The sequence below is a fragment of the Rhinopithecus roxellana genome, chromosome 3 (genome assembly GCF_007565055.1).
Source record: "Rhinopithecus roxellana isolate Shanxi Qingling chromosome 3, ASM756505v1, whole genome shotgun sequence".
Lineage (NCBI taxonomy): Eukaryota > Metazoa > Chordata > Mammalia > Primates > Cercopithecidae > Rhinopithecus > Rhinopithecus roxellana.
This window is the reverse complement of record NC_044551.1, coordinates 10176322-10248410: the sequence shown is the minus strand read 5'-3', so window position 1 is coordinate 10248410 and position 72089 is coordinate 10176322.

The following is a 72089-nucleotide window of genomic DNA, read 5'->3' as shown; positions in this document are numbered from 1 at the left end:
GGTACCATGTTCCAGAGAAAAGCTGATTGTAAGAGACAATCAGAGCCACAGAAAATCGTTGCCTGGTGGTTTTCTCATTCCTGTGAAGTCCAGATATACTTCCTGAATTTTATGTCCATGAGATTCTTCTGGGTTCTTTCAATAAATCCATACTTTGCTAGAGCTAGTCTATAACTCTAGCTTCGCAGATTCTGGTGTGCACAAATTATGACTTTCAATCTTTTTCCAAAACTCAACTTGATTTCTGTTTTGACCTTCAAAATCTGTTGCAGATGCAAAACTACAACTCATCCAGTTGAAGGATTCTTTCCTGCATCCCCTGCCCCAAGTTGTTTTGCAGTTCCGTGGAATTTATGTAGTGCCAAGACATCAAGATGACTGAAGAAGGGGTGTGGCAGTTGTCTGTTGCAAGACACTCTCACCCTGAGACATTCCTCACCCCATGTGGTCTTCAGGTGTCAGTCCATGCAGGCTCCATGGAGACCGCCTCCTTCCCATCTGAATGGTCCCTTCAGGTCAGCAACGTTTTCCATTTCTCCCTAACTACTCTGAATGCTCTCAGGCCACCCCTAGTGCAGGAGCTGTTTGTGAGGCTGGGTAAGGCCCTAACTACCAATGCTCACCACACAGACATATTCTCTCTTGGAATCTTACTGTCTTTTGGGACCCCATTCATCTAGCTGTGGGATTGGGCTGCTTCCATGGGTCTCTGACTTTCTGTAAGGCCCACCAATGTCATCGCACTGACCATTTTGCCTTGACTGTTCTGTCCCCCAACCCAGGAAATCCTTTTCCTCTTGACCTGCTGGATAGTGAGAAGGAGGAAACACTGCATAAACCAAGATGGAGTTTTAGCCGCTCAGCAGAAAAAAGTGTAAAATCATGAGTTTGATTATTATAATATAAATGTATCATTTGTGCAGATTTGAATTGCAGACAAGAGGACTTGTATTTGCCACATTAAGGGGCCTACACAGGAATACTAAGAATTTTTATGGAACCTACCCTACTCCCAGACTGGTTAACAAATGGTTGAATTTGAGCCAATGTCTTTGAGGCAATGGCTGCGACCTCAGTGAGCACTGATGTGTGAAAATGAGGTAGACTCTTATAAGTCACTGCTGGTTTCAGAAAAAACAGTCTTTGAAAGAGTACCTCAGGATACTTTCTGTCTCCCGGGAAGTCAACAGAAGGAAGAATGGCCAAATGAAAACTTCTGAGTTTTCTGCAGAGATTAAATTCTCTAATTTCTGGGAAGCTGCCTCAGGAAAGACACGGATCTCTTCAGGACCTCTGTCAAGGATTCCAATTTCTCAAAAACCAGAACCTTTTCCCAAGGAGAGTGGAGCAATTCTAGCTGAACTGGCTGCCTCCAGCAACCAAGAGGTCCTTTGTTACTCTGCAGAACCCACACGGCCCCTTAATGTGACATTAACTTAGTGACCTGGAGCAGATGCAGAAAAGATCTATATCCCAGCTAGAAGGAAAACTCTGCCTAGCCCCAAGGGGAATATTTCTAGGTAGCTTCTCTGAGTAGAAAATGGGAAATATTCTCCAAGTAGAAAAGAGGAAATGTTCTCCAAGTAGAAAAGTGCTAATGGATTCTGTTCTTCCTTGATTTATGGGAAGATAAACACTTTATGGGAGATTCTACCCACAAAGAGACCCAGAACTAATAACGTGGAAACTGAGGTATATTTGGTACCAGGAAAGGCAGCTTGGGAAACCAGAAGAGAACTAGATTGGGGCCAGGCTGACTCTGCAGGAGCCTAACTCATTCAGCTCCCTTGTCCCCTCTGAGCCCAGAGAGCCCCCCAAGGCCCAAGTTAAAATAATAACTACCAGAAGGAGGAGAATTATGTATCTAAAAAGCAGTTGAGGTAACAGCCCCATTATTTAGGGAGGCAGCTTTTCACAGAGGCTTTATCACCCCTCACTCTGTGAGTGGTTAGAGGTTCAAATCCCAGCTTCACAACTCAGCAAGCCAAGTTACTTAGCCTTTGTGCTTCAGTTTTGCCAGCGGAGATATGGACATAGTGTAGTACCTACCTCCACTGGGATGTTGTAAGGTTAAATAAGATCATTCACAAAATATGCTTGAGACATAATGGTAGGCAGCATTTTGACTGTTAACCACTCCTGTTGCCTTTAAGCAAAACGAGATATCTCTTCCTTGAAGAATACTGTTCAAAGACATGCAAACACCAATGAGAAAAAGAAATGGCTGGGTGTGGGGAGTTGCAGGGATTTGTTCCTTTATGAAATAGTACTCCACCGTAGTAGTTTGCTTGCAAGGAACTGAACCCCACTGAAAGAGCCTTAACTAGAAAGGAGAGTCACATATGATAAACAGGAGGAGAGCAAGAGCCTTTTTGGGTATGTGAGTTGGATTTTAAAGACTGGGTCAATGGAGATGTTGTACAAGGCCCTAGAAGGCAGGAGGACATGAGGGCCTGGTGCTTCCAGCCCGTTCTTTCCTCCTCAGGAGACAGCTTCTGTCCGAGGGCTAACAGAAGAAGGAAGAGTAGCATCTCAGGATGTCAGGAGTTTGTGCAATTTCTCAAACTTGTTCAGTTTCTCCCTATCATGTACACACATGGGTTCTTCTTCACTGGCAACACCCTCATCATATGGCTAGTGCTTCACCCCTTCTTGATCTTTCAAGGGTGGTAGGGATTGTAAGAGGCAATTTCCATACAATGATTGAAACTGGGGACTAAGTAAGGACTTTGATTCAACGTCTCGTTGAGGACTGCCAGCAAATGCAGTCCTCACTTGACAGTAATAGAAGGAATAGCACACTTGGCCCTATAGCACAGGCACAGGGTGGGTTCTTTCTGATGGAGACTGGACAATCTGTGGACTGAGGCTCACAAAGAGGCAAGTTCTCCATGCTTGGCCAGATCCAGCCATCTGGCATCTTTGGCAAATTCCTCAGGGTCAACTGTCAGGGAAAGCTCATAACCCCCATTCTTTTATTCTCTTCTTTCCCCCCCCCCACCCCCCACAAACACCTAGTCATTTTTTCTCCCTAGCACGGGATAATAATCTCTTTTGACGTGGGAAAGAATCTGCTCTCTTCCTCTGCTTTTGGCTGTGTTTTTGCTCATTGTCTCATAGAGGGTTGTAGCCCAGAAGAGAGTAGAAAGAGCCCCTGAGCTATTGTAGCTTTTGTGTTACAAAAACCTTAATGCTTATGGGTATGGGATTCAGAGGCACAAAGATTGCTTGTTTGAATGATAGCTGAAAGGGTGCTTACAAAAGGAAAAATTAAATTAATATCTCAAACTATGACTCCAGTCACTTCTGGTTACAGTATAATATTGTGGGTAAGGCTAGTAGGCCTATCTTTCTGCCAATTCTAGAATTCAGAGCCCAGATCAAAGACTTGGCATTCAGAAACATCCTGAACATTTGCTTTCAGCTTATCCAGGTTCTGGGTCATGAAGCCTGAAGTCACCAGAAGGGTGGTATATAGTCAGAGAGAATGAGAGAGGAAGTACTAGGACAGTGCGGGGTCTCTGAAGTTAACAGATTAGAGAGCTTCAAGGACTGACTGTGGTCCCAGGGACTGACTTCCCACCCTGGGAAGAGCCCACTGGCTGGTCTCTGATAACATCTTGAAAACTATTTCTGATAATGGGTATCCCAATAGAAAAAGAGGAAGTCAAACTACCCCTGTTTACAGATGACATGATTCTATATCTAGAACACCCCATAGCCATGGCCCAAAAGCTCCTTCAGCTGATAAACGACTTCAGCCTAGTTTCAGGATACAAAATTAACATACAAAAATCATTCTAGCATTCCTATACACCAACAACAGCCACGCCAAGAGCCAAACCAGGAACTCAATCCCATTCGCAATCACCACAAAAAGAATAAAATACCTAGGGATACAGCTAACCAGGGAGGTGAAAGATCTCTGCAATGAGAAGTACAAAATACTACCCAAATAAATCAGAGATGACACAAACAAATGGAAAAACATTCCATGGTCATGGATAGGAAAAATCAAAATCGTTAAAATCGTCATACTGCCCAAAGCAGTTTATAGATTCAATGTTATTCCTGTCAAACTACCAACAAGATTCTTCACAAAACTAGAAAACACTATTTTAAATTTCACATGGAACCAAAAAAGAGCCTGAATAGCCAAGGCAATCCTAAGCAAAAAGAACAAAGCTGGAGCCATCACGCTACCTGACTTCAAACTATGCTTCAGGGCTACAGTAACCAAAACAGCATGATACTGGTACAAAAACAGACACATAGACCAATGGAACAGAATAGAAAGCCCAGAAATAAGGCTGCACACCTACAACCATCTGATCTTCAACAAAGCTGACGAAAACAAGCAATGGAGAACAGACTCCCTATTCAATAAACCGTGCTGGGATAACTGGCTAGCCATATGCAGAAGATTGAAGCTAGGCCCCTTCCTTACACCATATACAAAAATCAACTCAAGATGGATTAAAGACTTACATGTGAAGCCCAAAACTATGAAAACCCTGGAAGACAACCTAGGCAATACCATCTTGGACCTACGAATGGCCAAAGATTTTATGACAAAGACACCAAAATGAATCACAACAAAAGCAAAAATTGACAAATAGGATCTAATTAAACTGAAGAGCTTCTGCACAGCTAAAGAAACTATCAACAGAGTAAACAGACAACCTAGAGAATGAGAGAGAAATGTGTGCAAACTATGCATCTGACAAAGGTCTAATATCCAGCATCTATAAGGAACTTAAACAAATTTACAGGGGGAAAAAAAAACCATTAAAAAGTGGGCAAGACATGAACAGACACTGTTCAAAAGAAGATATATATATGTGGTCAATGAGCATATGAAAAAAAGCTCAATATCCCTAATGATTAAAGAAATGCAAATCAAAACCACAATGAGGGCCAGGCGTGGTGACTCAAGCCTGTAATCCCAGCACTTTGGGAGGCTGAAGCGGGCAGATCACGAGGTCAGGATATCGAGACCATCCTGGCTAACATGGTGAAACCCCATCTCTACTAATAATACAAAAAAATTAGCCAGGCATGGTGGCGGGCGCCTGTAGTCCCAGCTACTCGGGAGGCTGAGGCAGGAGAATGGCGTGAACCCAGGAGGCAGAGTTTGCAGTGAGCCAAGATCAAGCCACTGCATTCCAGCCTGGGCGACAAAGCAAGACTTCATCAAAAACAAAACAAAACAAAACAAACAAACAAACAAAAACAACACAATGAGATACCATCTCACACCAGACAGAATGGCTACTATGAAAAAGTCAAATATAATAATAATAATAACAGATGCTGGCAAGGTTAAGGAGAAAAGGCAATGCTTTTACACTGCTGGTGAAAATACAAATTAGTTCAACCATTGTGGAAAGCAGTGTGGTGATTCCTCAAAGAGCTAAAAGCAGAACTACCATTCAACCCAGCAATCCCATTACTAGGTATATAACCAAAGGAATATAAATCATTCTATCATAAAGACACATGCACACATTCATTGAAACACTATTCACAATAACAATGACGTGGAATCAACCTAAATCCCCACCAATGGTAGATTGGACGAAGAAAATATGGTAAATATACACCATGGAATATCATGCAGCCATAAAAAAGAATGAGATCATGTCCTTTGCAGGAACATGGATGGAGCTGGAGGCCATTATCCTTAGCAAACTAATGCAAGAAGAGAAAACCAAATACTGCGTGTTCTCACTTAAAAGTGGGAGCTAAATGATGAGAACACATGGACACATAAAGAGGAACCACAGACACTGGGGCCTACCTAAGGGTGGAGGGTGGGAAGAGGGAGAGGATCAGAGAAAATAACTATTGGGTACCAGGCTTAACACCTGGGAGACAAAATAATCTGCACAGCAAACCCTGTGACACAAGTTTACCTGTGTAACAAACCTGCACACGTACCCCTGAACCTAAAATAAAAATTTTAAAAAGAAAGAAAATGTTCTGTGGAGAGTGACGACAAATGTCAGCTGGCAATGGGTGAACAGAGGAGTGGGGAAGTTCTGGAAGCTGATGATGTGATATAGATTTGAGGAATTTAACTTTGAAAAACCTTTATGTTTTACCTGGTTATCACTTCTTGTTTCACTGCCAGTGACAAATAGCTTGCCATTTTAGGAATGTAAAAAATTTTTATATCATATGACTTGATGCAATTATGGGGGGTGAATCACTACTGCATTTTGAAACATTTCTTTAAAAAAATTAGAAGACTGGGCTAATTGGTCTCTGAGGTCCCTGCCAGCTCTGACATTCCATGATGCCTTGAACCTTGGGGCCATCACAAATGAACTTTTGCAGAGCAGTTTCAGCAACACAGAACATGCAAAGATGCCTCTTGTCTGTAGTCACAATGGGAATTCTTATAAACTCCCTACAACTGGAGAGTCCTCTGCTTCTGACTGCCTTATCTCCTGCTTAGCTTTGCTCAGAATCAAGTCTTCATCAGTCCACAGGCTCTGAGGGGAAGCCACCCATCGAGCAATGAGGGGGCCCACATGGCCAGCTCTGAGTGGTAAACTGCTCCCCACAAACCCACCCACAAGGTCCATATGGAGGTAGGACCCACCCGGAACCCTTGGTGGTTTAGGCCATTTAGTATGTCAACTTCTCAGCCACTGGAAAGCCAGAGAGTGCCTCTACCACCCTTCCCCATGGAGCAGCCCCAGGGGCTCAGACATAACGCCAGCAGGCACCAGGCCTCATTAGGGGAAGACATGTTTCTGCTGAACTTGCATTTCTAACACAAAGCTGCCTCTAGTAACCCTAGGGAAAGAAATACAAGAAGCCACAGGAAACTATTTTCAGCTGTCTTAAAACTAGACAATTGATTTAAAATTGTTGCATTCTGCTTTCCAAAGAATCATTTACAGCTGTCTTGCCTCGCTTTTATACAATTTACACATATGACTCAGTCCTACTTTCGCCCCACAACTGAGTGAGACTTGAAAAGAAATGTACACTAGAGAGACCTCTCTGGCCCCTCCAGACTCAGAGACAAGAGTGTTTTCAAGTCAGAAATAAAGAGAACTGCTTGCTTCTTTCTCTCTCTTTCATTTTCTTTCCTGACAGGGTCTCACTCTGTCAATCAGACTGGAGTGCAGTGGTGTGGTCATAGCTCACTGTAACCTCGAATTCCTGGGCTCAAATGATTCTCCCACCTCAGCCTGCAGGGTAGCTAGGAACTGTGTGCTTTTCCAAAGCCAATTTCCGGTCCACCTGCTTATGATCCTGTGTCTCTGGTGCCATCTGCAGGAAGTAGACACAGCCAGATGTTTTATACAGATTGAGTATCCATTATCTGAAATTCTGGTGTTTCAAATTTCTGATTTTTTTTTATTTTAACGTATGTTCATGTACCTAATGAGATATCTTGGGATGTGACCCAAGTCTAAACAGGAAATTCATTTGTATTTTATATGTGCCTTATATGCATAGCCCAAAGGTAAGTTGACACAATAACTTTAATTTGTGCATGAAACCAAGTTTTGACTGCATTTTCTACTACAGCTTGTCACGTGAAGTAAGGTGTGGAATTTTCCACTTGCAGAATCATGTTGGCCTTCAAAAAGTTTCCAGTTTTGGAGGATTTTGGATTTCAGATTTTCAGATTGAGGATTCTCCACCGGTATTTTTATGTGATATTAACTCAGCAACTGGTAGTGATTGACCACATAGGGGACAACAAGCAAGCAGCCTAAGAGAGGTACCAAGAGAACCATGGACGATGAGGAAGTCATGAATGCCCCTTAGAATCACTCGGCAATGCTAAAGGCATGATGAGAAGTCAAGTAAGATAAGGATGGAAATTTTCTAGTGGTTTTGACCTTTTGGAGGCTAGAGCTATAGAGCTAACCTTGATGTGAGTAGCTTTATTATCTCAGCAGGAAACAGAAATTATACTGCCCTGATTGGATGGGTGCAAAGAGAAAGAAACATCATGTGCTTCACAGAGTTTGGATCAGAAGAGTAGGAGGGAAGTTAGTTATGGTGAGGGAACTATAATATCAGGAAAAGAATTTTTAGGAGTAGAACCTACTTTTAGGTTGGAAAAACAGAGAAGAAGATATTGGAGATTAAGAAAGGGAGAGAGAGTGATACCTTGAAGAGGCAGAAGGGAATGGAATCCAGAGGCAGGTGGAGGTTTGCCCTTAACAAGGGACAAAGGAAGGATGAATTTGGATATATGACAAGTCTATAGGTCAGAGTACAAGAAACTGAGCTTGGAAACCTCAGTTTTCTCTATGGAATGGGATGCAAAGTGTAGATGGGCATAATACAAGCCTGGACGGTTTAGAATTATCCTAGGTCTCAACTTCTTTCCTTTTCCCTCTGTTATGTAAAATTGTTTACAAGTAGGTTGACTATTACTCCTAGTGTGTCCAAGACAGTCCCAGTTTATGCCTATTGCTCTGTTATCATTATTCATTCTCAACAATGTTCCAGTTGGAACAATAAATTATATGGTCACTCTATATACATGTGTGCGTGTGTGTGTGTGTGTGTGAGTGAGGGCAAGGCTGGTGTTTTGTCAGCCTGCACAACTGTGGCATTTTCTCCTGTAATACGGACCCTTGCATCAGACCCAGAAGACACAAATAGTATTGATTCAGGGTTGGGGTTTTTCTAGGCAGGTGAAGTAGCAGGCTAGAGATACTTAAGATTTGAGAGTTCTGGTGATTGAGTAGCATGGGGGACAATGGCATCTATCAATGCTTCCTCCTCCACACAGGTAAGAACATCTTAAACACTGTGGTTTGAGGTATCTCTCAGAGGAAAAGCCAGTGCTCTTTGTAGACAATGGTCTACAAAGCCCTGAGTGACCTGCACCCACCTCTGACCTTCTATCACCTCCCTCTCATTTACTGCTCTGTGGAAAAGAAGACCACAGCCTCAGAATTTACCGTAAGGACAGCACTGTGGGAAGGAGGGAAGGAAGTGTCTAGGTGTCTAGCAAACAGCACGTCCCAGATCCTTAACACATGAAAATTGCAGACTTTCTTTACATACTGATACAACCAAAGACACCCTCTCCTCCACCGCCTGAGTATTGCCTTATGCATCAAGAGGGGTGCAGGAATTTTGTAATTCATAGGCAGAGGTGGGGAGATACTGTGGTAGTCAGGGAAGGGGAAATCTAGGGATTATCAGAGGATGCAAATACTATAATCCTAAATTAGCAAATTTCAAAGGGCCATAGGGGAAGAGTGGCAATTATATACTTTTCCTAGTCAAACTTTAGCAATGTATTATTTCACTAGACATTAATTTTTCTTTCTATATCGTAGTTTGTCAAACTTGAAGCTCTGAGGAACAACAAGATGCCACATATGTCTAGAGTGGAGTATAAAAGAAGAGTCAAGCTCACAGTAGACAAACACTCCAAGGACACAGGCTCTTTACACTTGTCTTTTCCTCTGCCTGCGATGCTTGTAATACAGATAGCTTCCAACTTAGAAAGGTTCAACTTAAAATGTCTCTGCTTTAGTATGGTGCAAAGGCAATGCACATTCAGTGCACTCCTCAGCTCCCGATGGTGTTACATCTGGATAAACCCATTGTAAATTGAAAATACCCTAAGTTGAAAACATACTGTTGACTAACAATATTTTCAACTCATGATGAGCTTATGAGGTTACTGATGGGCTTCTAGGGACATAACCCCATTATAAAATGGGGAGCATCTGCATCCTCATGGCTTGTCCCATGTTGCTTTCTCTGCTTAAACGTACTCTAACTAGTGAGGCCTCCCATAGTCACCATAGAAAACAACTCCTCCATTCTGCATAAACTGCTTTTTCTCCACAGCATTGATCACCATCTGGTATACAGAGATCCTTATTTATAGTTTTCCTTCCCACTCTAATGTAAACTCTATGTAGCAGAGACTTGGTATGGTCACTGCAGTAACCCCAATGCCTGCAGCAGTGCTTGGGCCATAATGGGTTTTCAATGACTATTTGTGGAATGAATGAATGAATAAGTGGATACTAAGAGTATTCATGCAATGTCTGTTTTCATGAAATTTTGATAAGCCCTCATGATCAAATTGTGGAGATATCCTAAGAGAATAATTACATCTTGATTTTTATGAGTAGGTGAATTGCCCCTTTTTTCCCCTCAGAAAAATCTGTTGGGCAGGTAAGTTACACTCAGTAGCTGGAGATGAGTCTCAGTCCTGGGACTCAAGTATTTTAACTCCAAATTCCATCCCATTTCCATAGCCCAACATGTATCACTTCCTTTAGCACAGAGAAAGGAGTCTTCTTTGGGAAAGCGTCGTTTCCTTTCACTGTCTCCACTTTCTCACCTCTTTTGGGGTTTGGTCTCTTTTTGACCAACCTCAACCCCACCTCGTCATCCCTGCTCCCAGCATCTATTCTTGTTACAGGCGCTGGAGTTACTTATTCAGGGCAAACCTCCACTTGCCTCTAGATCCCATTCCCTTCTGCCTCTTCAAGGCGCCCTCTCTCTCTCTCTCTCTCTCTCTCATAATCTTCAATATACTCCTCTCTATTTTTCCAGCTTTTTTAAAAAGGATATTCTAATCCTAAAAACCCCTTTCCTGATATTATAGTCCCCTCACCATACCTAACTTCCCCCCTACTCTTCTGATCCAAACTCTTTGAAGCACATGATGTCCTCTCCTCTTTGCACCCATCCAATCAGAGCAGTATAATTTCTTTTTCCTGCTGAGCTACTGGAAGTAGGATGAGATGAGAGCAGAAAGTGTCAATCACCACACCTGATGGTACTCTCTGTTCTCATCTCGCCCTGCCTTCAGTAGCATTCAAACTGATTGCTCCTTCCTTGAAATCCTTTCCTTTCTTGGCTTCCATAAAGCAACAGGCTCTGTGTTAACCTCCCACTTCAGTGACTGCACCTGCTCACTCTCCTCTGCTGACTCCATGTCCTCTAAGCCATCTCTGCATGTTGCAGGGCCTCAGAGCTCAGCCCTGCCTGCTCTCTTCTTCTCCATCTACAAACTTTTTCCCACCCCATGGCTTGAAGTACTACATGGAAAGGACTCCCAAATTCACACTTCTGGGTTCTGAGGGGCCCCCTGGGTTACAGCCTTACTTGTGTATACAAAGCCCTTGTTGTGGACCAAATGTCTGGCCTTCTTCCTCACCTCCCTGCCTAAATTCATATGCTGAAATCCTAACTCTCAATATGATGATATTAGGAGTGGGGCCCTTGACAGGTAATTAGATCTTGAAAATGGAGCCCTCATTAATGGGATTAGTTTCCTTATCGGGAGAAACCAGAGAGCTAGCTTCCTCTCTCTGTTCTCTACCATGTGAGGATACAATGAGAAGACAGCTGTCTATAAATCAAGGAGAATGCCCTCACCAGATGCTGGATGTGCGGGCACCTTGATCTTGGACTTCCCAGCTTCTAGAACGATGAGAAATAAATGTTTGTTATTTAAGCCACCCAGTCCATGGGGCCTTATGTTATGACAGCCTGAACTGAATAAGATAGGCCTGCTTGCCATTTTCCCCCAGTTATCAAATAGTCATCTCAACACTAATGTGACAAAAATGGAAACCTTGATTTCTGCTCTGCAAGCCTGGTCCTCCTCTCACCTCCTTCATATCTGTAATAGCACCACCATCTATCTCATGGTTCAAGTCCAAACCTTAGGAATCAACACTTATTCATCTTTTTTCCTTATACTCAAAGTCCTGTTAGCCCTACATCTAAACATGACTCAAATCAATCTGCTTCTCTCCATCTCTGTTGCTGCTCTAATCCAAGTGACCATCAATGCTGTGTTATCTCCCCAGCGTCTGGGCCAGTGGCTGACACAGCATGTACTCAATAAGTATTTGATGAATCAATGAAGAAATTAACTTGAAACTTTTTTTCTATTTGTAGTTGTCAGTTTATCATTTTCATAGGAGAGTTATTGAAAGCCAGCCACACTATTTTACAGCAGAACTCAGAGACCTCAAGGAAAATTTGGAAGTCAGTAAAGTGCATATCTTAATACCCCCAAATGCTAGTCCTGCTCTTGTTCCCATGGGAACCCTTCTATTCCTCTGCCATCTTCATAATTTCTCAGAGTAAGAACCTACCCTGAAGAAAGGGGCTGGAATTCCTCACACAGAAATATAAATCAATGATGGCCACTTCAACGACTGTCCTCACAGAGCATATGGGAACAAGACCTTACAATGAAGGAAGAAAGTTAAAGCAGGTCTGTGGATTGACAGGAGCCAGTGGGGATTTCTTCTGTTTCCTCTGACAGTCAGCTCTGGAGACTCAAGGCCATACGAGGTACTTCCTTCAGCCAAGGTTAGATGCAGGATTAGTCCATCAGCCCAGTCTACACAGATGTTAATTGTAGGCCACATAGTAAGAGGAGCAGTTGCAAAAACTGTGGGAGTTGACATTCTGAATGACACCGTTAACATCTACCTAGGTTTCTCTCATTCTTCTAGCCCTGTAACCCCATCATCCCTCCTTCCTATTTAGTAATGGGGTGACAGCTTCTATTTTCACAAAATAGAAAGAATAGGTTCTGACTCAAGAACCCACGGAATGAGGAGTGAATTTCCTTCCTGCTTGTCTTCCTTTTCTATCAGTGAGTCAGGACGAAAAGCCAAGTCTCTCTGAAACCAAAGCCCTTAGCCACCACATGATGCTACTTCCCATACCCTGCGTCAAGGTAAATACAAGGCACTGCAGGTACCTGCACTGTGACCAGTACCTACAAGGCATCCGTCATTCTCAGCTGCTGGGTAAATGGCGTCTGATGCAGCAGTAGCCCAGAAACAGCTGTGGCACGCCCAGGTCCTCTGTCCAGGGAGGTTGCAGCTCGTGGCTCATCATTAAACCTTTCTCAGAAGCCAAGAGACCCTCCTGACTGTGACTCACTGTATCAGACAGCTGCTTCACAGAACACAGTGGGAGTCCAGCCTCCCTCCTCCTCAGAAAGCCTGTATTGCAAAATAAGACTTTTGAACAAAACGTCTTCACCAGCTCCCCGTCCTGCGTTACCGTTGAGCAGCTGCTGCTTACACTGCTGCAAACTGGCCTAAGTCCATTTGGCCATTCAGCAAACATCAGGCTATTTTTCTGGTAAACATCAAAAGCTGATGATCCTCTGGAGGTTCTAAGTGGGTGGAGTTAGACGTTCCCTTCACCACACTCTCCCCATCAGGTGCAGAACAACAAAAGGGGCAAATTCCACCTAAAGTCACAATTTAGTCCCACAGCCTGTATGCGGCGGAACAGGTCCCACTCTTGGCCACACAATCACCCCTTCCATGAAAGGCACATTCCAGGTGAATGCTCATCTTTGTAGTCAAATTGGTGACAAAAATCCTTCATGAAGAAGCCCGCGAAAGCAGAACCCAAGGGATTTTCAACCTGGAAAGCAGTCGTTAAAGTCCTGGGCTTACTCAGATTCTTAACCTTCATTCACATACGCCACTGAATGTTCATGAAAGGACAGTGAGTCCTGTACTAAGCTTCCAGTCAAACTGTCCTTCACACCATGAATGAATTTCAGCACTTAAAATTATTTCTGACATCCCTTCTGCTAACTTACAAACACTCTCAAGCTTTATTTCAGTAAATGCCAAGAAATTAGCTTTTGAGGTTTAAGTTTCTGTTTAGGATTCTGAATAACTAATTAATAACCTCATGATTTCAAAGACTATTAATCACCTCTAAAACAATGGAGTTAACTTGTACACAAAAATTATGTAGTTTAAACAAATTATGTTATTTGTTATTGTTGCTTTATGATATATATTAAAGTGTATAACATGGTGTTTTGATATAGTTATCTTATATCCATATGCATAGTGAAGTGATTACTACATTCAAATGAGGTAACATGCCCATTATCTTTGTTACCTTTTTCTTTTTTGCTTGTGATAAGTGCCTAAAATCTACTATTTAACTTAAACAAATTATTTTAAAGTAAATTAACCCACAGGCCATAGAACATTGAATCTCTGCTGTTAAAATAGGAATAAACACTAATGTTTCTCACTTCTGGGTAGCCCTCATCTTCCTTCCGATATAAAATTGGCACTCTCTCTTTCTCTCTCCGTCTCTGGCACACATACACATGCACACACACAGATTTTCAACACACTTCTCTGCTTGAATTGGAAGAGACCGGGAAAATCAGACAACAGCTGCGCACTTCCAAGAAAGCTCCTATTTCTCTGGCTCAGCACAACTTGTGATTTAGTTCATTTGCTCACTATGCAGCATTTCTCAGAAACCACAAAGAACATGAATGCAGGCAGCATGACTGGAAGGCTCCGAAAGTGCTCTGTGGTCTCTGTATGAGTTTGAGGTTTCAGATTCTACAGATGGCGCATGTGAAACTGACACTTCCACTGCACTGCATCTCTGGCTCTGTAATTGAGGGGCAGCTGCTTCCTGGTAATGTAATAAAACCCAAGGGCCCAAAAGAAAGGCTTAGAATACTCCTTTCGCCTGCCCTCAATTCCCAAGTGCCTTCCCACCAAACTGCTGTATGGGAAAATCACCTCTCCAGCCTTGTCACTCCCACACACCTTATATTCTTCTCAACTTTCATTACACCCTGCGGGGTGACCTGGTGATTTGAGTGCCTATATCTTTATTAGTCATAAAATTATGTCTAATATTCTAGATTGCCCCATGGCACCTTGCATAGTATAGTTGCTTCACAAATATTTGTTTCCATTTTACCTATAGCTCATTCATTCATTCATTCATTTATTCAATGATTTTGGGACTCAGGTTAGAATATTCAAAGGTATATTCAAAGGGGGAGGATTTCAAGGTGGATTCATTTTTTAGCATTAAGTTCTGCTTAATGGTGATTTTGTTTCAAGTATCCAGATGCAGCATTAGAGGTTAGAGACTAAAGACAAGGATAGCTTTATGGGAAGTTGGTTCAAGCTTGAAGGTATCATACCTCTTTCCAAATATGTCTCTTGGATAGATAAGAAAAATAATAATAGTAATAACAACAACAAAAACAGGACAGTTAGCATTTCAAGAGTGTTTACTTTTTTCAGGCATTGCTGTAAGTGCTTTACTCACTTACTCCACACAGTAGCTTTATGAGGGAAACACTATTAATGTCCTCCATTTTACAGATAACATGTGCCTGTAGATTAGTATTAGCAAGTTTAAACTTGCTATCCTGCTGCTAGAAATTAGTATTAGCAAGTTTAAACAATACCCTCTATCAGGCCATTCCCTTGTTTTAAATGTGCACATCCCTCAGCATGATGATCCCCTGCAGTAGTCCAGGTGACAAACACGCCTTAGTGTAAAGCAGTTTACAAAATGCCTCACTTCCTGGTAGTCTGCACTCTTGGAGGATTTGGAGGAGGAGCTCTGAAAGAGGGGATGGAATGGCTGCAGAGAGAGAAGGTGGCATGGACCCCTATATCATATTGGATGGACTTGATCACAGCCACCGAGGCTGGGAATCCTGTAGCTGGGGTTTAACTGGAAAATAACTAGAGACTTGGCCAGAGCAACTTTTGTTTCTTTCTAATGCTGTGTCCATTGACTCCAGGCTAAACAAGAATCTTTTGGGAAAGGGCATTTGACTGACTGATGTCAATCAAGGGCAATTTTGCCTTCCAAGGACATAAGGTACTATCTGGAGATATTTTTCGTGGTCATCACTGGGCGGTCAGGTGTTACTGGCATCTAGTGGTTCGGGGTCAGATAGGCTGCTAAACATCCTACAATGCACAGGACAGCCCCCTTATCATAAAGATTATCTGGGCCAAAATATCAATAGTGCTGAAGTTGAGAAACTCTGCAACACATTAAAAAGCTGCATCTGTACCAGTGGAATTTGAGTCTGGGCTTCTGAACATGATGACTGCAGCGGGGCACCCTCCAGTGGCCAGTATGAATCATGAGCCTAAATCCCAAAGAGTAACTCCAGGTCTCTATCCTTTCCCTGCTATTTGCTCAGTCTTCCACGGAAGAGCTATCAGGAATGTCCTGTCCTTTCTGTCACCTCCACCCAGGCACAACATTTATGAAAGTATGGCACACAAGCTTTCACCCTTCATGCTGAAACCCCTCCAATCTTCCAGTGGATTTTAACTTTATGCAATTAACCTTACGTGAACAAAAAAAAAAAAAAAAAGGAAGAAGGTACACAGTTCCCTTCCCTGAAGGGGGAACATGAGAACCAGGGAACTCTTTTATCTTTCACACCGACAAAACACACCCGAATGTGTGTTTTCTCTTCTTGACTCTTTCGGCTTCTTCTCATCTACGTTCAATGTGGTCACCTGTAAGGCCATAGCCAGCAGAGTGGTATCTTCATTGCTCTTCTGGGAATGTTAATGAGCTTAGCAGCAACAAAATCCTTCTGATCTACTAAACCAATGCACCTCCTGACTTGTGCATAAGCCTCCATGACATTGCATTGAAATTGATGCTCCATTATCAAAGCAATGATAATTTGAAAGGTTTCTTTCTCATCTCTGTAGTTTTTAAGCTCTTAGATAATTGCTTTGACCCTTCTGTGGGATCTGTATAAAATGCCAAAGTTAGTGAGAAGGTGCAAGCGTGAGAGTCACTCCAGGTCCCTCCCATGACTGACATTGTCAGAAGCAATTTGCCCTCCCAGACTTCAGATGGTGTCTGCATGTACCAAGTCAGGTGTGTGCTGACTTTTAATCAGGCCACTCAGCCTGGTTGACTGAGGGAGATGCAGATCCTCCCAACCTCTTAGGGAGCCAATTCTTTGGCCCAAGTGACTAATGAAACACCCAAGCAACAGATGTTGGACTACCCACAGCCCGTGGCTCTCCTACCTCTCACAGAGGCCACCTCACTCCTACTGCACTGGGAAACGTGAGGAGGTCTCGTGAATGGTTTGCCAGCCTGTGGGAAGCTCTGAATCCATCCACTAGAACACTTCAAAGATTTTGTGTTCAAAGTCACCCTGGAGAAAAAGTCACCAAAGTGGTTCATTCATCCCACTGGTAACTTGATCACTGATGCTTCAGAGGAAACCAAAGAATTCAGCACTATTTACTACCTTGTAAAGTATAAATCACTGTGCCTTCTTAAAACTGCACGCATAGGAGACAGAAGGCCAGCACATGCTTAGTTTCAAAGCATTTTTTTACCTAGTTTCTCAAGCCCCCTCCCTTGTTCAAACATCAACTCAGCAGGAAGGACTGATTCTAAAAGTGTACCTACCCTTCCCAAGAGAACGTTCTGAGAAATCATCCCCTGGCCGTGCTGTGTAGCATCAGTGCAAGCCTCTAAGTTTCCTTCTCACGGCAGCAGGTGGCAAGGAACATCTTGAACCTTCAGGGATTGAAGACTAATAAGGAGGAATTTGCATTGTCTTCTTTAAAAATAATAAATCTGATTGCTTTAATATTTCAAAAAAAATTTATCCTGCTTTTAAGAAACGAAACTTCTGAAAAGACTGCCATGAGACTGAAAATCTGAAAATGGAATGTGCCGCTTGAGGGCGCCATTAGGTTTTAAGAAAATAACTGTCTGCTACTTTAATGTGCTGTCTTTGGAGCCAGCCCTATGTCCAACAAGCTCTATGAAATAAAACTGAATTTAGATATCACTTCTAGGAAAATGAAGGGAAACAGGAATCTAGTCTCTTTAAACTCAAGTGAGATTAACCAAAATTCAGTTGACAAGTTCTAAATTCCCTTGTACAAAGCTGTCTTTACCAGCCAAATGAAATAAAAAGTGATACTGTGCTAAAAGATGCTCTGTGTATTTTTGTAGGAGTGACAGTTGCTTAAGATCAACATTCCAATGTGAAATGAGAAAAATAGTGGGAACAAATTGCATAACAGACATCTCCTGACTTCAAACTGGAAACCTAAGCTGTTTGGGTTCCATGGGGAAAACTGCATTACTTGGGTGTTTGACACTCCCAGTGAAAAGAAAAGCTTGATATGATTTTTTTTTTTTTTTTTTTTGTCAGGCTTTGTTTGTGCAACACAGGTCCTACTTTCAACAAAGCATAGTAGAAAATGACAGAGGGTTGAAATTCCCAAGTATTGCAGAAGGAGGTTTGTGGAAGATCAAAAATCAATTTGTAATTCAATAGAGTATTTAACAAAGCTAAACCTTCAATACAGAATTTGCTGAATGAGACAGTCAACGAGAAAATAGATTGTAACAGAGAGTTGAAGATAACAGACTACCAGAAGTGTCCAATCTTTCGGCTTCCCTGGGCCACACTGAAAGAAGAATTGTCTTGGGCCACACATAAAATACACTAACGATAGCTGACAAGCTAAAAAAATAATAATAATAGTAAGAATGTCTCATAATGTTTTTTTAGAACAAAAATGGATCAAAAAATGTTTTTATACAAAGTTATTTTTCTTTTTAACCTTTTTTTATGTGAGAGTTTTTTGTGTTTTTTTTTATTATTATTATTATACTTTAAGTTCTAGGGTACATGTGCACAATGTGCAGGTTTCTTACATATGTATACCTGTGCCAAGTTGGTGTGCTGCACCCATCAACTTGTCATTTACATCAGGTATAACTCCCAATGCAATCCCTACACCCTACACCCTCCCCATAATAGGCCCCGATATGTGATGTTCCCCTTCCCGAGTCCAGGTGATCGCATTGTTCAGTTCCCACCTATGAGTGAGAACATGTGGTGTTTGGTTTTCTGTTCTTGCGATAGTTTGCTGAGAATGATGGTTTCCAGCTGCATCCATGTCCCTACAAAGGACACAAACTCATCCTTTTTTATGGCTGCATAGTATGCCATGCTATATATGTGCCACATTTTCTTAATCCAGTCTGTCATTGATGGACATTTGGGTTGATTCCAAGTCTTTGCTATTGTGAATAGTGCCACAATGAACATACGTGTGCATGTGTCTTTATAACAGCACGATTTATAATCCTTTGGGTATATACCCATTAATGGGATGGCTGGGTCATATGGTGCTTCTAGTTCTAGATCCTTGAGGAATTGCCATACTGTTTTCCATAATGGTTGAACTAGTTTACAATCCCACCAACAGTGTAAAAGTGTTCCTATTTCTCCACATCCTCTCCAACACCTGTTGTGTCCTGACTTTTTAATGATTGCCATTCTAACTGGTGTGAGATGGTATCTCATTGTGGTTTTGATTTGCATTTCTCTGATGGCCAGTGATGACGAGCATTTTTTCGTGTGTCTGTTGGCTGCATGAATGCCTTCTTTTGAGAAATGTCGGTTCATATGCTTTGCCCACTTTTTGATGGGGTTGTTTTTTTCTTGTAAATTTGTTTGAGTTCTTTGTAGATTCTGGATATTAGCCCTTTGTCAGATGAGTAGATTGCAAAAATTTTCTCCCATTCTGTAGGTTGCCTGTTCACTCTGATGGTAGTTTTTTTTGCTGTGCAGAAGCTCTTTAGTTTAATGAGATCCCATTTGTCAATTTTGGCTTTTGTTGCCATTGCTTTTGGTGTTTTAGACATGAAGTCCTTGCCCATGCCTATGTCCTGAATGGCATTACCTAGGTTTTCTTCTAGGGTTTTTATGGTATTAGGTCTAACATTTAAGTCTCTAATCCATCTTGAATTAATTTTCGTACAAGGAGTAAGGAAAGGATCCAGTTTCAGCTTTCTACTTATGGCTAGCCAATTTTCCCAGCACCATTTATTAAATAGGGAATCCTTTCCCCATTTCTTGTTTTTCTCAGGTTTGTCAAAGATCAGATGGCTGTAGGTGTGTGGTATTATTTCTGAGGACTCTGTTCTGTTCCATTGGTCTATATCTCTGTTTTGGTACCAGTACCATGCTGTTTTGGTTACTATAGCCTTGTAGTATAGTTTGAAGTCAGGTAGCGTGATGCCTCTAGCTTTGTTCTTTTGACTTAGGATTGTCTTGGCCCTGAGGGCTCTTTTTTGATTCCCTATGAACTTTAAAGCAGTTTTTTCCAATTCTGTGAAGAAACTCATTGGTAGCTTGATGGGGATGGCATTGAATCTATAAATAACCTTGGGCAGTATGGCCATTTTCACGATATTGATTCTTCCTATCCATGAGCATGGAATGTTCTTCCATTTGTTTGTGTCCTCTTTTATTTCACTGAGCAGTGGTTTGTAGTTCTCCTTGAAGAGGTCCTTTACATCCCTTGTAAGTTAGGTTACTAGGTATTTTATTCTCTTTGAAGCAATTGTGAATGGAAGTTCATGATTTGGCTCTCTGTTTGTCTGTTACTGGTGTATAAGAATGCTTGTTTTCTCTTCTTGTGATAGTTTGCTAAGAATGATGGTTTCCAGCTGCATCCATGTCCCTACAAAGGACGCAAACTCATCCTTTTTTATGGCTGCATAGTATTCCATGGTGTATATGTGCCACATTTTCTTAATCCAGTCTGTCACAGATGGACATTTGGGTTGATTCCAAGTCTTTGCTATTGTGACTAGTGCTGCAATAAACATAAGTGTGCATGTGTCTTTGTAGTAGAATAATTTATAATCCTTTGGGTATATACCCAGTAGTGGGATGGCTGGGTCATATGGTACATCTAGTTCTAGATCCTTGAGGAATTGCCATACTGTTTTCCATAAAGGTTGAACCAAACACCACATGTTCTCACTCATAGGTGGGAACTGAACAATGAGATCACTTGGACTCAGGAAGGGGAACATCACACACTGGGGCCTATCATGGGAGGGGGGAGGGGGGAGGGATTGCATTGGGGAGTTATACATGATATAAATGATGAATTGATGGGTGCTGACGAGTTGATGGGTGCAGTACACCAACATGGCACAAATATACATACGTAACAAACCTGCACGTTATGCACATGTACCCTAGAACTTAAAGTATAATAAAAAAATGAAAAAAAAAATAAAGAAAAGGAAAGAAAAAAAAAAAAAGAATGCTTGTGATTTTTGCACATTAACTTTGTATCCTGAGACTTTGCTGAAGTTGCTTATTGGCTTAAGGAGATTTTGGGCTGAGATGATGGGGTTTTCTAAATATACAATCATGTCATCTGCAAACAGGGACAATTTGACTTCTTCTTTTCCTAACTGAATACCCTTTATTTCTTTCTCTTGCCTGATTGCCCTAGCCAGAACTTCCAACACTATGTTGAATAGGAGTGGTGAGAGAGGGCATCCCTATCTTGTGCCAGTTCTCAAAGGGAATGCTTCCAGTTTTTGCCCATTCAGTATGATATTGGCTGTGGGTTTCTCATAAATAGCTTTTATTATTTTGAGATACATTCCATCAATATCGAATTTATTGAGAGTTTTTAGCATGAAGGGCTGTTGAATTTTGTCAAAGGCCTTTTCTGCATCTATCGAGATAATCATGTGGTTTTTGTCTTTGGTTCTGTTTATATGCTGGATTACGTTTATTGATTTGCGAATGTTGAACCAGCCTTGCATCCCAGGGATGAAGCCCACTTGATCATGGTGGATAAGCTTTTTGATGTGCTGCTGGATTCAGTTTGCCAGTATTTTATTGAGGATTTTTGCATTAATGTTCATCAGGGGTATTGGTCTAAAATTCTCTGTTTTTGTTGTGTCTCTGCCAGGCTTTGGTATCAGGATGATGTTGGCCTCATAAAATGAGTTAGGGAGGATTCCCTCTTTTTCTATTGATTGGAATAGTTTCAGAAGGAATGGTACCAGCTCCTCCTTGTACCTCTGGTACAATTCAGCTGTGAATCCAAATGGTCCTGGACTTTTTTTGGTTGGTAGGCTACTAATTATTGCCTCAATTTCAGAGCCTGCTATATTGGTCAATTCAGGGATTCCACTTCTTCCTGGTTTAGTCTTGGGAGAGTGTAAGTGTCCAGGAAATTATCCATTTCTTCTAGATTTTCTAGTTTATTTGCATAGAGGTGTTTATAGTATTCTCTGATGGTAGTTTGCATTTCTGTGGGGTCGGTGGTGATATCCCCTTTATCATTTTTTATTGCGTCTATTTGATTCTTCTGTCTTTTCTTCTTTATTAGTCTTGCTAGCGGTCTATCAATTTTGTTGATCTTTTCAAAAAACCAACTCCTGGATTCATTGATTTTGTAGAGGGCTTCTTGTGTCTCTATCTTCTTCAGTTCTGCTCTGATCTTAGTTATTTCTTGCCTTCTGCTAGCTTTTGAATGTGTTTGCTCTTGCTTCTGTAGTTCTTTTAATTGTGATGTTAGAGTGTCAATTTTAGATCTTTCCAGCTTTCTCTTGTGGGCATTTAGTGCTATAAATTTCCCTCTACACACTGCTTTAAATGTGTCCCAGAGATTCTGGTATGTTGTATCTTTGTTCTCATTGGTTTCAAAGAACATCTTTATTTCTGCCTTCATGTCGTTATGTACCCAGTAGTCATTCAGGAGCAGGTTGTTCAGTTTCCATGTAGTTGAGCAGTTTTGATTGAGTTTGGGTGCTCCTGTATTGGGTGCATATATATTTAGGATAGTTAGCTCTTCCTGTTGAATTGATCCCTTTACCATTATGTAATGGCCTTCTCTGTCTCTTTTGATCTTTGATGGTTTAAAGTCTGTTTTATCAGAGACTACTATTGCAACCCCTGCTTCTTTTTGTTCTCCATTTGCTTGGTAGATCTTCGTCCATCCCTTTATTTTGAGCCTATCTATGTCTCTGCTTGTGAGATGGGTCTCCAGAATACAGAAAACAGATGGGTCTTGACTCTTTATCCAATTTGCCAGTCTGTGTCTTTTAATTGGAGCATTTAGTCCATTTACATTTAAGGTTAATATTGTTATATGTGAACTTGATCCTGCCATTATGATATTAGCTGGTTATTTTGCTCGTTAGTTGATGCAGTTTCTTTTTTTTTTTTTTTTTTTTTTTTTTTTGAGACGGAGTCTCGCTCTACCGCCCAGGCTGGAGTGCTGTGGCCGGATCTCAGCTCACTGCAAGCTCCGCCTCCCGGGTTCACGCCATTCTCCTGCCTCAGCCTCCCGGGTAGCTGGGACTACAGGCGCCGCCACCTCGCCCGGCTAGTTTTTTGTAGTTTTTTTTTTTTTTTTTTTTTTTTTTTTTTATTATACTTTAAGTTCTAGGGTACATGTGCATAACGTGCAGGTTTGTTACATATGTATACTTATGCCATGTTGGTGTGCTGCACCCATCAACTCGTCAGCACCCATCAATTCATCATTTATATCATGTATAACTCCCCAATGCAATCCCTCCCTCCTCCCCCCTCCCCCCTCCCCATGATAGACCCCAGTGTGTGATGTTCCCCTTCCCGAGTCCAAGTGATCTCATTGTTCAGTTCCCACCTATGAGTGAGAACATGCGGTGTTTGGTTTTCTCTTCTTGTGATAGTTTGCTAAGAATGATGGTTTCCAGCTGCATCCATGTCCCTACAAAGGACGCAAACTCATCCTTTTTTATGGCTGCATAGTATTCCATGGTGTATATGTGCCACATTTTCTTAATCCAGTCTGTCACAGATGGACATTTGGGTTGATTCCAAGTCTTTGCTATTGTGAATAGTGCCGCAATAAACATACGTGTACATGTGTCTTTGTAGTAGACTAATTTATAATCCTTTGGGTATATACCCAGTAGTGGGATGGCTGGGTCATATGGTACATCTAGTTCTAGATCCTTGAGGAATTGCCATACTCTTTTCCATAATGGTTGAACTAGTTTACAATCCCACCAACAGTGTAAAAGTGTTCCTATTTCTCCACATCCTCTCCAACACCTGTTGTTTCCTGACTTCTTAATGATTGCCATTCTAACTGGTGTGAGATGGTATCTCATTGTGGTTTTGATTTGCATTTCTCTGATGGCCAGTGATGATGAGCATTTTTTCATGTGTCTGTTGGCTGTATGAATATCTTCTTTTGAGAAATGTCTGTTCATATCCTTTCCCCACTTTTTGATGGGGTTGTTTGTTTTTTTCTCGTATATTTGTTTGAGTTCTTTGTAGATTCTGGAAATTAGCCCTTTGTCAGATGAGTAGGTTGCAAAAATTTTCTCCCATTCTGTAGGTTGCCTGTTCACTCTGATGGTAGTTTCTTTTGCTGTGCAAAAGCTCTTTAGTTTAATTAGATCCCATTTGTCAATTATGGCTTTTGCTGCCGTTGCTTTTGGTGTTTTAGACATGAAGTCCTTGCCCATGCCTATGTCCTGAATGGTACTACCTAGATTTTCTTCTAGGGTTTTTATGGTATTAGGTCTAACATTTAAGTCTCTAATCCATCTTGAATTAATCTTCGTATAAGGGGTAAGGAAAGGATCCAGTTTCAGCTTTCTACTTATGGCTAGCCAATTTTCCCAGCACCATTTATTAAATAGGGAATCCTTTCCCCATTTCTTGTTTCTCTCAGGTTTGTCAAAGATCAGATGGCTGTAGATGTGCGGTATTATTTCTGAGGACTCTGTTCTGTTCCATTGGTCTATATCTCTGTTTTGGTACCAGTACCATGCTGTTTTGGTTACTGTAGCCTTGTAGTATAGTTTGAAGTCAGGTAGCGTGACGCCTCCAGCTTTGTCCTTTTGACTTAGGATTGTCTTGGCAATGCGGGCTCTTTTTTGGTTCCATATGAACTTTAAAGCAGTTTTTTTCCAATTCTGTGAAGAAAGTCATTGGTAGCTTGATGGGGATGGCATTGAATCTATAAATAACCTTGGGGAGTATGGCCATTTTCACGATATTGATTCTTCCTATCCATGAGCATGGTATGTTCTTCCATTTGTTTGTGTCCTCTTTGATTTCACTGAGCAGTGGTTTGTAGTTCTCCTTGAAGAGGTCCTTTACATCCCTTGTAAGCTGGATTCCTAGGTATTTTATTCTCTTTGAAGCAATTGTGAATGGAAGTTCATTCCTGATTTGGCTCTCTGCTTGTCTGTTGCTGGTGTATAAGAATGCTTGTGATTTTTGCACATTAATTTTGTATCCTGAGACTTTGCTGAAGTTGCTTATCAGCTTAAGGAGATTTTGGGCTGAGACGATGGGGTTTTCTAAATATACAATCATGTCATCTGCAAACAGGGACAATTTGACTTCTTCTTTTCCTAACTGGATACCCTTGATTTCTTTCTCTTGCCTGATTGCCCTAGCCAGAACTTCCAACACTATGTTGAATAGGAGTGGTGAGAGAGGGCATCCCTGTCTTGTGCCAGTTTTCAAAGGGAATTTTTCCAGTTTTTGCCCATTCAGTATGATATTAGCTGTGGGTTTGTCATAAATAGCTCTTATTATTTTGAGGTACGTTCCATCAATACCGAATTTATTGAGCGTTTTTAGCATGAAGGGCTGTTGAATTTTGTCAAAAGCCTTTTCTGCATCTATTGAGACAATCATGTGGTTCTTGTCTTTGGTTCTGTTTATATGCTGGATTACGTTTATTGATTTGCGAATGTTGAACCAGCCTTGCATCCCAGGGATGAAGCCCACTTGATCATGGTGGATAAGCTTTTTGATGTGCTGCTGAATCCGGTTTGCCAGTATTTTATTGAGGATTTTTGCATCAATGTTCATCAGGGATATTGGTCTAAAATTCTCTTTTTTTGTTGTGTCTCTGCCAGGCTTTGGTATCAGGATGATGTTGGCCTCATAAAATGAGTTAGGGAGGATTCCCTCTTTTTCTATTGATTGGAATAGTTTCAGAAGGAATGGTACCAGCTCCTCCTTGTACCTCTGGTAGAATTCAGCTGTGAATCCATCTGGTCCTGGACTTTTTTTGGTGGGTAGGCTATTAATTGTTGCCTCAATTTCAGAGCCTGCTATTGGTCTATTCAGGGATTCAACTTCTTCCTGGTTTAGCCTTGGGAGAGTGTAAGTGTCCAGGAAATTATCCATTTCTTCTAGATTTTCTAGTTGATTTGCGTAGAGGTGTTTATAGTATTCTCTGATGGTAGTTTGTATTTCTGTGGGGTCAGTGGTGATATCCCCTTTATCATTTTTTATTGCATCTATTTGATTCCTCTCTCTTTTTTTCTTTATTAGCCTTGCTAGCGGTCTGTCAATTTTGTTGATCTTTTCAAAAAACCAACTCCTGGATTCATTGATTTTTTGGAGGGTTTTTTGTGTCTCTATCTCCTTCAGTTCTGCTCTGATCTTAGTTATTTCTTGCCTTCTGCTAGCTTTTGAATGTGATTGCTCTTGCCTCTCTAGTTCTTTTAATTGTGATGTTAGAGTGTCAATTTTAGATCTTTCCTGCTTTCTCTTGTGGGCATTTAGTGCTATAAATTTCCCTCTACACACTGCTTTAAATGTGTCCCAGAGATTCTGGTATGTTGTATCTTTGTTCTCATTGGTATCAAAGAACATCTTTATTTCCGCTTTCATTTCGTTATGTACCCAATAGTCATTCAGGAGCAGGTTGTTCAGTTTCCATGTAGTTGAGCGGTTTTGATTGAGTTTCTTAGTCCTGAGTTCTAGTTTGATTGCACTGTGGTCTGAGAGACAGTTTGTTATAATTTCTGTTCTTTTACATTTGCTGAGGAGTGCTTTACTTCCAATTATGTGGTCAATTTTGGAATAAGTGCGATGTGGTGCTGAGAAGAATGTATATTCTGTTGATTTGGGGTGGAGAGTTCTATAGATGTCTATTAGGTCCGCTTGGTGCAGAGATGAGTTCAATTCCTGGATATCCTTGTTAACTTTCTGTCTCGTTGATCTGTCTAATGTTGACAGCGGAGTGTTGAAGTCCCCCATTATTATTGTATGGGAGTCTAAGTCTCTTTGTAAGTCTCTAAGGACTTGCTTTATGAATCTGGGTGCTCCTGTATTGGGTGCATATATATTTAGGAGAGTTAGCTCTTCCTGTTGAATTGATCCCTTTACCATTATGTAATGGCCTTCTTTGTCTCTTTTGATCTTTGATGGTTTAAAGTCTGTTTTATCAGAGACTAGGATTGCAACCCCTGCTTTTTTTTGTTCTCCATTTGCTTGGTAGATCTTCCTCCATCCCTTTATTTTGAGCCTATGTATGTCTCTGCATGTGAGATGGGTCTCCTGAATACAGCAGACTGATGGGTCTTGACTCTTTATCCAATTTGCCAGTCTGTGTCTTTTAATTGGAGCATTTAGTCCATTAACATTTAAGGTTAATATTGTTATGTGTGAACTTGATCCTGCCATTATGATATTAACTGGTTATTTTGCTCGTTAGTTGATGCAGTTTCTTCCTAGCCTCGATGGTCTTTACATTTTGCCAAGTTTTTGCGATGGCTGGTACCGGTTGTTCCTTTCCATGTTTAGGGCTTCCTTCAGGGTCTCTTGTAAGGCAGGCCTGGTGGTGACAAAATCTCTAAGCATTTGCTTATCTGTAAAGGATTTTATTTCTCCTTCACTTATGAAACTTAGTTTGGCTGGATATGAAATTCTGGGTTGAAAATTCTTTTCTTTAAGAACGTTGAATATTGGCCCCCACTCTCTTCTGGCTTGTAGAGTTTCTGCCGAGAGATCTGCTGTTAGTCTGATGGGCTTCCCTTTGTGGGTGACCCGACCTTTCTCTCTGGCTGCCCTTAAGATTTTTTCCTTCATTTCAACTTTGGTGAATCTGGCAATGATGTGTCTTGGAGTTGCTCTTCTGGAGGAGTATCTTTGTGGCGTTCTCTGTATTTCCTGAATTTGAATGTTGGCCTGCCCTACTAGGTTGGGGAAGTTCTCCTGGATGATATCCTGAAGAGTGTTTTCCAACTTGGTTCCATTTTCCCCCTCACTTTCAGGCACCCCAATCAGACGTAGATTTGGTCTTTTTACGTAATCCCATACTTCTTGCAGGCTTTGCTCATTTCTTTTTCTTCTTTTTTCTTTTGGTTTCTCTTCTCGCTTCATTTCATTCATTTGATCTTCAATCGCTGATACTCTTTCTTCCAGTTGATCGAGTCGGTTACTGAAGCTTGTGCATTTGTCACGTATTTCTCGTGTCATGGTTTTCATCTCTGTCATTTCGTTTATGATCTTCTCTGCATTAATGAGTCTAGCTGTCAATTCTTCCACTCTTTTTTCAAGATTTTTAGTTTCTTTGCGCTGGGTACGTAATTCCTCCTTTAGCTCTGATAAGTTTGATGGACTGAAGCCTTCTTCTCTCCTCTCGTCCAAGTCATTCTCTGACCAGCTTTGATCCGTTGCTGGTGATGGGCTGCGCTCCTTTGCAGGGGGAGATGTGCTCTTATTTTTTGAATTTCCAGCTTTTCTGCCCTGCTTCTTCCCCATCTTTGTGGTTTTATCTGTCTCTGGTCTTTGATGGTGGTGACGAACTGATGGGGTTTTGGTATAGGTGTCCTTCCTGTTTGATAGTTTTCCTTCTGACAGTCAGAAGGACTCTCTGTTGGTCTGTTGGAGATTGCTTGAGGTCCACTCCAGACCCTGTTTGCCTGGGTATCAGCAGCAGAGGTTGCCGAAGATAGAATATTGCTGAACAGCGAGTGTACCTGTCTGATTCTTCCTTTGGAAGTGTCCTCTCAGGGGTGTACTCCACCCTGTGAGGTGTGGGGTGTCAGACTGCCCCTAGTGGGGGATTTCTCCCAGCTAGGCTACTCAGGGGTCAGGGACACACCTGAGCAGGCAGTCTGTCCGTTCTCAGATCTCAACCTCCGCGTTGGGAGATCCGCGGCTCTCCCCAAAGCTGTCAGACAGAGTCGTTCGCGTCTGCACCGGCTCCCGCTACTTCCCCTGTTGGTCTTCAGCTGTGCGCTGTCCCCAGAGGTGGAGACTACAGAGACAGGCAGGCTTCCTTGAGCTGCTGTGAGCTCCACCCAGTTGGAGCTTCCCAGCGGCTTTGTTTACCTACTTAAGCCTCAGCAATGGCGGGCGCCCCTCCCCCAGCCTCGCTGCTGCCTTGCGGATAGATCGCGGCAGACTGCTGTGTTAGCAGTGAGGGAGGCTTCGTGGGCGTGGGACCCTCCCGGGCAGGTGTGGGATATATTCTCCTGGAATACCTGTATGCTTACAGCGCAGTATTGGGGTGGGAGTTACCCGATTTTCCAGGTGTTGTGTGTCTCAGTTCCCCTGGCTAGGAAAACGGATCCCCCTTCCCCCTTGCGCTTCCAGGTGAGGCGATGCCTCGCCCTGCTTCAGCTCTCGCTGGTCAGGCTGCAGCAGCTGACCAGCACCGATTGTCCGGCACTCCCTAGTGAGATGACCCCAGTACCTCAGTTGAAAATGCAGAAATCACCGGTCTTCTGTGTCGCTCGCGCTGGGAGTTGGAGACTCAGTTTTTTGTAGTTTTTAGTAGAGACGGGGTTTCACCGTGTTCACCAGGATGGTCTCGATCTCCTCACCTCGTGATCCGCCCGTCTCGGCCTCCCAAAGTGCTGGGATTACAGGCTTGAGCCACCGCGCCCGGCGATGCAGTTTCTTCCTAGCCTCGATGGTCTTTACATTTTGGCATGTTTTTGCAATGGCTGGTACCAGTTGTTCCTTTCCATGTTTAGTGCTTCCTTCAGGGTCTCTTGCAGGGCAGGCCTGGTGGTGACAAAATCTCTAAGCATTTGCTTTTCTGTAAAGGATTTTATTTCTCCTTCACTTATGAAACTTAGTTTGGCTGGATATGAAATTCTGGGTTGAAAATTCTTTTCTTTAAGAATGTTGAATATTGGCCCCCACTCTCTTCTGGCTTGTAGAGTTTCTGCCTAGAGATCTGCTGTTAGTCTGATGGGCTTCCCTTTGTGGGTAACCCGACCTTTCTCTCTGGCTGCCCTTGGCAGTTTTTCCTTCATTTCAACTTTGGTGAATCTGACAATTATGTGTCTTGGACTTGCTCTTCTCGAGGAATATCTTTGTGGCATTCTCTGTATTTCCTGAATTTGAATGTTAGCCTGTCTTACTAGGTTGGGGAAGTTCTCCTGGATGATATCCTGAAGAGTGTTTTCCAACTTGATTCCATTTTCCCCCTCACTTTCAGGCACACCAATCAGATGTAGATTTGGTCTTTTCACATAATCCCATACTTCTTGAAGGCTTTGTTCATTTCTTTTTCCTCTTTTTTCTTTAGACTTCTCTTCTCACTTCACTTCATTCATTTGATCCTCAATCGCTGATACTCTTTCTTCCAGCTGATCGAGTCAGTTACTGAGGTTTGTGCATTTGTCACGTATTTCTCGTGTCATGGTTTTTATCTCTGTCAGTTCGTTTATGGCCTTCTCTGCATTGATTATTCTAGTTATCCGTTCTTCCATTCTTTTTTCAAGATTTTTAGTTTTTTTGCGCTGGGTACGTAATTCCTCCTTTAGCTCTGAGAAGTTTGATGGACTGAAGCCTTCTTCTCTCAACTCGTCAAAGTCATTCTCTGTCCAGCTTTGATCCGTTGCTGGCGATGAGCTGCGTTCCTTTGGAGGGGGAGATGCGCACTTATTTTTTGAATTTCCAGCTTTTCTGCCCTGCTTTTTCCCCATCTTTGTGGTTTTATCTGCCTTTGGTCTTTGATGATGGTGATGTACTGATGGGGTTTTGGTGTGGGTGTCCTTCCTGCTTGTTAGTTTTCCTCCTAACAGTCAGGACCCTCAGCTGTAGGTCTGTTGGAAATTGTTTGAGGTCCACTCCAGACCCTGTTTGCCTGGGTATCAGCAGCAGAGGCTGCAGAAGATAGAATATTGCTGAACAGCAAGTGTACCTGTCTGATTCTTGCTTTGGAAGCTTTGTCTCAGGGGTGTACCCCGCCATGTGAGGTGTGGGGTGTCAGTCTGCACCTAGTGGGGGATGTCTCCCAGTTAGGCTACTCAGGGGTCAGGGACCCACTTGAGCTCAGTCTGTCTGTTCTCAGATCTCAACCTCCGTGTTGGGAGATCCACTGTTCTCTTCAAAGCTATCAGACAGGGTCGTTTGCATCTGCAGAGGCTTCTGCTGCTTTTTGTTTAGCTGTGCTCTGTCCCCAGAGGTGGAGTCTACAGAGACAGGCAGCCCTCCTTGAGCTGCAGTGGGCGCCACCCAGTTCGAGCTTCCTGGTGGCTTTGTTTACCTACTTAAGTCTCAGCAATGGCGGGCGCCCCTTGCTGCTGCCTTGCAGTTAGATCACAGACTGTTGTGCTAGCAATGAGGGAGGCTCCGTGGGCCTGGGACCCTCCCAGCCAGGTCTGGGATATAATCTTCTGGTGTGCCATTTGCTAAGACTGTTGGTACAGCACAGTATTGGGGTGGGAGTTACCTGATTTTCTAGGTGTTGTGTGTCTCAGTTCCCCTGGCTAGGAAAAGGGATTCCCTTCCCCCTTGCACTTCCCAGGTGAGGCAGTGCCTCGCCCTGCTTCAGCTCTCGCTGGTCGGGCTGCAGCAGCTGACCAGCACCAATTGTCTGGCACTCCCTAGTGAGGTGAACCTGGTACCTCAGTTGAAAATGCAGAAATCACCCGTCTTCTGTGTCACTGGCGCTGGGAGCTGGAGACTGGAGCTGTTCCTATTTGGCTCATAATGTTAAGAAAGTTTACAAATTTATACTTGGCCACTTTCAAACCCGTCCTGGGCTGCATGTGGGCAGGTTGGACAAGTTTGGACTACAGCATCATTGATCCAAATTGGAATTCCTCTCTCTGCCTTCCACCTATCTCAATCTATCCAATCTTCAGTACACAGTGTGAGTTTCATGGTTCACATAGAAACTCCTTTTATTCTTTCTAATATATTGTTCTAATTATTTTATATATGACTCTACCCTCTCCCATTCAACTTAAAAGGCCCTTAAAAGCAGGAAACAAATATTATATCTTTCTTATCTTCTATTGCCTAGTCCATGGACCTATCAGGCACATAATAAATACTTTCAGATTTTACTGATCAATCTAAAGAGAAGAGAAAAAAAGTTTTTCCTACCATTTGCTTATCTTTAAGAGAAGATTAGATGATTTCTATTAGTAAAAATGCTTAAGGATGTCAAAAACTCAGAAAGAGATGTGGGTTAAAATTTACTAACATAGGAGGGGGCGGAGCAAGATGGCCAAATAGGAACAGCTCCAGTCTCCAGCTCCCAGCACGAGCGACACAGAAGACCGGTGATTTCTGCATTTTCAACTGAGGTACTGGGGTCATCTCACTAGGGAGTGCCGGACAATCAGTGCTGGTCAGTGGCTGCAGCCCAACCAGCGAGAGCTGAAGCAGGGCGAGGCATTGCCTCACCTGGGAAGTGCAAGGGGGAAGGGAATCCCATTTCCTAGCCAGGGGAACTGAAACACACAACACCTGGAAAATCGGGTAACTCCCACCCCAATACTGCACTTTAAGCAAACGGGCACACCAGGATAATATATCCCACACCTGGCCAGGAGGGTCCCACGCCCACAGAGCCTCCCTCATTGCTAACACAGCAGTCTGCGATCTAACCGCAAGGCAGCAGCGAGGCTGGGGGAGGGGCGCCCGCCATTGCTGAGGCTTAAGTAGGTAAACAAAGCCACTGGGAAGCTCCAATTGGGTGGAGCTCACAGCAGCTCAAGGAAACCTGCCTGTCTCTGTAGACTCCACCTCTGGGGACAGGGCACAGATAAAAAACAACAACAAAAAAAAAAGCAGCAGAAACCTTTGCAGACACAAACAACTCTGTCTGACAGCTCTGAAGAGAGCAGTGGATTTCCCAACATGGAGGTTGAGATCTGAGAAGGGACAGACTGCCTGCTCAAGTGGGTCCCTGACCCCTGAGTAGCCTAACTGGGAGACATTCCCCACTAGGGGCAGTCTGACACCCCACACCTCACAGGGTGGAGTACACCCCTGAGAGGAAGCTTCCAAAGTAAGAATCAGACAGGTACACTCGCTGTTCAGCAATATTCTATCTTCTGCAACCTCTGCTGCTGATACCCAGGCAAACAGGGTCTAGAGTGGACCTCAAGCAATCTCCAACAGACCTACAGCTGAGGGTCCTGACTGTTAGAAGGAAAACTATCAAACAGGAAGGACACCTAAACCAAAACACCATCAGTACGTCACAATCATCAAAGACCAGACGCAGGTAAAACCACAAAGATGGGGAAAAAGCAGGGCAGAAAAGCTGGAAATTCAAAAAATAAGACCGCATCTCCCCCTGCAAAGGAGCACAGCCCATCACCAGCAACAGATCAAAGCTGGTCAGAGAATGACTTTGACGAGATGAGAGAAGAAGGCTTCAGTCCATCAAACTTCTCAGAGCTAAAGGAGGAATTAAGTACCCAGTGCAAAGAAACTAAAAATCTTGAAAAAAGAGTGGAAGAATTGATAGCTAGAATAATTAATGCAGAGAAGGTCATAAACGACATGACAGAGATGAAAACCATGGCATGAGAAATACGTGACAAATGCACAAGCTTCAGTAACCGACTCGATCAACTGGAAGAAAGAGTATCAGCGATTGAGGATCAAATGAATGAAATGAAGCGAGAAGAGAAACCAAAAGAAAAAAGAAGAAAAAGAAATGAACAAAGCCTGCAAGAAGCATGGGATTATGTAAAAAGACCAAATCTACGTCTGATTGGGGTGTCTGAAAGTGAGGGGGAAAATGGAACCAAGTTGGAAAATACTCTTCAGGATATCATCCAGGAGAACTTCCCCAACCTAGTAGGGCAGGCTAACATTCAAATTCAGGAAATACAGAGAACACCACAAAGATACTCCTCGAGAAGAGCAACTCCAAGACACATAATTGCCAGATTCACCAAAGTTGAAATGAAGGAAAAAATCTTAAGGGCAGCCAGAGAGAAAGGTCGGGTTACCCACAAAGGGAAGCCCATCAGGCTAACAGCAACTCTCTCGGCAGAAACTCTACAAGCCAGAAGAGAGTGGGGGCCAATATTCAACGTTCTTAAAGAAAAGAATTTTCAACCCAGAATTTCATATCCAGCCAAACTAAGTTTCATAAGTGAAGGAGAAATAAAATCCTTTACAGAGAAGCAAATGCTTAGAGATTTTGTCACCACCAGGCCTGCCTTACAAGAGACCCTGAAGGAAGCCCTAAACATGGAGAGGAACAACTGGTACCAGCCATTGCAAAAACATGCCAAAATGTAAAGACCATCGAGGCTAGGAAGAAACTACATCAACTAACGAGCAACATAACCAGTTAATATCATAATGGCAGGATCAAGTTCACATATAACAATATTAACCTTAAATGTAAATGGACTAAATGCTCCAATTAAAAGACACAGACTGGCAAATTGGATAAAGAGTCAGGACCCATCAGTCTGCTGTATTCAGGAGACCCATCTCACATGCAGAGACACACATAGGCTCAAAATAAAGGGATGGACGAAGATCTACCAAGCAAATGGAGAACAAAAAGAAGCAGGGGTTGCAATAGTAGTCTCTGATAAAACAGACTTTAAACCATCAAAGATCAAAAGAGACAGAGAAGGCCATTACATAATGGTAAAGAGATCAATTCAACAGGAAGAGCTAACTATCCTAAATATATATGCATCCAATACAGGAGCACCCAGATTCATAAAGCAAGTCCTTAGAGACTTACAAAGAGACTTAGACTCCCATACAATAATAATGGGAGACTTCAACACTCCACTGTCAACATTAGACAGATCAACGAGACAGAAAGTTAACAAGGATATCCAGGAATTGAACTCATCTCTGCAACAAGCGGACCTAATAGACATCTATAGAACTCTCCACCCCAAATCAACAGAATATACATTCTTCTCAGCACCACATCGCACTTATTCCAAAATTGACCACATAATTGGAAGTAAAGCACTCCTCAGCAAATGTAAAAGAACAGAAATTATAACAAACTGTCTCTCAGACCACAGTGCAATCAAACTAGAACTCAGGACTAAGAAACTCAGTCAAAACCACTCAACTACATGGAAACTGAACAACCTGCTCCTGAATGACTACTGGGTACATAACGAAATGAAGGCAGAAATAAAGATGTTCTTTGAAACCAATGAGAACAAAGATACAACATACCAGAATCTCTGGGACACATTTAAAGCAGTGTGTAGAGGGAAATTTATAGCACTAAATGCCCACAAGAGAAAGCTGGAAAGATCTAAAATTGACACTCTAACATCACAATTAAAAGAACTACAGAAGCAAGAGCAAACACATTCAAAAGCTAGCAGAAGGCAAGAAATAACTAAGATCAGAGCAGAACTGAAGAAGATAGAGACACAAAAAACCCTCCAAAAAATCAATGAATCCAGGAGTTGGTTTTATGAAAAGATCAACAAAATTGACAGACCGCTAGCAAGACTAATAAAGAAGAAAAGAGAGAGGAATCAAATAGACGCAATAAAAAATGATAAAGGGGATATCACCACCGACCCCACAGAAATGCAAACTACCATCAGAGAATACTATAAACACCTCTATGCAAATAAACTAGAAAATCTAGAAGAAATGGATAATTTCCTGGACACTTACACTCTCCCAAGACTAAACCAGGAAGAAGTGGAATCCCTGAATTGACCAATATAGCAGGCTCTGAAATTAAGGCAATAATTAGTAGCCTACTAACCAAAAAAAGTCCAGGACCAGATGGATTCACAGCTGAATTGTACCAGAGGTACAAGGAGGAGCTGGTACCATTCCTTCTGAAACTATTCCAATCAATAGAAAAAGAGGGAATCCTCCCTAACTCATTTTATGAGGCCAACATCATCCTGATACCAAAGCCTGGCAGAGACACAACAAAAACAGAGAATTTTAGACCAATATCCCTGATGAACATTGATGCAAAAATCCTCAATAAAATACTGGCAAACTGAATCCAGCAGCACATCAAAAAGCTTATCCACCATGATCAAGTGGGCTTCATCCCTGGGATGCAAGGCTGGTTCAACATTCGCAAATCAATAAACGTAATCCAGCATATAAACAGAACCAAAGACAAGAACCGCATGATTATCTCAATAGATGCAGAAAAGGCTTTTGACAAAATTCAACAGCCCTTCATGCTAAAAACTCTCAATAAATTCGGTATTGATGGAACGTACCTCAAAATAATAAGAGCTATTTATGACAAACCCACAGCTAATATCATACTGAATGGGCAAAAACTGGGAAAATTCCCTTTGAAAACTGGCACAAGACAGGGATGCCCTCTCTCACCACTCCTATTCAACATAGTGTTGGAAGTTCTGGCTAGGGCAATCAGGCAAGAGAAAGAAATAAAGGGTATTCAGTTAGGAAAAGAAGAAGTCAAATTGTCCCTGTTTGCAGATGACATGATTGTATATTTAGAAAACCCCATTGTCTCAGCCCAAAATCTCCTTAAGCTGATAAGCAACTTCAGCAAAGTCTCAGGATACAAAATTAATGTGCAAAAATCACAAGCATTCTTATACACCAGTAACAGACAAGCAGAGAGCCAAATCAGGAATGAACTTCCATTCACAATTGCTTCAAAGAGAATAAAATACCTAGGAATCCAACTTACAAGGGATGTAAAGGACCTCTTCAAGGAGAACTACAAACCACTGCTCAGTGAAATAAAAGAAGACACAAACAAATGGAAGAACATACCATGCTCATGGATAGGAAGAATCAATATCATGAAAATGGCCATACTGCCCAAGGTTATTTATAGATTCAATGCCATCCCCATCAAGCTACCAATGAGTTTCTTCACAGAATTGGAAAAAACTGCTTTAAAGTTCATATGGAACCAAAAAAGAGCCCTCATTGCCAAGACAATCCTAAGTCAAAAGGATAAAGCTGGAGGCGTCACGCTACCTGAATTCAAACTATACTACAAGGCTACAGTAACCAAAACAGCATGGTACTGGTACCAAAACAGAGATATAGACAATGGAACAGAACAGAGTCCTCAGAAATAATACCATACATCTACAGCCATCTGATCTTTGACAAACCTGAGAGAAACAAGAAATGGGGAAAGGATTCCCTATTTAATAAATGGTGCTGGGAAAATTGGCTAGCCATAAGTAGAAAGCTGAAACTGGATCCTTTCCTTACTCCTTATACGAAGATTAATTCAAGATGGATTAGAGACTTAAATGTTAGACCTAATACCATAAAACCCTAGAAGATAACCTAGGTAGTACCATTCAGATCATAGGCATGGGCAAGGACTTCATGTCTAAAACACCAAAAGCAACGGCAGCAAAAGCCAAAATTGACAAATGGGATCTCATTAAACTAAAGAGCTTCTGCACAGCAAAAGAAACTACCATCAGAGTGAACAGGCAACCTACAGAATGGGAGAAAATTTTTGCAATCTACTCATCTGACAAAGGGCTAATATCCAGAATCTACAAAGAACTCAAACAAATATACAAGAAAAAAACAAACAACCCCATCAAAAAGTGGGCAAAGCATATGAACAGACATTTCTCAAAAGAAGACATTCATACAGCCAACAGACACATGAAAAAATGCTCATCATCACTCGCCATCAGAGAAATGCAAATCAAAACCACAATGAGATATCATCTCACACCAGTTAGAATGGCAATCATTAAAAAGTCAGGAAACAACAGGTGTTGGAGAGGATGTGGAGAAATAGGATCACTTTTACACTGTTGGTGGGATTGTAAACTAGTTCAACCATTATGGAAAACAGTATGGCAATTCCTCAAGGATCTAGAACTAGATGTACCGTATGACCCAGCCATCCCACTACTGGGTATATACCCAAAGGATTATAAATCATGCTGCTATAAAGACACATGCACACGTATGTTTATTGCGGCACTATTCGCAATAGCAAAGACTTGGAATCAACCCAAATGTCCATCTGTGACAGACTGGATTAAGAAAATGTGGCACATATACACCATGGAATACTATGCAGCCATAAAAAAGCATGAGTTTGCGTCCTTTGTAGGGACATGGATGCAGCTGGAAACCATCATTCTTAGCAAACTATCACAAGAACAGAAAACCAAACACCGCATGTTCTCACTCATAGGTGGGAACTAAACAATGAGATCACTTGGACTCGGGGGGGAACATCACACACCGGGGCCTATCATGGGGAGGCGGGAGGGGAGAGGGATTGCATTGGGAGTTATACCTGATATAAATGATGAATTGATGGGTGCTGACGAGTTGATGGGTGCAGCACACCAACATGGCACAAGTATACATATGTAACAAACCTGCACATTATGCACATGTACCCTAGAACTTAAAGTATAATAAAATTTTTTAAAAACCTGGAAAAAAAAATTTACTAACATATATGCATCACATTCCTTATATCAAGGCATGTTTTATGGTAAATTATCATGCAGACAATACAATAATGTAAGACCTGCGTTTTAGGCAAATGAACCTGGTGGCACTGTAAAAGGCAGATCAAAAGGGGAAGACAGTGACATTTAATATTAGTTACTGTTTGTCAAATGCCAACTCTGTGCAAGCCACTTTATATTTACTGTCCTTAGGCATCAGAAAACTTGCTTGGAGAAAAGTAAGCAACCCACTCAAAGGCCTGAAGGGAATGAATGACAGAGCTGACAGTCAAGTCCTGATGTAGGTGAATCCAGAGGTGTGGTCCTTGCACTATAGTTCTGTCTTCCAGGATAATGGCTGTGGGTCTGTTAAGCTGCAGACCAAGGAAGCACTCAGCCAGAGCTTGGATGCAATAGCAACCTGATAGGGCTAGGGTCCTCTTCCAGGTCAGCATTCACAGGTGGTATGAGCACCAGCCCCTTCTGTGGTGTGATTGGGGGAATGAGAGCTATGCCTTGAGGTGGCTGCTTGGTGACCAGCTTGGTGCTTGCCTCTCTCACTATGGTCTCATCTCATTATTAGCTAACCACCTTGAGGACTGGGGTTGTATTTGACTCCTTGCACTTCCAGCAGTGCCTTGCACATAACAGCTACTAAGGATTTGTGGAATTGAGTCTTGAGGAGCAAGATAAGAGAAGTCTAACTACAGTTATGGCAGTAGCATTAGAAAGAAATTAGAAAAGATTAGATTCAAATGGCAATGAGGAAATAATCTTTAGAATGCATCAACTACTCTACATGGAGAGTAAGAAAGACTCATAAGATTCTAAAGAGCAATGTCCAGAAAAAAATAAGAAGAGAGTTGGTTAGGGTGGGAGCAGTGTTAGAGGGTGCTAGTTTGGGGCATGATAAAGTTGAAGCTCTGCAAAGCCCTTCAGGTGGAGTGGTCCAGTAGTGGTTTAACACCATTAGACTGGCCCTTGGGAGAGTGGTCAACCAGAAATATTGATTTGGGAAGTTGTCCTACCCATCCTGTTTGCTGTGCCTTAAAAATAATCCAGAATCTGACTATTAACCCTGCTACCCTGGTCGAAGCCACTATTGCGTATTGTCCTGATTATGGCAGATGCCTCCTAACTGGTTTGGCTGTTTCTGTTTTTGCAACACCACCCTCTCCTCCAAGTCTACTCTCAACACAGCAGGTAACATGATCTTTTAAAACATAATTTAGACCTCTCTTCAGCTAAAACCCTGCCATCCACCATCCCCACACAAACCCCCCACCAAACACACACTCAGAGAAAAAGTCCTGACAAAGGCTTGAACAGCCCATCCGGTGGGCACTGGGCCAACTTCTGTACCACACTCCTACTTGTCAGAACTCCTCTTCCACCACTGCGTCTTCCCAGGCTGTCTGGGCTTCAGCAGTATCAGCCTCCTGGCTGCACTGCAAACCCCCCGCCTCACCCCACCCAGTATGAGGTGTAACCTACAAGCCCTCACTGTAACCTCTGCCTGGAAAGCTTCCTTCCCCTAATCCTCATGGTTCATGCTCTTCCTTACTCTAGGGCTTTGCTCAAATGTCATTTTCTCCTTGAAGGCTTCTCTAATCCTCTCTTTAAAATGACAGTGACCCCACCCCTCACTGGCTCTCCTTCCCCTGCTTTGCTTTCCTCCCCACTGACATTCTATGTATTTTGTTTACTTGTGTACAGTCCACCTCCTGCAACTAGAAGTTCCATAAGGACAGGAGTGTATATGTTTTTTCAGCAAGCACTAAAAGCAGCGACTGGCACACAGTGGGCAGTTAGTAAATATTTGTTGAATGAGTGTTGAATTATCGAGCCCATGCAGACTAACAGCTATAACTATGGCACTGCCAAGGGCAAGAACATGATGAGAGAAAGGGACAGGGCACTAACCTTGGACACAGAAAGACTAGGTGGGTGGTTCACCCAGGGTCACACAGCCAAGCTGGGGGATAAATCCATCTTCTGACTTCTGGGCCAGTCTTTGGCCAAGACACCAAGCAGCCTCATCTCCTAGAGACTGGCAGACCCAGTGAGGGTGGCAGAGGTAGAAGGAGAAAGCAGCATGAACCATTAGTGAGCAAATGTCAGATCCTAGATGCCTTTGGAAAAAGGAGAGGATTATTTTTCAGTCTGTGGCAATGGGCACTGCTAAGGACCTCGTGATTTTGCTTGTGGATGCTGAATCACAGATTAGTATTTTATTATCATTGTAGCCCTGCTGTACCTCTTAGGGAAACAAAGGTTGCTTTAAAATAAGACAAGAATTAAACTAATCCCTACATGTGAATTGTCAATAGAACACTAGGTAATTTCTTGGAATATGTTAACAACTTACTAAATTGCACCCTGGCAACATCAAAAGCTCAATATATTTTCTCCAGGAACTTTAGCTGCAACCAGAGATGTCAAACAGGCCTTGGGTTGGTATTGCTTGATGATGAAGTGACTATCCTGTTTCACCTGACTTTCCCCTAAGACACTTCTGGTTATTTGCCTGGAAATATGACTGTACATTCAAGAGGGTCATGTGTCTTGAATAATGAGATGTGGCCCATTACCTTCTGTCCAAATCCACAAGATTATTTCACAAGGTATCAGCCCACCATTGAATCCCTGGAAAACTGGTTCATTGAAAGAGAGATGTGTGGTTAATTGCCTGTGGCACTCCAAATACAGCTTCAGACTCAGTGTTCAGCCAACTCGCGAGATTCCACTGCAAATATCTGCTGATTGGCTCTGTAGTCAGGCAGTAAATTGGAAAGCCAAAGAGTAGAGCCAGATGGGTGGAAAATAATTGTCCACTCCTCAGTGAATCTAGACATGAGAAGACCTCCCAAGAGCTTCATCAGGAAAATGGCTGAATCCTTGCATTCCTCAACAGCCCTTTCGTGCACTGACCTTCAAATGTGAGATGACCTTTGATGATGATCATCCTCTTCACTGCCATCATCTGCATCCACAGAAGCAGAAAGTCTTCATTAAGTTTCCACTGTCTGTAGTGCTGTTCTGACCACCAACCAAGTACCTTGTCCAGTGGCCCCAGCCTCTGTGTGTTTACTTTCTAAGTTAAAATAATTGGCTACGGCTGAAGTTGCTTTTCACAGACATCAGCCTCCATCTGGCTGGTGTATCTTGTTGCAGTTGTTGTTTTAACCTTTTCAACATCATGATTCATGCTTATATGAGACACAGGCTACTTTGGATTCTCTGACCAGAAAGAAAAATAAGATAAGTATTTGAATAGTATTTTCATGAATATAAATCAACTTATTCTTTACAACAACTCTTTAAAGGGACAGGCATACTTTTTTCAGTTTATTCATGATGAAATTGAATCTCAGATAAGGCATATGACTTACGGATTTATAATCTTAGCTGAGTGGTAGGGTTCATGTTTGATAAATGTTCAGAGAGCCCGAACATTTCTAGAGGAGGTCTCTAGCGGCTGAAAAAGAAAAAGAAAGTGCAGGGCATGGTGTTCTTTGTTCCTCCATGAGCTTTCGACTTAGAAGATATTGTTGACACGTGTGTGTGTGTGTGTGTGTAAGAGAATGAGAGAGAGATGGAGAATAAGAATGAGTCCTCCGGTTGCGCTGATTCAAAAAGGAGACTGAACTCAGGAGAACTGTAAAAACCACATACCCAGGACCAAAGGAAAGGCTGGTCACAGGACCCCTGCTTGCAAAGCCCACGGGACCCTGACTGAATGGGAACATCAAGTACCCTGAGGAGCCCCGAGAATCAGAGCAGAATCTAGACTTGGAAGGGAAAGAGAATTGGACTAGAAAGAAAGGGAACAACCACACAGCCATTTCAAGGTCCTGAATAGGCCCAGATTCTGGAAGGAGAGAGAAAACAAGGAGTGCCTGGAAATGGCTGCACAGAGCACCTAGCCTCTGGGAGACTATGTGACGCCATCTTACCTCAGCTCTGCAGAGCTGGGCGCCACTGCCTCAGGCCTGAGTGGAGCTCTGTGGCTTTTCCCACTGCCTCTCCCTGACCCCCTCCCCCTTCACAGGCCTTCTCACCTGGCTAAGCTGTAGTCCTCATCCAGCCTCAACCTAAAGTCTACTACCTCAGAGAAACCTTCCCATTTTTTGCTCCCTGTACTTGCCTTTTTATGACACTCACCATATTTATAATTTATTCTCTGGCTTCCCCCTAGAGTCTCAGATCCATTTGAGCAGGTCCTGTCTCTGGAGTCCAGGGCTCTGCCTCCAGCTCCTAGGAGAATACCTGGCACAAAGAAGGGGCTCCATAACTATTTTTCAATTGCATTGAATGAAGATTTGGGATTCGCTTGAATGGAGTCAGGAAATGCCATCATCAGAGGATGCTATTTCAGAAGAGAAAAATGGAAAGGAGGTGTGCGCCTAAGGGCTCCCTCCTTGGAGGTATTACTAGTACTACAGCCCTCCTGAAATTTCTATTTGCTTTGGTTAGCTTTGCACTGTTGTCATTATTCTGGGGATTAATACCAAGAATATGGAGCAGATTGGCTTCCCTTCAGAGGCTACTGGGGCATACCCCATGTTGCAGAAAGATGTCTTGCTCTGTAACAGACCACCCAAAAACTCACTAGTTAAAACAATAATGATGTGTTTTTTTTTTTTTTTTTTTTTTTTTTTTTTTTTTTTTTTTTTTTTTTTTTGAGACAGAGTCTCACTCTGTCGCCCAGGCTGGAGTGCAGTGGTGTGATCTCGGCTCACTGCAAGCTCTGCCTCCCGGGTTCACACCATTCTCCTGCCTCAGCCTCCCAAGTAGCTGGGACTACAGGCACCTGCCACAATGCCCGGCTAGTTTTTTGTATTTTTAGTAGAGACGGGGTTTCACCTGTGTTAGCCAGGATGGTCTCGATCTGCTGACTTCGTGATTCGCCGCCTTGGCCTCCCAAAGTGCTGAGATTACAGGCGTGAGCCACCGCGCCCGGCCAATAATGATGTATTCTTTCTCACAAGTCTGCAGGTCCGGTTTTGTGTTAAGACTTGATTGAGCAATTCAGTTGTGCAAGGCATTGGCCGGAGTCACTGACTCAGCTGCTCTCTGCTGCACATGGGCTGGGCTAGAGGGTTTAGGAAGACTTCACTCCCATGTCTGGTCCCTCCGTGTGGACTCTTGCTTTCCATGTAGTCACTCCTCCTACGGTGATCTAACCTGTGCTTCTATAGAGCTGGTGTCTGGCTTCCCAGAGGAAAGAAAAAGCTGCGCGACTTTTTAAAGCTAGGTTTAGAACTGGCTGTCATTTCTGCCAATTGTGTTGGTCAAAGTAACTCACAAGGCCAGCCCAGATTCAAGAGGAAAGGAAATGGATTCCATCTCCTGATAGATGGAGCATCACACACATAAAGAGAGAGAAGAAAGCAATGGCCGCCATATTTGGAGGTTCCACCACATCTACCATATTCTACATTGTCACGCAGTTCTAAGAAATTGCAAGTAAATGTTCCCCTTTCCTCATCTCTAAATTTAAGGCCCAATCTCAGTAACTTTTTGTTTGTTTGTTTTGGTCTATTTGCCTTTATGTATCCTGAAGGAAAATCAGTGTGATGCTCAAAAGACCAAAGTCAAAAAACAAAAACAAAAAGAGAAACTTGTGTCAGATACTAAAGTCCAAATTCTTGCCTCTAGCTTCAAGTTACTTTGGCATAGTATAAAGACTCCCTGGACTACACATAAATTGATTGGCATTAATAAGCTGCCTTTAGATTCTTTAACAACAACAGCAACAAAGGGCCCAAATCATGTTTGAATTAGGGATTGTGTTCTATATCCAGTTCATTTTGTTTTTCTAGCCTGTTTCTACTACTCAGTTAATGAAACTCTTCAGATAGACTTTTGAGAACAAGGTGATATCCCCAGAGGTGAAACACCATGACCGTCCCCAAACAATGAGTGCCTAAACAGAGAGAAGCAAACCATGGTCCTGTGTGTCCCTGGATGCCACATCCCTGGGGTGCAGAGAACGATGCTTCATAGCACCTAGTAAGTCATTTCCTGAGAACTACTTCAAATCATAGATTAGAAAGGGCTGCAGTATCCAGCAGCTCAGGCCACCTCTCTGACAATTCTACACAACTCAGGGAATCCTGGAAAGTTCTAAAATCCTGAGTTCAAGTTTTTTTCACTGCTCTTCACTAGTTGTGTGATCTAGGGGTAGTTTTGCCTCTGTTTTCCCATCTGTAAATGGAGAAAATAATGTGACCTCCTGTAGGACTGGGGCAAGAAGCAAATGGGAAAATAGATGTAAAAAGTAGTTTGTGAACAGCAAAACACTTTTACGCCTGGTATTTCTTTCTATTACATCTCTCAGCATATACACATTCAGCCACAGGAGTAGACATATGTCCCATCTGGAGCAATGTTATACAAGTGCTTGCCCTCCTGTGAACCAGTCACTGTGCTAAACTCTGTACATATTAATGCATTTGTTAATATGTTAACTCTGTACATATTAACTCATCTGCTCCTCATAATAATACCAGATGTCCTATTATTATTGCTATTTAACAGATGGAGAAACTGAAGCATAGAAAATTTAAGTGGCGTCCATTGTATTCCAGGTAGAAAATAATGGTGCCTGGATTCTAATCTAAGTAGTCTTGCTTCAGAGTTTCTGCTCATAACCACTAAGTTATACAATTTCATCGTTTCAAACACCATAATTGGTCCAAGAACAGAGCTGTTTTGACACTGACATGTGGTCAGAGAGAAGGCAGTTCTCCCCCTGTTGGAATCAGGTCAGCCTGGAGCTAGTGGCAACCATTTTCATTAACCACATCCAAAAAATCTGTCTACAGAATGAAGATGCCAAACAGGGTGTATTGGTAGAGGAGGTTCCTCATTATAACAAATAATGCAAATAAATTTCCTTTTGGCTCTCTCAGCAATTCACCACCAGGAATCCTGATTGAGCAGCTTCCCTCCATGTAGCAACTTCATGACTTATTTTCCATCTTTTTGATATTGAAAAGGTTAGATGGCTTTCTCTTGGGGCGTACCACCTGCCACCCCTAGACTTCATTCAGACGTGTAGTTGAATCAAAGACAAAGGCAGTGAATGGAGAATCTAAAATGAGGACTCAGAGTCTTATTATTGCGCAAAGGATGTCTAAAGAAATGCCTATCGTCAAGGAGCAGGGAGTTAATAGCTGGGCACTCCCTTTCTTTACAGCTCTTCTCCAGCTCTCCCCTTGCTGCCACATGCAGGCCACCATCTTCTAGCCATGGACTGATTGCTAAGGGAATCAGGGGACGGGGTAGGTATATCTGAATTAAAAGTCTAGGGAGATTATTCTAGCTCTCTGGAAATAAAGGCACAAAAATTATTTTACCACTTCCATTTCATTTTAACAAGCTGTGCTCATTCACCTCCTGCCTCTGCAAGGTGATAAAATAGTATAAATAGACAACTAAATGTGATCAATCTACAGCAAAAGTCTAGGTAAACTGCTTGAGAAACCAAGTGGCAAATTAGATTGATGAGAGCCTCAGAAAGACGTTGCCACCAGTAAGTCCTTTCATGGGTTTATGAAGGAAATCCATGGATAAAAAAGCCTCTAGGATAAGCTCCTCAGTGTCTCACCAATTGATTGCTGAACAGCAAAAGGTTTGTTCCCCCTTCAGATGCAACAGTAGCAGAGCTTAGCTCAGATAATACAAAGAATCTAATATTATCTCAGACACATCATTAATATCAAAGTGTTTCCTGAGGAAAAGCACAAATCACAGTCAGCATCCACTGGCTTTTGGGCTTTCCCAAATGTCAAACACTTCTGGGACCATTTCCTTCTTTTCTCTCCTGTTTTATATCCCTGAAATGGATAAGGGCACTTTTGTTTCACCTGTGATTCAGTGCTGATTCATTTTTTTCTCTATTTCATGCTATTTACTTTGATATTCTCTTTGGCTGAAGTTGTCTACCTTATCCTATAATTTTCTGAAGTTGAGACCTTCCCTACCAGATGACTTATTCGATACAAAATGGTGATAATAAGCAGTTCATTTTATTAATTGTAATCAAAGTATGGGATCAAGTTTGAAATATTGGCTGTATAAATGAAACTTCAGGGTCTATGAAAATATGACTCACTCTAGCTGACAATTGTTTAGCCAGGGCCCAGGCTCCATAGCCTTCCCTCCTTCATCGCTTTAACCTTATGCATATAAACAGATGCCATTAGAATGTTGTGTTGGTTGATGGCATAACTACTCATCACACTGGGACACTTTTGAGAGAGAAATAAAGCACTAAAATAATTAACAAACACTAATTGAGCTCCAGCAGGTGTAAACTGGTACTGACCTGGACAAATCAAGGTGTAAAGCTATTTAATTATTGTATATCCTGAAGCATTCTTGTAATGGCCATCATCTGGCCCAGTAAGCCAAGGCTATGTCAGGACTGCTAAACCAGATCAGACAAACTGCAGGACTGTACAGAGTATATTTTCATCTTTATGCATAAATAAGGCTTTCCAAGCAAAGGAAACTAAAACCTGGTTTAGAGGAAAAACCTTAGAAGTTAAAGGGGGTTACATCTGAAGCCATCTGTTCCCATTAACAGGACAAATAAAATTTATATCTCCAGGAGCCAAATATTTACATTCCAGGGTAGAAACTTTCCCCTTTCTCTTCCTATAAGAATTTATTTACATTCAAAAGACTGTAAATGACTAGGGAGCACAGATTTTTCTCTTTCTCTCAGAAAGAAGGAAGGAAGGACAGCCGTCATGCTCCTACAGAAAATGACAGACTCATAATTTGGGGGTTCCTCTTCTGTGGTGCAAAAAGTCTCCTTTTGTATATGCACAGGGATTTTGATAGGGATAATATTGAATCTGTAAGTCAACTTGGAAGTATTGTCATCTTAACTATACTAAGTATCGCAATCCATGAACATGAGATGTCTTTCTATTTATTTAGGTTTTTAATTTCTTTCAGCAATGTTTTCTAGTTTTCAGTGTACGTACGTCTTGCTCTTCCTTGGTTAAATTTTTATTTCTAAGTATTTTATTATTTTTGATATTGTTGCAACTGGAATTGGTTTCATAATTTCCTTCTTGAGTTGTACATCATTGGCTGTACAAAAATACACCCATTTTTGTACATCAATTTTAAATCCTGAAAACTTGCTGAATGAACTCAGTTATTGGCTCAGTTTTTTGGTGAATTATTTAGGGTTTTCTTTAAATCTGTAAGACTGTGTCATCTTCAAATAAAGATTGTTTTTATTTCTCTTAAATTGATTTTATTCCTTCTCTTCCAATCTGAATGCATCTTGTTTCTTTTCTTACCAATCAGACTGGCTAGAATCTTTAGTATAACGTTGGACAGAAATGGTGAGAGCAAATTGTGTTGACTAGAACCTCTAGCATGATGTTAAACCAAAGTGGTAAGAGCAAACATCTTCTTCTTTCTGATAATAGGGGAAAGCTTTAAGTCTTTCACCCTTAAGTGTGTTAGCTGTGGGTTTTTCATAGGTGCCCTTTATCAAATTGAGCAAATTCTCTTCTTTTCCAGTTTGCTGAGTAATTTTTTTAAAATGATAAAATGGTGTTAAATTTTGTTGGAGTAGTTTTCTGTATCTATTGAGATTATCGTGGTTTTCTTTCACTTTTTTCTATTAATATAGTGTATTACACTGATTGATTTTCATATGGCAAGCCAACCTTGTTTTCCTGGGATAAATTTCACTTGGTTGTGGTGTATGATTCTTTTTATATATTACTAGATTCAGCTTGCTGTTATGTTATAGAGGATTTTTGCATCTGTATTAATTGGTAATATTGGCAGGTAGTTTCCTTTTTTGTGATGTCCTTATCTGATTTTGAAATCATGGTAATCTGACCTCATCAAATTAATTGGGAAGAATTCTCTCCTCTTCCATTTTTTGGGAAAAGTTCGGGAAGGATTGGTGTTAATGCTTGTTTAAATGTGTGGTAGAATTCACCAGTAAAGTCATCTGGTCCTGAACTTTAATTTGTGAGTTAAAAAAAATTAATAACACAATCTCTTTACTTGTTATAGGCCTATTTAGATTTTCCATGTCTTCTTCAGTCAATGTTGGTAGTTTGTGTCTTTATAGGAATTTGTTCATTTTACCTAGGTTATCAAATTTGTTGGCATACACTTGTTATTAGTATTCTCTTATAATCCTTTGTATTTCAGTAATGTCCCCTAGTTTTGGTTTTTTACAGTAATAGTTTACATTATTGACTCAAGATTTTTCTTCTTTTAAATGTAGGTATTTACAAGTATAAATTTCCTTCTGAGCACTATTTTTTGCTGAATTCCATAAATTTTGGTGTTTTGTGTTTTTATTTTCATTCATCTCAAATAATTTTCAAATTGCTCTTTTGATTTCTTCTTTGGCCAACTGGTAATGCAAAATCACTTGTAATTTCCACACATTTATAAGTTTCCCAGAATATTTTATTTTATTTATTTCTAATTCCATTCTATTGTCATCACAAAACAGACTTTGTATGATTTCGATTCTTTTTAAATTATTGAGATGATTTTATATTGTCAAAGATGTTCTATTCTGGGTAATTTTCCATGTGCACTTAGAATAATATGTAGGTTGGAGGATTCAAGATGGCCAAATAGGAAGAGCTCTGGTCTGTGGCTCCCAGTGAGATGGACGCAGAAGGCGGGTGATTTCTGTATTTCCAACTGAGGTACCTGGTTCATCTCATCGGGACTGGTTGGACAGTGGGTGCAGCCCACGGAGGGTGAGCCAAAGTAGGGTGGGGCATCGCCTCACCTGGGAAGCACCAGGACCAGGGAATTTTCTCCCCTAACCAAGGGAAGCCATGAGGGTTTGAGCCTGAAGAACTCTAGCACAGATACTGTGCTTGTCCCACAGTCTTCACAACCTGCAAACCTGGAGATTCTCTCCAGTGTCTACCCCACCAGGGCCCTGGGTTTCAAGCACAAAACTGGGTGGCCAGTTGGCCGAACTAACTGCAGGAGCCCATTTTTTCTTTTTCCATACCCCAGTGGTGCCTGGAATGCCAGCAAGACAAAACTGTTCACTCCCCTGAACAGGAGGGGCTGAAGCCAGGGAGCCAAGTGGTCTGGCTTGGCAGGTTCCACCCCCATGGAGCCCAGGAAACTAAGACCCACTGACTTGAAATTTTCACTGCCAGCACAGCCGCAATCTGAGAGTGAAAGAAAGGATATCAGTGCTTGAAGATCAAGTTAATGAAATAAATAAATAAAGACAATATTAGAGAAAACAGAGTGATAAAAAACAAACAAAGCCTCCAAGAAATATGAGACTATGTGAAAAGACCAAATCTATGTTTGATTGGTGTTCCTGAAAGTGACAGGAAGAATGTATCCAAGTTAGAAAACACTCTTCAGGATATTATCCAGAACTTCCCCAACCTAGCAAGGCAGGCCAACATTCAAATTCAGAAACTACAGAGAACACCACAAAGATACTCCCCAAGAAGAGCAACCCCAAGATACATAATTGTCAGATTCACCAAGGTTGAAATGAAGCAAAAAATGTTAAGAGCAGCCAGAGAGAAAGGTTGGCTTACCCACAAAGGGAAGCCCATCAAACTAACAGTGGATCTCTCTGCAGAAAGCCTACAAGCCAGAAGAGAATGGAGGCCAGTATTCAATGTTCTTAAAGAAAAAGAATTTTCAACCCAGAATTTTATATCTAGCCAAACTGAGCTTCATAAGCGAAGAAGAAATAAAATTCTGTACAGACAGCAAATGCTGAGTGATTTTGTCACCACCAGACCTGCCTTACAAGAGCTCCTGAAGGAAACACTAAATATGGAAAGGAACAACTGGTACCAGCCACTGCAAAAACATACCAAATTGTAAAGAACATTAACACTATGAAGAAACTGCATTAACTAGTGGCAAAACAACCAGCTAGCATCATAATGACAGGATCAAATTCACACATAATAATGTTAACCTTAAATGTAAACAGGCTAAATGCCCTAATTAAAAGACACAGACTGGCAAATGAGTCAAGACCCAGCAGTGTGCTGTATTCAGGTGACCCTTCTCACATGCAAAGACACACATAAGCTCAAAATAAATGGATGGAGGATATTTACCAAGCAAATGGAAAGAAAAAAAAACAGGAGTTGCAATCCTAATCTCTGATAAAACAGACCTTAAAGCAACAAAAATCAAAAGAGACAAAGAAAGGCATTACATAATGGTAAAGGGAACAATGCAGTAAGAAGGACTAACTATCCTAAATATATATGCACCCAATACAGGAGCACCCAGATTCATAAAGCAAGTTCTTAGAGACATACAAAGAGACTGAGACTCACACACAATAATAGTGGGAGACTTTGACACCCCACTGTCAATATTAGACAGATCAACAGGCAGAAAATTAACAAGGATATTCAGGACTTGAACTCAACTCTGGACCAATAGGACCTAATAGACCTCTACAGAATGCTCACCCCAAATCAACAGAATATACCTTCTTCTCCGCACCTCATCCCACTTATTCTAAAATTGACCACATAATTGGAAGTAAAACACTCCTCAGCAAATGCAAAAGAATGGAAATCATAACAAACAGTCTCTTAGACCACAGTGCAATCAAATTAGAACTCAGGATTAAGAAACTCACTCAAAACCGCACAAATATATGAAAACTGAACAACCTGCTACTGAATGACTACTGGGTAAATAACAAAATGAAGATAAAAATAACCAACGAGAACAAAGACATAACGTACCAAAATCTCTGGAAAACATTTAAAGCAGTGTGCAGAGGGAAATTTATAGCACTAAATGCCCACAAGAGAAAGCAGGAAATATCTAAAATTGACACCCTAATATCAAAATTAAAAGAACTAGAGAAGCAACCACAAACAAATTCAAAAGCTAGCAGAAGACATGAAATAACTAAGATCAGAGCAGACATGAAGGAGATAGAGACACGAAAAAACCTTCAAAACCTCAATGAACCCAGGAGCTGGCTTTTTAAAAAAATCAACAAAATAGGTAGGCCACTAGCCAGACTTATTAGTCTTTATTAAGAAGAAAAGAGAAGAATCAAATAGACGTGATAAAAAATGATAAAGGAGATATCACCACCAATCCCACAGAAATACAAACTACCATTAAAGAATATTATAAACACCTCTACAAATAAACTGGAAAACCTGGAATAAATGGATAAATTCCTGGACACATACACCCTCCCAAGTCTAAGCCAGGAAAAAGTTGAATCCCTGAATAAACCAATAACAAGTTCTGAAATTGAGGCAATAATTAATAGTCTACCAACCAAAAAAGTTCAGGACCAGATGGATTCACAGCCGAATTCTACCAGAGGTACAAAGAGGAGCTGGTACCATTCCTTTTGAAACTATTCCAAACAATAGAAAAGGAGGGAATCCTCCCTAACTCATTTTATGAGGCCAGCATCGGCCAGCATCATTCTGATACCTAAACCTGGCAGAGACACAACAAAAAAAGAAAATTTCAGGCCAATATCCCTGATGCACATCAATGCAAATATCCTCAATAAAATACTGGCAAACCAAATCCAGCAGCACATCAAAAAGCTTATCCACCACGATCAAGTTGGCTTCATACCTGGGATGCAAGGCTGCTTCAACATATGCAAATCAATAAATGTGATCCATCACAAAAACAGAACCAATGACAAAAACCACGTGGTCCTCTCAATAGATGCAGAAAAGGCCTTCGATAAAATTCAACACCACTTCATGCTAAAAAGTCTCAATAAACTGGGTATTGATGGAACATATCTCAAAACAATAAGAGCCATTTATGACAAACCCACAGTCAGTATCATACCAAATGGGCAAAAACTGGAAGCATTCCCTTTGAAAACCAGCACAAGGAAAGGATGTCCTCTCTCACCACTCCTATTCAACATGGTATTGAAAATTCTGACCAAGGCAATCAGGCAAGAGAAAGTAATAAAGGGTATTCAAATAGGAACAGAAGAAGTCAAATTGTCTCTGTTTGCAGATGACATTATTGTGTTTTTAGAAAACCCCATCATCTCAGCCCAAAATCTCCTTAAGCTGATAAGCAACTTCAGCAAAGTCTCAGGATACAAAATCAGTGTGCATCACAAGTATTCCTATATACCAAGAACAGACAAACAGAGAGCCAAATCATGAGTGAACTCCCATTCATAATTGCTGCTAAGAGAATAAAATACCTAGGAATAAAACCTCCAAGGGATGTGAAGGAGAACTAAAAAGCCCTGCTTTTAGTTCAAGGAGAACTTCAAGGAGAACTAAAAAGCCCTGCTCAAAGAAATAACAGAGGACACAAACAAATGGGAAAACATTCCATGCTTATGGATAGAAAGAATCAATATTGTGAAAATGGCCATACTGCCCAAAGTAATTTATATATTCAATGCTATCCCCATCAAGCTACCAATGACCTCTCCACAGAATTGGAAAAAACTTCTTTAAACTTCATATGGAACCAAAAAAGAGCCCACATAGCCAAGACAATCCTGGGCAAGAGGAACAAAGCTGGAGGCATCACACTACCTGACTTCAAACTATACTACAAGGCCACAGTAACCAAAATGGTTTTTTTTGTACCAGCATGGTACTGGTACAAAAACAGACATATAGACCAATGGAACAGAATGGAGGCCTCAGAAATAACACCACACAGCTACAACCGTCTGATCTTTGACAAATCTGACACACACAAGCAATGGGGAAAAGATTCCCTATTTAACAAATGGTGTTGGGAAAACTGGCTAGCCATATGCAGAAAACTGAAACTGCACCCCTTCCTTACACCTTATACAAAAATCAACTCAAGATGGATCAAAGACCTAAACGTAAGACCTAGGACCATAAAAGTCCTAGAAGAAAACCTGAACAATACCATTCAGGACATAGGCATGGGTAAAGACTTCATGTCTAAAACACCAAAACCAATGGCAACAAAAGCCAAAATTGACAAATAGAATCTAATTAAACTAAAGAGCTTCTGCACAGCAAAAGAAATTACCATCAGAGTGAACAGGCAACCTACAGAATGGGAGAATATTTTTGCAATCTATCCATCTGACAAAGGGCTAATATCCAGAATCTACAAAGAAGTTAAACAAATTTACAAGAAAAAAAAAACCCCATCAAAAAATGAGCAAAGGATATGAACAGACACTTCTCAAAAGAAGACATTTATGCAGCCAACAGACGTATGAAAAAAATACCCATCATCACTGGTCATTAGAGAAATGCAAACCAAAACCACGATGAGATACCATCTCACACCAGTTAGAATGGCTATCATTAAAAAGTCAGGAAACAACAGATGCTGGAGAGGTTGTGGAAAAATAGGAATGCTTTTACACTGTTGGTGGGAGTGTAAATTAGTTCAACCATTGTGGAAGATAGTGTGGCGATTCCTCAAGGATCTAGAACTAGAAATATCATTTGATCCAGCAATCCCATTACTGGGCATATACCCTAAGGATTATAAATCATTCTGTGATAAAGATACATGCACACGTATGTTTATTGTGGCACTATTCACAATAGCAAAGACTTGGAACCAACAGAAATGTCAATCAATGATAGACTGGATTAAGAAAATGTGGCACATATACACCATGGAATACTATGCAGCCATAAAAAAGGATGAGTTCATGTCCTTCATAGGAATATGGATGAAACTGGAACCCGTCATTCTCAGCAAGCTATCACAAGATCAGAAAACCAAACACTGCATGTTCTCACTCATAAGTGGGAGTTGAGCAATGAGAACACATGGACACAGGGAGGGAAACATCACACACTGGGGCCTGTGGTGGGGTCGGAGCCTAGGGGAGGGATAACATTAGGAAAAATACCTAATGTAGGTGATGGGTTGATGGGTGCAGCAAACCACCAAGGCATGTGTATGCCTATGTAACAAAACTGCACATTCTGCACATGTAACCCAGAACTTAAAATATAATAATAATAATTTTTAAAAAAGAATAATGTGTATTATGCCACTGCTGGGTAGAGTGTTCTACAGATGTCTGGTCTAGTTGCTTTATAGTGTTGTTCAGATCTTCTAATTTTTGTTGATCTTTCTACTTTGGATAAACCATTATTGAAAGTAGGGTACTGTCAGCTCTGGGCAATGAGTTTCTGCAAAATAAATAAATAAGAAAATAGGGTTTTGAAGTCTTCAGCTGTTATGGTTGAACTGTCTATTTCTCTTCTCCAGTGTGTCAGTTTTTGCTTCATGTATTTTGGGACTCTGTTGATTTTCCATGTCTTCTTCAGTCAATGTTGGTAGTTTGTGTCTTTATAGGAATTTGTTCATTTTACCTAGGTTACCTAATTTGTTGGCATACACTTGTTATTAGTATTCTCTTATAATCCTTTGTATTTCAGTAATGTCCCCTAGTTTTGGTTTTTTACAGTAATAGTTTACATTATTGACTCAAGATTTTTCTTCTTTTAAATGTAGGTATTTACAAGGGTACTAGAAGGTTATGTAAATAACTGATTTGAGTGGGCAAGGGACCAGCAGGCAGGTTCTCATGACAGTCTAGCCACTACTCATATTCAGTTGAGTGTGAAGATGTGGACCCAGTGTCACCAGATCTCTCAACGTTTCAAAAGAAGCTAGAAATCGAAATTTGTGTGAGTGTGTGTGTGTGGATGTGTGTATGAAATGACTCAATGTTTAAATATGAGCAATTAATTAATAATTTAAGAAAAGAAGTCTGCTAACCCAAAAAAGCCTACAGATTGGGGATAAACAGCCCATAGGATAATTGCAATAACTGATGTAATATAACAGTGGGACATAGTGGGAAACACTTAAGAAGGTTGAGGTGGAGCCATATTATGAACAAACTTGATTTCCAGCGGGGATTTGTGCTTAAATTGGCTTTCATTGGAAAACCAATGAGTAATTTTGATCAAGAAAGTGGAGTGATATGAGCTCTGCTAGAAAAAAAAAAATTAATCTGATGATGGCATAAAGAATAGATAGAAGAAGGAAGAATGAAGAAGGATGAAAGGCAGAGAGACTTAAGAAGCTTCAGCTATATTTTAGGTAAGGAATCATGAAGGCTGAGTGGAATTTGTGTCAAACCTTAAAAAAGGCATTCAGGAGAAAGGAGGGGCAAGGCACACCAAAAAGTAGGTGTATCAGTATAAAGAAAACACTATACTTTTGGTGGAAAAAAAAAAAAAAAAAAAACATTCAACATTCAGGGCCCAAGCCATCCTGAAAGTTTAAGAGCTGGATGAGAAAACATAAGTGGGGTATGAAGTGTTAACCAGCTTTGGTGCTGTGCACCCCCATCCAGTCATGGTGTGGAAAAGTAGGTCTCATCCACTTGACTCCACACCCACGCAGATGTACCAAAACAGCCCACCAGAGAGAGAGCTAAGGAACCAAGTGAGGTTAGGATGAGGGAAGAGTCAAGGCACTGGCCAAGGTAACCAATTGAAGAGAGAAATCCACCATGATGAGTTTGGGAGGGAGACTTCACAAAGCTCTACATTACACACAGTCCACTCTCCCATTATGTTCAAGGAATCTTCGAAGTTCGCGAAGACCAAAAGGGTCAGAGCAGGTACCAGACCACCTATGAAGCGTGTCCTCCACAGCTTCTTTCTATCTTCCAGGACTCTGAGACCCAGAGCTTCCAACACTGACAGCTCACCTCGGCTCTCTCTGTTCAAGGAAACTTATTCCAACCTTTGTTCACTTTTCTCTTCCTCATCCTGTCCCCTCTCCCCAAATCAACTCATACTTGATCTCTGCTCTGGTCTTTCACACTTTTGCTGTAGATCACAGGATAAACCAAATGATGCGGATACTGCTGATGCCCAAACCCCTATCCTGTCAACCCTCCTCAAGTTCACCCACAACTGCAATGGTGAACAGTCCCACTCATGATGTCCGTGTTGAGTACCCCCATCCTTTGCCCTCTGCCTGGGACTTTCTCCTTTGCCATAGGATCTTGCTCAGCCCATGTATACAGCATCTTGCCCCAAGGGCAACCCTCAACCAGTGAGGAGTGAATATCAGGTGATAAGTACCCAGCTTTCAATGGAATAGTCCTGAAGTACATTTTTTTACATTTCCTTAAGAATCTTCAGCAGTAATTCTCTCTTTAATACAACTTTTATTGGCTTTTCTCCCTTCACTGTCTGACTTCCTCCTCTCCCCTCACTTCTTCCCTGGAATCTCTCCTTAAATAAAATGTCAGCATTGGAGCCCCCAAAGGGTCTGACTTTCGTGGAACCCAAAAGAGACATTGCCCAGTCTATCTGTTAACAGGTCATCATATTATTTGTTTGCCCTTTTTGGATTATACTTGAGTGCTTCCAGATACCCTTTCTAGAGGAAAAACAGCCTTTTAATATAAAGGAGTGACAGAAGAGTTGGTGATTTTGATTTGGGACACCATTGTAGACCAATAGAGGAGATACTTAGAGACACACAGTACCTATTTTTAAAAAACAAAATAAATAAAACTACTAACCAAACTCATACCTACGAGTTTTTTGCCCTGTGTAAAGGTGAGAACATGCCCTGTCATACTTACATTCACAACCACAATGGAACAAATTGAAATTGAGGTTTATTGCCTGGACAAGCTGCTTTGTCTGTTAGGGGAAAATATAAACTACTTTTTCTCTATGGAAATCAATTTGAACTGCAAATGATGAATGTGGTAAAGGCTGAGGAAAGCCACAATTGGTACTACTAGATACAACCATTGATTGATGACCTGCTATGAATCAAAATAGTTAAGCAACATACAAATTACGTCCATGAGTCTTACAATTAAAGTGGAAAAACTTTTAAAGCCAAAACTGTCTTCTAGTTTTCATTGCTTTCATATACATCAATGTCAAATTTAATGTGCATGTAAACCACATTTATATTTAAAATACATTATACCCAGAGTAGGGAGAATGGTACAGAAATGGTCAGTGTATTGGCAAGTGTGTCATTTGTCTTTGCATAAAATTGTTTTCCTACATTTCCCATTAGCTTTTTCCCTTCTGAGTTTTTTATACCCCATCAATCCTTTAACCTATTGTGTTGTATTTATTTATTGGGCAGCTTCCCTATTGAACAAACATGCCTCCATATTAAATACACAATGCCAGCCTCACATAACACAGAGATGAGTTGTGCAGAGTTCTGGCTCTCCAAGGGTTTATGTTGTAGTAGGAGAGTGAGCTAACGCAAAGGAGTGAATCTTCAAACCAAATTTACGTGAATCAGAGATCTTACCCAACATCAAGCTTTATTAATAATTCAAGGATATAAGGATTCAGGAAGCAAAGCCGAAAGAGATCTGAGGCATCCCGCGTGGCTCCCTGGGTTCTCTTTCCACATTAGATATTTGCATTTTTGCCTAGCATAGACGACGCCTCTCAGTGAGAGCCACAGGTTGCCTGACACAATAGAAAAAAGAGACGTTGTGATACAACTCCATTTTATATCCAAGAGAATTGTATAGCTTACAAGACAATCTCCGATCAATGATGCTTTATAAAGCTGTAGAACCTAGGTGTGTTTTCCTAAGCAAACCAAAGACATCCTGTTCAGAACAATCCACAGAAAAAGACTCTTCTCCTAGGAAATAGCATTAGTCTATCATGTTGACAAGGAGATTCAGTGAGCTTCCTGCCTTCTTCTTTTCCCTAGGGAGAATCCCCCTGTAATGGGGAGAGAAAAATGTATTACAGGCCAGCTTCAACACTTTCCTCCCCAGGGAGATAGAACATACATCCAAACAAGTATAACACCCGACAGGTATCAATAACTATTTTAAAGTGCCAGGTAGTAACTAGTGTACAACCCAGGGGATGGCACAGCATAGAAAATTCTACTGCCTGTGCAAATTCATCATGAAGATTTTAAGTTATCTAAAATTATGGCTTCCATCTATGACCAGCACACCAAGAGAAGCCCTAGAGGATCAGTTGTGTCCATCATCTGAAGATCTGACCCAACCAAAGTTCAAATGAACGTGAAAGCCCAAAGTGTTCAAGGACAGGGGATGAGGGAGAATGGTTATAAGGGTGGGAGATATGGTTTGAAAGGCAGATGCTATTAGATTGGACATTTCTTGAGTAACATCTTTAAGGGGTTGTTCCTCTTCTCTCTGCTACTCTCTCCTTCTCCTTGCTTTCTTTCTCCCCTTCTCCCCTCTCCCCTTCTCCTTCTCCCTCCTTATTCAGCGGAGGTTTTGGAATAGACATAAATAGTTTATTTTATAACATGTGTTACAAACATCTCTTTATAATCTGTGTCTATGCATTATAATATATTATAGTTTTAATATATACACATACATATATCTGTGTTTTTCTATAACCCTTGATATTGATTTTGACAAATACTGATTAAACACTCACTATGTGGCATCAGGCACCATTCTAGGTGCTTGTGATACATCCATGAACAAAATAAACAAAAATCCCTTCCATTGTGGAGATTACATTCTATCAGGAGGATAAAGACAATAGTCAATAAATATAATTAATAAGTAAACTATATACTTTGTAAGACAGTGACAAATACCTGTAGAAAAAGAAAGAGGAACAGGAGTGCTGAGAGCAGTCAGGCTGAAATTTTAAGCAGGACATTAACCCTGTGGTCAGTGGAGTAATGGGGTTGGAGCAGGGGGAAGGTAAATGATAGAACCTTACAGACCATGTTAAAGACTTCAGCTTTTATTCAGAGAGAAAAGGGGACCCGTTGAAAGGTTTGAGACAGAGCAGAATCATAGTCTGATTTATGCTTGCCATGGTAAGAAGGCTGTAGGAGTCAAGAGAAGCCGGGAGACCAGTTAAAAGGCTATTGCAACAATCCAGATAAAAGAAGAGGTTGGCTCAGCCAGGGTAGCAGCAGGTGGAAGTGACAGGAAATGATCAGATTGGATATATCAGAATGGATATATTTCAAAGATGTAACCAATAGGATTTCCCAATGGATTGGATATTGTGTGTTGGATAAAAAGAATTCAAGAGTATGACCAAAATCTTGGATGTGGGTAACTGGAAATTTGGAATTACCCTCAACTGAAGAATGAGAAGAAAGCAGGTTTGGAGAGTGCACTTGGTTATTACCTGTTGCCTCTCAGCCCCACACTTGCCTTTCTATACTCTTGTCAGTACTTCTGGGGATAGGAATCTGCAAACCAAATTTCCCAGGCTCCCTTGCAATTTGGCTTCTTTTTAGGCAACACTACTGGGAGATCAGAAGGAGAGAGGAAAAGAGAGTCTTCCTACTTCTGGGGTAATGTGATAGTTGCTAGTAGTTGCTAACATGAAGGTGGGTAAGGGTGATTCCATAAACCAACAACCCAGGCAGGGGCAGCAGATTTCTGGCAGCTTCAGCAATGATCCTGAAGATCTAAACCTGACACAACACCATCTCCAGCAGGGCAAGCTTGTGAGCTCCAGCGTGGGAGTGCATGCAGCTTCTGACCTCTGGGTATTGTTCCTTCTTCCTTTATTGCCTCCAGACCTCCTCCATTTTCCCTTTTGTACTTCCAGCCCTTCCAACACCTATGAAACTTCCTGGTATTGAAATGCATAGGTGGTTGTTGTTGTTGTTTCTGACCAAGCCTGACTGGCTTGGGGGTGGAAAATTAGGACTTCACTTTTGGACATGGTAATTTTGAGAAATCTGTTAGAAATCCAAAAGTTAATATCAGATGGGCAGTTGGATGCATGAGTCTGGAGGATGTGAGGTTATCCTCTTTTCTTGGGAAAGAAGTCTGGGCTGGAAATATACTTTGGTTGCATATAGATGGTATTTAAAGTCACGAAGGTAGGTGGAGTGACCAAAGGAGTTAGTGTGGGTCAAGGAGACATACAAGGACAGAGCCAGGGATGCGCCAACATTAAGAGAAGAGGGGAATCTGGCAAAAGAGCCTGAGAAGGAGAAAAAATGAGGTAGGAGGAAACCACGGGAGTACAGTGCTCTGTAAGCCTGTGCTTCCTTACATAATCTGGGTTTGGTTTTTTGTTTTTGCTTATGAACACTGAAAAAAGGTACAAAGACTCCCTTACTACACCAAAGGATTCCATACTCTTCAAGGACTAGGAAACCTAGACTGGAAGTCGTCATCGTCATGATATCTATATTCCCATCTCTATCACACATTTCTTAGATGATTAGAGCAAATTCATTTGGCTTCTCTCTGCCTTACTTTTTCTCAGCTATAGAATGAGGATCACTTTGCTGCTTATCTACCTGCCATGGATGTTTTGGAAATTTACAAAGTGATTATTTTTAAAGCAAGTATTACCTAAAAGAATTTCATGAACCAAGTTTTGCCACTTATCAACTGAGGTGGCCACTCACAGACAAAAGCACTGGAGCTACACAGTTTCTGTCCAAGACCCAGTGTTATCACTTACTATATAATGCCCTAATTCAAGTGTTAACCTTCCTGAGTCTCATTCTCCCTACCTGTAACAGCCAAACAATGACAGTAACAGCAGGATGGCCGGCCATGAGAAAAAAACAAAACAAACAAACAAAAAACATATGCTTGCAAGGTCTCCAATACATAGCAAATAAGAAAAAAAGAGTTGATCCTATCCTCCCACTCCAAATTTTTAGAAATCTAGTAGGCAAATGATTATATTTTGACATCAGATAATTTCTAAATATAGAGATGATGGAAAGCCTGAATTGTTTTGACTAGATAAGGCAGTGAGCCATGAAATTGTCAACAATGTTCTCAGGAAGTGAACGCTAAAACAACCAGAACCTCAATTTGTCTGTTAAACTCAACCCAGCTCATGCCTAACAAGCAGGATCATATGTTAGACAAAGCAGTGGCATGGGTTACTCTGCTCTTGTTTGATTGTTTGTGATTGTTTGCATATACTTACGTGTACCCCGAGAGATGTACAGTACAGGACGACTGCATTCGTTTGCTAGGGCTGCCATGACAAAGCACCACAGACTGGGTGGCTTCAACAACAGAAATTTATTTCTCACAGTTTGGGAGGCTAAAAGTCCAAGATCAAGGTGTAGGAATGTTTGTTCCTTCTGAGGACAATCTCCTTGCCTTGCAGATGGTCACCTTTTGCTGTTCTTCACACAGTCTTTCTTCTGTGCGTGCACATTCCCGACGTTTCTCTGTGGTTCTAAATCTCCTTTTTTTATAAGGGCACCAGTTAGATAGAATTAGGGCCCACCCAACTGACCTCTTTTAACGTAATCACCTCTTTAAAGGCCCTTTCTCCAAACACAGTCACACTCTGAGTTAGTGGGTGTTAGAGCTTCAACATATGAATGGAGTAGGGAAGACACAATTCAACTCCTAACAAGGGCTGAATTAGCAATTTAGCAGATAAAATTCCATTCAGATCCTTAAAATATTGGGTGGCTTGTAGGCACAGGCAAAAGAGTACTGCCCAGAAGGTAAGGCTCTAGGAGTCCAGGAGTGCGCTGCCATGTGAATCACAGAGAGCCTGTCTTAGAACAAGGTATTCTTGTGAAGGTAGTATGAACTGATCCACACACAATCCTATTCCTTCCTCCTGGGCTTATTAATAGCTATGCACTTTCAGGGCAAGGGTTTCTCACTCAGGTTGAAACCCACATCTCCCCATCTATGGTCCTTTCATCTGGTCCATGAGGTATAGATGGATTAATGGCAGGAGCTAACCTAAGGAACCTGGGCATTCCCTTCTCATGTGATTGTCAGCAGCAACTAGATAGTGATTGCCACACTTTCAGTAGTGCATTCAGCAATTTCTGTCAAATTAATGGACTAAAATATGCTGCACCCTTGAACTGATCTTGCAATTGTCAGATGGGGGCTGGTGAGAAAGAACAAGAGCAAGTGAGAGCAAGCCAGTGTCTTCGAAGCCATAACCAGAGTACTGAGGATTACTAAGAAAATAGCCTTGTGTCTCTTGACCATCACACACTCCTCTCCCTGAGTTTTCTGTTTTAACCTGCCTTGAACTGGGGAGAGAGGTGGTATTGTCATCAATAAATGAAACGTCAACAGAGAAAACTAATGTATCACTTCAGCTTTTTGTCTTCTCAGTCTCTTCCATTCTCAACTCCTTAGAAGAGGTTTCTCAACCTTTCCCCAAAAATGGTGCCTTCATCACTCAGGATGGAACTCTTTACAATAAGTAATGGTAGGTGCTGGAACAAATAAACTCCAAATCTCAGGGGCTTAGCAGACCAGAAGTTCTTGGTCAGCAGGTGGCCTTCCACACAGTCCTTCAAAGATCCAGATGTCTCCCATCTGTCCTCAAAGGTCTCATAGACATTTGCATTCACATGAGGAAAGAGAAAGAAGGTTTACAGGTAGCAGCAGGCTTTTCTGGGCCAGGACTAGAAGTGGCACCCATCACTTCCAATCACATTAAATTGGCTAGAACTCTGTCACATGGCCATACCTAAAAGTGAGGGAGGCTGGGAATGTAGTCAGCCATGTGCCAGGAAGAGAAGGAGAGCATGATATTCATGAACCACTGTAGTCTCTGCCACAAGGGTCCACCAGGAAATACCACTTGTTTTCTATTTTATGCCCAAGAAGAATTGGGGCACATTCTACACATGAAAAAAAAAATCAGCAAAAACTAAGAATCTCTCATTCTTAATGTAACTTTTTGGAAGTGATCAGACATCATCTCAGAACAAAATCTTTTGGAATGTATTTTAAAGATTATTGTCACTGTGGATCAGGATTTTCCAAAAGACACAAGCCATGCCTTTCTCATTATGGATCCTTGGTTATCATTACTAGTATTGTTATTAATACCTATAAGAATTCTTTTGATTCTTGGTAAAGTCCAGATGGGGATTTCACCAAGAATACAAATCAAATTCAAAGGCTAAAAAAAAAATCCTATTTTGTATTGTTCTACTTGGTAATTTTGAAAAAATCGCAGTATCTTCTTCTCCAGCTGCTTTTTAACAACGATAAAAAGCCCAAAAGAGTGTCCTAGCATCCAGAAAGAGGCTCAGTTCTATGCGATTGCAACCTACAAAGGCCCCCATGTCCGGCCCTGGCTGAGTAGCCACTCCACAAACTGTTGGCCATCCCAGTTGTGTTATCACAATATGTGGTTGAGTTATCAAGCCCTTTAGTTCAACCCACTTGGAGGCTTTGTAGCAAAGAGCCTTTCAGCATGACAGGGGACACCATGAAGTCAGTCTTGCCATGGGTAGGAAGAGTGCCTGCCAAAATGCCCCTAGAAGAGCTTCCTGGGGAGGAGAAAAATATTTCTGCCTGTCTCTGAGTATGGCCCTAAAGAAGTGGCTAAACCCCTGATCCACAGATTTCCAGACTGGCCAAGCTGGAGAGGCCTTAGGGCACTATGCTGAGTATTTCACAAGGCTCTCATGTTATCAGAAAGGAAAGTGGGGCTCTGAAAGGAAAAGTGGTTTGTCTAGGATCACTCCAGCACAATAACCTACTGCCTCCTCCAATTTTATGAGACTATGACCTTTGGATTACACAAGCTTAGATTCAACCTCTAGCTTCACCACTTTCTAGTTGTGGGGCCCTTGAGCTAAGTTCCTTAACTTCTCTAGACTTCAGTTTTTCACCTGCAAAATCTCAAATGTATCAATGTAAAATTGACAATATTGGTACCCTTTTTCCAAGGTTGTTGAAATGACTAAATGAGATTATCACTACATGAAACACTCAGCCTAGTACCTATAGGCAGTGTGGGGGAGCTATTATTATTAAAATAGGAAGCAGAGCCAGGGTTAGAGCAGTTTGCCTGGTGCTTGGTGCAAGTCTCTTTCCACTGTGATACTAGAAACGGAGCCAGCAGTATAAGCAATAATTCTCTTTTTCTCTCAAGGACTACATAGGCTCAGGGGATGGTGGGATCTTTTCTGTGCATCACTCCCTGACCCCTGACACCACTCCTGCTACATAGTGTTTGTAATGCAACACTTCTTTCACATAAGTGTCATACTCCTGTTGCAAGGGATGCTGGCTGGGGGAGTCACTTTCAGCTGCATCTGAGTAGAAACTGAGACCCAAAGAATATGGAAGAAAGGAAGATGGAGGAGGCTTTGCCTCCCAGGAAATGTATTATACTATATTCAGATAGAGACAAAAATCATACATAATGTTAAAGATCAAAGAAATTAGACTCCAGTTTTTACTGCTCTGGCAATGGTGAAATGATCAATTTCATTTACACTCCTCAAAGTCACGTTCCCTGAACTTGAACAACCAACAGAATATACCAAGGAGGTAGTCCCCTAACAAGGGGCCTCTCATCCTTAGCTGAACATTAGAACCATCTGGCAGCTTTTTAAAATTTTATTTTTCTTATCTCATTTTATTTGATTGATTGATTGATTGATTTTGAGACAGGGTCTCACTCTGTCACCCAGACTGGAGTGCAGTGGGGCAATCTCGGCTCACTGCCACCTCTACCTCCTGGGCTCAAGCAATCCTCCCACCTCAGCCTCCCAGGTAGCTGGGACTATAGGCGCATGCCACCATGCCTGGCTAATTTTTGTATTTTATGTGGAGACGGGATTTCACCATGTTGCCCAGGATGCTCTGGGCTCGAGCAATCCACCCATCTTGGCCTCCCAAAGTGCTGGGATTATAGGCATGAGCCACTGCACCAGGTGGCAGCTTTTCAGATACAAGTTCACTGTCTCCACCCCAGACCTACTATATCTAAATCACTGGGGTTGAAGTTGTGGCCTTAGTATTTTGTAAATGCCCCAGATGACTCTAATGTGTAGCCTAATATTCTAATATTAGGACTATAAAGTTGAGAAATAATTTGACAGACCTAACACTGCCATCAACATAAAAGAGCATTTTGGATCGGTGTTAGTTTCCTGCTACTGCTATAAAAATTATCATGAACTTAGAGGTTTAAAATAACACAAGTTTATTATCTTATAGTTCTGATGTCAGAAGTCCAAAATGAGTCTTACTAGATTAAAGTCAGGGTGTGGTAATGCTGTGTTCCTTCTGGAGGCTCTAGGGAAGAATGATTTACCTTTTCCAGCTTCTAGAGGCCACCTGACTTGGGCTCATGATCCCTTTCTCCATCTTCAAAGCTGTCAGCACAACATCTTCAGCTCTCTTTCTCTGCTTACATTGTCCTATTTCTTCTGTGATTCTTATAAAGATCCTTATGATTACACTGGGCCCATCCAGGTAATCTAGGACAATCTCTCCATCTCAAGGTCCTTAATTTAATCACATCTGCAAAGTCCCCTTTGTCATGTAAAGTAACATATTCACAGGATCCAGAATTGGGATGTGGACATTTTGGGGAGGCTATTATCCTGCCTACCACAGGATCTTTTAAGAACTGGAGAAATAGTAGTAAGGACAAACAAACTGAAGTCCCTTTTGGCTACATAAATGGGTAGATTTTTAAAAACTGCCTAGAACTCAAAAATGAGGCTTCCAGAGTTTTATCCCACCGCCTCGAAAAAAAGCAGATTTCAGGTAAGAATTCTGGTTAACTTTCCCTACTACCCTTTGTTTCCCTTCTCCAAACCCCCCACGCCAACCCCATTCCCAATAAAATGCAGCTACCTAACAAAGGCCATGTTTTTTGTAGTAAGTAGATTCTGGGGAAAATTAGAAATATGGTTTTCCAATTTTTGTCAAGAAAAACATCATTTATAATTTTTTAAAGAGGAGAAAAGGCCTTAAATATGTTGAAGCACTGCCACTCATTTCTTAGTTGGGACATTCATTTACCCATAGGCACACATTCACAAGGCTGACATTGCCCTCTAACTGGAAATCCTCTTTAAAAAGGAGAGAGAAACTTGTTGATCTCCCTTTCATTATCCTTGGGAATAAAATCCTGCAAACAGATGGGTGTCATGATGCAGAAACCTTTTCAGAAATTCCCTGGGATGAATATTTCCTCTACCATTTCTTTTTCTTTTTTTTTTCTTTTTTTTTTTTTTTTTTTTTTGAGATGATGTTTTACTCTTGTTGCCCAGGCTGGAGTGCAGTGATGTGATCTCGGCTCACTGCAACCTTTGCCTCCCAGGTTCAAGCGATTCTCCTGCCTCAGCCTCCTGAGTAGCTGGGATTACAGGCACGGGCCAACACACCCAGCTAATTTTGTATGTTTTTAGTGGAGATGGGTTTCACTATGTTGGCCAGGCTGGTCTTGAACTCCTGACCTCAGATGATCCGCCCGCGTCAGCCTCCCAAAGTGCTGGGATTAGACACATAAGCCACCGTGTCCGGTCCTTTCTCTACCATTTCTAATCACCCTATGGATGGAGGATTCTCTTCCTCCTAAGGTCCCGCTGCTTGCAATTGCAAAGGAGATACTTTGATAGATTACAAATTGTTTTCAGTAGCTGACCTAGACATAACATCACCACTTCCTGATTATATTGGTATGTGTTTCTATTATTTGCTTATTTGCGCCTCCAGAAACAATTCTTTTTTGTTGTTTTACTATAAACAGAATTGCAAGGTCTCTGTATTAAATCATAATTATTTACCCATGCAGTTCATGCACCTTTGTCCCTGGGGAATCTGGTGACGTGAATTTACAGGAACATCAGGGTATTTCTCACCAACAGTTTCCTGTTATTGATATGCTTTTGTTTAGTTGTGATCTTTTTTTTTTATGCATTCAGTTTCTCAAGGGAAAAATAAACAGGCATGTGACAATTATCACAGTCATGGGATCTCATCTGGGGACCTCATGTATGTGTTTTCATCAGGGACTGGCCCCTCTGGCAAGGCCAAACGCTGTGAAATTGTATAAGCAGACAATTGGTTATCATTCATTTGTTCTCTCAGTTTTCCCACATGCTTCAGATAGCTATCTTAGTGAATAAATACACATTACACTATGTAGAAGAAATTCACAGTCTCATAAGAGCCTGTGTAAAAAATTGTAAGAGATGGATCCATAAGAATCATTGATTTTTTCTAAGCTCTGAAGTACAGAAATTCAAGGTTGGACTGTGCAATTATGAAGTAATTATGTTAGTCAACACTGTTATGAGCCTAAGTATTCTTGCCAACTAACGTAGAAAATTGTAGTACTTAATTACTGAATTGAGACTTTACAACACTTGGAAAGATATTAAATTGTACCTAAATTTTCAGTTTCTCTTTATTGTTACTCAAATATACATTCATCATGATTTTCAATGTCTACTTTTAATTGAAAAATGAGAATCCTTATCCTCAAAAACATTCCAGAAAATGTAGTGGCTTTTCTAAATCCTGTCTTCTACATCAGTATGCTATAAAACGTGAGCTGAAGACTCACATTAGCAAAGGACTTTCTAAAACTGTGCTGACCTGGGTGGTAGCTACCAGCCACATCTGGTTATTTAAATTCAAATTAATTTAATTAATTTACTAGAGGCCATCATATGGGACAGCAGAGATTACTGAACATCTTCATCATTACACAAAGTTCTATTGGGCATCCCTGTTCTAAGATGCAGACTCAACATGCAATAAGTAGAAAGCTAATACCTTTTGAAGTGAACATTTACTGATGGAAATTGCAGCTAAACTTTTCTTATGTTTGAAGACTTTTTACTTTTTCCTGCAATAAAGTGGCCCCCTTATACCTAACATCTCCTCTCCTCAGGTTTTATTCCTTTCTGAAGTTTATAAAGTATATAGAGCTGGTAAGCCTGAAAATGAGTCAAGAATATAAAAAGGTATTGTGAAGCAACAGTGTATCCTGCAGGAATAGTGCTCATCGTGGCTGGCTGACAATTTGCCTGATGCGAACTCTCAAATGTATTTGTCAAAATGTCATTCTTCCTCGCTTCTTTAAAATGTCAAACAAGCACAGGTTTAGATGAATATTATAGCATGTAAATATAGAAGTCAGTTGTCTGAAAATTCCCTTTATGGTATGTTTACTCTTGGCATCAAGCCCCTTCCTTCTATAGTCTCTCAAATTTTATTACCTTCATTCCCACTCCCAGACTTACCTCTAGCCTGGTGGCTCCTTAAATACACTAAAGAGAAAACTGAGAAAAATTCTCCATTTCAGATTTTGAATCCTGGATCTGCCACTTACCTTGAGTCATATAACCTTGGGGAAGCTACTTCACCTTTCTGACCAACAGCTTCTCACTCCTACAGCACGTAGGGTACTGCTAAGGACACCTACTCCACAAGACCTTGCATGTGAAGGCCTAATGGGGTGATAGGTGTGACAGCACCATGTGAGTCACAGATCACAACACAAATGCAAGTGGCTATTAGCACTAGTTTAGTTACTTTTCCTTGTTGACCACGAGGTTCTGAGAGCCACAGCACCTGGGAGTCCCATAGAAGGACAAACTGAATCACTGATTTTCTCAATGTATGGAAAGCCCAAGAAAAATTGGACTCGTCAACTCATCATCAACTGTAGGATGCAATTTTCACCTTAGAGATGAATAAAATAACACTGAACATCAACAAATGCTTGATCAAGACCATACAAATCTGGGCCTCTGAACACTGCACACTGAAGTTCTTTATTAAAACTAATGTAATCTGATTACTTAAATCATCTAATCTGGGTATTTTTTTCAAAAGTCTGTGCACCTGAGTTGAAATGTTCTGTGTCGGCTGGGTACGGGGGCTGATGCTTATAATCCTGACAGTCTGAGAGACTGAGGCGGGTGAATTGCTTGAGCTCAACATGGTGAGTGTGGTGGGTATGGTGGCATGTACCTGTGGTCCCAGCTACTCAGGAGGCTGAGGCAGGAGGATCACTTGAACCAGGAGGAAAAATGTTCTGTTTCAGTCCTTCATAGCATCATGACTTTTTGCCGTCCTTTAAATGAATTAAATTTTTTTTCATCTTTTCTTCTCTACTAGCTCTTTAGTTAAACATTTTGAAATGTTTTAGTAGTTATCCTAGAGATTTGAATATGATTCTTACTTATTTCGGTCTACCCTAAGTTGCTGCCCTCATGGCTTAAGAATTTTATAAAAATGTATAACTTTTTCTTCCTTTTTGCTACTGTTTTTATATTTTGTACCTCTATTATGTTATAAATGCTATAAGATATTATTATTGTTGCTCTTTCAAACAGCAATTATTTCATTTTTCTGGCTTTATTGAGGCATAATTGACATAAATTATCTATTTTTTTTAAAAAAAACTCTGTTAAATAAGTAGTAATATAAATAAATGTAAACATAACAGGATAAACAAAATCACAGTGTAGCAAGAAAGAACAGAGGGAACATTTATCCAAATAGAGCATTTCTCATTTATAGACATTGGTTCTGTTTTTCCACTCAAGTTTCACTAAAATATTTTTTTCCAAGCAAAAAGAAAATTAACTTCCTTCTGTTCTTTTTGTACTAGTCACCTCAGATTTGGTTCTAGGAAAAGGATTTCCCTGTTGATGAAAGAATGATTTATTTTCCAGTTCGTGAAATGAAACTCTTGCCAGGACTCTACCAGCAAGGCAGTTCACACAGCAAAATCTCTGACCAGGCTTCCAGGGAGCCCCTGTTGCTCCCTCCCTTTGTTGGGAGATCTACATGGTCAGGCTGAAGTTCACAGAGCCAAGTTCCCAGTTAGACACCTGAACAGGGCACTGCTCTGCAGTTCCTTTTTTCCAGTGTGAGATTTATTATTTGGAGGTAATTACCTTAACTATTCCTCAATTTCTTCATCTGCACATTGCCTGTCTCAAAAGGGATATAGTGAAGACTGCATGCATTGTCCCATTTAGAGTGCCAGCATGGTGCTTGGCATGTGGTAGAGGTACAATAAATATAAATGACTTTCTTCTCCTTCTTGCATTTGCATGGTCAATTCAGTTTAATAAGCATTGATTGAATGCGCAAAATGCAGCTAGCACAAGGAGGGGGGCAAATGATAAACACAATGGTCTCTACTCTTGAGCCATTTACTCTCTAACAGGGAGATAAAACAAACACACAACCATCACTTGAAACAGAATGTGACAAGTGCCTAAGAGGGTAACAAGCAAACCTGTATGGAAGCACAGAGGAAGGAGAAAGTGTTTCAGGCTGGGGAGTTTCTGATGGTTTCATGCAGCGGGGGGCATCAGCCCTATCTTTTAAAGAGTCCTTAGATATCCATGGTGCAGATGGGGAAGAAGGCTTGAAACAGTGGATGAACAGAAGGAGTAAAACCATGGGAGGCAAAGTAAAGTGTTTTAGGAAATGGAGGTGGGGGTAGATCTGGAAGTTTGAAAAGGGCTATGTATGAGGAGAGCTCCCAGAGGTCGGGCTGGAAGAGAAGAGCATAGACAAGATTGAAAAGGCATTGAATGCTGTACACACTTTAGACCTTATATCCAGAGTCAGGGCCTCTCGGTCTTTTCCTTGTCACGGCACACATAGAAAATAACCATGTCTGTATGGCACACTGGGGTGAATGGATGAGCTTGCCTTTGGCTGCATGCATAGCTTGGAGCTGCCCCCAATGCCAAGGGGATCAATATCTCAGCGCATCTGTAACCAATTTGTGGCAAGCTTGGATCCCATGGCACACAGGGCAGGGCAGTAGAATCTCTGCTTGAAGCGATGGAGCCAAGGGAGGCTTTTTGAACAGAGATGTTACAACACCAGAACTTCCTACTAAATTGTCAGCATTCCAAACCGTGGGTATATATGTCATGGCTGAAGTCCAGAAAGTAATGGATATCTGCAGGGAAAAAGATACCCGTGTGCACTGGACTTCTGTTTGGCCTTCTGTTTGCAAAGCTAATTGTTTAAATAAGGGTGCCTGACTTAATATCTTAGTACATAGAAATACCATTTGTATCCAGTTTCCTGGTAGGAAACGCACAACTTGTAAAATCAAAGCATGTTTATATCTGAATGGTCTAAATCAAATTATCACTCTTCCAGGATAAGAAAGTTACAGAAATAAACTTGGTAATAATTTTTCCTAACTGCAAAATCTTTGCTTAAGTTTGATGTTTTGGCAGTAACATATATTCTCAATTTTTCTGACACTTCTCTTTAGAGAAATTTTAAATATATACACAAAACTGAAATTTATGAAGGAAAAAGCCTTGTATCAAGCCTGAAAGAAACATCCAAGCTTTGCTTTTCAAACCATTTAGGGGTTGAAGGATTCTGTGCTTAGCCAGGCTGTTCTAACCTTTTCCAAAATCCCTATGACTTTTCAGTCATTTTGCCTTTCTTTATGTTACCCTCCATTGGCACTTCACAGAAAGACCTGTCATGCATGAATCTAATGAGTAGGTGATAGAAAACAGAGGTGGACTCCAAAATAAAGCAGACAGTCATATTTTTTGTCTCTATACCATCTTTAATGAAGATGATGAAAACTAAATTAAAACATTTAATACAGAAAATTGAAAATAGATACGATAATTTCTCTCTTGGATTATCTCTCTCTCCTCTTTCTCATTCTCTCTCTCTCTCTGTCTCTCTGTCTCCCCTCCTCCCGCCCCACCCCACCGCCTTCTTATTTTGGTGGATGGAGTTTCAATTCCTACTTAGACAATGCCGTCTTTCATTGTTTTACCCCAGAAGTTGAAGATATTTTTAAATAGGACTGAACTGCTAGAAAAAGAATTAAATATGAGTTGTCAAAACTATTAGATGTACTTGATATAAATACAAAGACATGCCTGAGGAACCAGCAAAGATTTCATGACAAAGATGCCCAAAGCAATTGCAACAAAAGCAAAAATTGACAAATGGGATCTGATTAAACTTAAGAGCTTCTGCACAGCAAACTGTCAACAGAGTAAACAGACAACCTACAGAATGGGAGAAAAATTTTGCGAACTATGCATCTGACAAAGCTCTAATATTTAGCATCTATAAGGAACGTAAACAAATTTACAAGAAAAAAACAACCCCCTTGAAAGTAGGCAAAGGACGTGAACAGACACTTTTCTAAAGAAGATATACATGTGGCAAAAAAGCATATGAAAAAAACTTAATATCAATCATTAGAGAAATGCAAATCAAAACCACAGTGAGATGCCATCTCACACCAGTCAGAATG